The following is a 60,948-nucleotide window of genomic DNA, read 5'->3' on the forward strand; positions in this document are numbered from 1 at the left end:
CCATTTTTCCCGCTTTCTTTTTCTTTCCTTTTCTACACACAGTAACATTTATGCCATGATTCACCACCAACAGGAAAAAACTTGTAATTAGGCAGCTGCAATGGGCAACAGCAGTCAAAACAGGGTGTACTTAGAGAGTAAACCAAAATCAAGGCCGCACTGTGTTGAAAGCAGGGAGAGTCTGCAGTCACTGCAAATCTCTGACCCCTTAATAGGAACTGTCGTTTGCTTATCTTATTCAGTCTGGACACTGTGGAGTTACTGCACTGCGTGAGCTCACACGGCTGCCCTGACTAATCTGTTTAAAATAACGTGATGTGTTTCCACTGCTCTAAGCAGTGCGGAAATCACAAATCCACCTAGTTCTGCTCTTTGCTATTTTGGACATTTTAGATTTGTCCACTCTAAACCGGGTGGGTGGTGCATGCTCGATGGGTGGAGCGAAGGCATAGTTTTGCTTCTGCTTTAGCTCTGTCTGGGTCAGTGTATTTTTGTAGGCGTCTGTCTCATGTGACTTATTTAGGACCAGTTCACAGTCGTGTCATAATGAAAATAGGTGCTCATTGGGTGCAAAAGTATAGTAAAATTGAATATTAATTTGATTACATTTATATGTTTTTCACTCCCCTGACCTACCTCTCCTTTTCCAACAGGGTTGGGCTGCCCTACCCCCAGCACACCCCACCATGCCTCTGGTGACGAGGAATATAGAGCCGCGGCATATTTGTCGCCATCCCATTCCTTCTAACATCCGCAGTGAGCTGGAATGTGTCACCAACATAAGCCTGGCCAACATCATCCGCCAGCTCGGCAGCCTCAGTAAGCTTCTGTTATGCTCGGGTGTCAGTGTGTGTATGAATGGTTAATGAGCAGTTATGAATATGTATTACATGGATCTTTATTGTTTTAAAAAAAAAGTTAATGCATTTTTATGTAGATGTGAATTTTCATTGGCTATGCATGCGTGAGATAAATCCTTTAATTGGTGCAAGTGAGAAACTTGTGTGTATGTGTGTGTGTGTGTGTGTGTGTGTGTGTGTGCACGCGTGCAGGCAAATATGCAGAGGACGTGTTCGGGGAGCTGTTTGTTCAGGCTGGAGAATTTGCCGGCAGGGTGAGCTCGCTTGGAGAAAGAGTGGATCGCCTGCAGGTTAAAGTCACCCAGCTGGACCCCAAAGAAGAGGAGGGTATGTACTTGCACATTTTACTGTTAACGTTACTACTTATACTGGTATCAGTGTAGAGTATTGGTTTGAAACCTCCTTTGCAGAGAATCTAATGAACACAATACATGTTTAAAACATTGCCGGTCTGTTTCTCTCAGTTTCTTTGCATGGAATCACTGCAAAGAAGGCTTTTAAAAGCAGTCTGACCCAGGACCAGCAGCTCTTCACCAGGCCATCTCTGCCAATGCCTGTACAAGACACTTACACGTACTGCGATCCACCTCCACCGCTCAACCAGCTCAGCGTATACCGGTAAGATGCTGCACAGGCCAAGCTCATATTTACCCACTGCAGCAGCTCCAGCAGTGAATAACAAGAACACGTGCAAGCACATGTGCCCATATGGAAACACACATGCATGGGAGATTCTTGTAATGTGCATTATTTAAGCTTACCCCTGTTACATGTGCTTCTTATCAAGGAGAGGGTCTCGGAGGTGTCTGGGCAGTATTAGGTTTGATTTAAGGAGGCTCAGTCTAACACGAATGGCAGTTTTACACTAGAAAACGCATAGTACGCCGTTACAAAATCCTAGAGAATTATGGTGTCGACGCCATAGTTTTCCCTGTTGTTTTGTTTTTAGTGTGTAACCTCTTTAAGTCCAGGCAGTTTTGGGGTTTTAATTCTGGCAGCTGTTTGACAAGCCACACTTGTTGCTTTTGCTGTTAAATAACCCACCAATCAATTGATTGTGGAAAGATATTCTGTGGGAAATAACCCCAGAGGGCAGTATGGCGGTGTCGTGGTTAGCACCATTGCCTGGGTTCTCTCCAGCTGCTCCGGCTTCCTCCCACAGTCAAAAGACATGCATTTCATGTTAATTGTTGATTATGAATCAACTGTGGGTGTGAATGTGACTGTGAATCGTTGTCTCTCTGCGGGAGCCCTGATTGGCAACCTGTCCAGGGTGTACACTGCCTTTTGCTGTGTAGTAGTTGGGATAGGCTCCAGCCTAGATAAGTGGGGGAAAAAAGGGACGGATGGATGCATGTAAAGCGTCTTTAGTCACAAGCTAAGATATCTGTGAGTGTAGATCATTTACAAGGCACGATATGTCATCTGAAGTGTGAATAATCAGAAGGCAATGTTAAATGTAATGTGTAGAGCTGTTCCTGGTTTGAATGTAAATGTGGTGATAATTTGACTCGGATCATTCTTTACGGACAATGATTTATCCGTGCGGTGTGATCTGGATGTGACTAAAGACATTAATGTATTTTTAGTGAAGTTTTCTTTTAAAAAGGGAAGTTTACTGGCGTCTTAAGACTAACACACATGCCAGATAACCATCTTTTAACTAACACTGTTTTTTTTTTTCATACTTGTAAGATGGCACATTGTGCAACTGATACCTAGAAATAATTATTAATGTCTGTAAATTGTTGTCTACAGAGACGACGGGAAGGAGGCCCTAAAGTTTTACACCGATTCCTCCTACTTCTTTGACCTGTGGAAGGAGAAGATGCTGCAGGACACCAAGGACATCATGAAGGAGAAACGCAAGCACAGAGTGAGACTCCTAAACACCCTCATACGCACAAAGACATGAGTCATTACACAAGTAAAAGCAATCTACAATTAGTCACATCACATGAAAATGTTCGAATCCAGTGCTAATCTTGCACTTTTTAAACCGTCTCCTTAATGAGCAGAAGGAAAAGAAAGACCATCTGAACCAACGGACCCTCAATCCTCGAAAGATCAAGACCAGAAAGGATGAATGGGAACGGCGTAAGATGGGAGAGGAGTTTGTTGTACCAAAGTCTGACTTGATGTAAGTTTTCTGAGATGCCTCCTTTTTGTTTATCAGTCATTAACACTGACCAGGAATCAAAAGAACAAAAACCATCAAAGTCGAATTATAGTAAAATAATATCTTCACAATAGTCCATCACAAAACATCAATCATTTTCATCCAGCGTCATCCACAAGGCTGCAGTGGCTCTGAGCCCTGACATACCCAGTAGGCTTTAATGTGGATTTCAAGCATCTTATAAATCATTTAATTAATACAATAAAAATCTATTGTTTCTCTTTACAAAGTAAAATAACAGATGAGACATTATTTTGCTCATTCTTTCCCCTTTTATCACTGGATCTGTACACAGTGGTTTGGATGGTATGTCCTGTCAGAAAATGTTCTCGGGGGGTTGGGTGTAGAGCTGGCCGTCATTGGAAAATTGCAGTAAACAAATGTGTGAGTCACACTGGGCCCTGTTCTTGATGGTACTAATACTGTTGCATACTTTTATATGTGTGTGTGTGTGTGTGTGTGTGTGTGTGTGTGTGTGTGTGTGTGTGTGTATATGTTTTTTTAATTTTAATATATATTATAATTAAAAGAATGAATACAACAGATATATGTGCACAAATTAGTTAATAGTACCCATTATAATAACATCAAAGAGTCCTAAATTCCTCGTTTTGGATTATATTCTTTTTACCAAAATGGGAAGTTTTGCTGATTCAGCTCCTGCAGTGTTTCATCAGCCTGACAGCAGGCCTGATAAGGAGAAAAAGTCCGATTTCCTGACAAGCTGTATAGGTGAAGAACAAGCTATTCTCTCTCAACACTTTGTGTAACAATCTGTTTCTGCTGCTTTAAAATGCGTTTGGCACGTCTATGAAATTGTTATAAATGCGCATAAACAGATGCGGCCTGAGCACAAAATGCTAGTCACGTCCGTGTTTCTTATTATTTGTTACTTGTGGTCTGGTTTATTTTTGGGCTCACAGCGATGTCTCATTTCTTATAAGGAATTCTTGTGAGGGCCTGAATGGAAGTATTGGATCTGGGGAGGGCTTCAACTCTGAAAGCCTTGAGCTTAGCACAAACTCCTATGCTTATGATCCTGGCTCGCCTCCTCCTCCTCCCGGTCCCGATGAATTGCCTCCTCCGCCTCCGGACATGGCGTAAGTACTGTAACATCATACATACCGGCCCACACATGCTCCACACATTGCACCACCACCCGTGCAAACATGTAGTGAAAGTACAGCCACACGTACAGCTACACTGAAATCCTATACGCGCCTTCTGAGCTGAAGCTAAACGGATTATAGTCTTTGACTTTGTGATTCTTTAATGAATAGGAGCTGCTCTGGAAGCAGCTGCACACAAATTGCAGGTTAATGGAGGGAAGTGAAGGCTCCATTATGCCGTTTATATTATCCTTTATACCTCCAACTTCCTCTCCATCACTTACAGGTATGGTAACGATGGAGCACCCACCCAGAAGCGTGTCAGCATGCTGAGTCCAAGCCACCCACCCCCAGCTCCCCCCAATGCTTCTTCCCCGAACAACTCCCGCCCAAGTCTCTCTCCTCCCCCTGCACCTCCTCCCCCTCCTCCACCTTCTGGTTTTGGGATTCCCCCACCTCCCTCTGGCTTTGACACCCCACCTTCTCCCCCTCCCTTCTTCTCCTCTTCCGCTCCACCTGCTCCCCCTCCTCCCCCATCTATGTCCGCCATCCCTCCTCCACCACCTATGCCTGCAGGCGGGGGTCCACCGCCACCACCTCCTCCACCGCCTCCCCCCGGTCCTCCTCCACCACCTTTCGAAAGTTCTGCTCCTCGTCCGCCACCTTCTGGCGGGGTAACAGCCTGTTCTGCTCCCAAACCTCAGCCAGAGCCCGTCAGTGACGCTCGCAGTGACCTGCTGCAGGCCATCCGACAAGGTAAAGCACCGCAGGAACACCTCGGGCCTCATGGGCCGGACCAAAGTGTCAAACATGGGAAACAAATAAAACATGCAACACATAGCAAACATACATATATAACGAACCATGAAGAATTAACTTGTAGGCGTTCTTGTGTCGCAAACTTTAATTTGTGTCAGAATCAAGATATAAAAGATCAGACTTATCTTTTATCACGGGAGAACCGGGCCCCTTCACCAAAGTAATGAAAACATGAAGAGACAACAGCAGTGGCATCTAAGTAAAGCATCATCTGTTCCTCCTCACATCAGGCCTCATCTCCTAAATTGAAGTCAGGGCTGTAAATCAGGAAAAAGTGCAAAAACATGCTTATTTATTCCTGGTATTTTCAAAATTACTTCTTGGCAGGAGATTAGACATGCAGCCCTCTCATCTTCAAACAGCTGACATGGTTAAAGAGTCTTAAAAAGCACACTTTCCCTCTGAACAAAACACTCCAGAGTTGTTGTTTTTGTCCTACAACAGCCACCGTAGCTTAATTCATGCACTTGAATTGGGAAATGTGAGAAAATAGATATCAGTTGACTGCAATCCACTGACATCTAGCAGTGAGATATGCACACCCTTTTCTTTTAACACCACTATTGTTCTAAAACGTGATTATCAGTGCTAGTTTCTCAGATAAAGATTTAAGCACTAACACAATACTTGAACTACCAAAGAGTAAAGAAGATATATGCTCTGCGTTTGTGCACACTGACATGTCACCATTTACTTTGTCTGTGCATTCCCTTACTTGCGAAACATTTACAAAGCAGATTGGAGAAAAAAATAAATTGAATCCTGCAATGTTTACTACTTAATTTGGTCCCTGCTGCCTGCCGCTGTTTTTTGACACATTTTTACTCCCAGCTGTCAGTGAGTGAAACAGTGTGATACGTTTGAGCAGGAGTATAAACAAAGTGGTATGCATTAAAAAAAAAAAAAAAACGGGGACCTACAAACCGTGAACTCATGTTCAAGAAGCCAGTTTGAGATGATTTGAGCTTTGTGACATGATGTGTTACACTCTGGTCATGAACATGGACATGGTCAGCAACAGTACTTGGCTAGACTGTGCTGAATAACGATCGGCTGGTAATTACGGGCCCAAAGTCGGAAATCAAAACTCAGACCAGGAAACATTTCTTCAGTGTTTTAAGCCCTAGAGATGGTTGTTTGGGGAAATCCCAGTAGATCAGCAGTTTCTGAAGTACTCTGGCATCAACAGCTGTGCCACGTAAATGTTTTTTGGTTACGGTCATGTGATTGGCTAATGAGACATTTACATTAACAGCAGGTGAATAAAGTGGCTATTTTGAGCGTTTTAACCATTAATTTGAATCAAGGCTGCTGACAAGAAAAGTCCTTCAAAACCCTGAATGGTTTGTTTGGTTTTTTTTGAGTTTGTTTTTTGTTTTCTCCACTCGGCAGTGAGTATTTTCTCCACAACATGTTGCGGCTTACATAAATAAGTGTGATGTCCTTGACTCCTCCAGCTCTGCAGTCAAACTGATACTCCCTCTTCACAACCATACGGTTCTCATCATCCTGTGATACATACAAAATGATATGCTAATCATGTGTTATTGTTGAGCTTTATGAGCGGTTTATCTTAAACTAGTTGATTTGTTGTAGACTTTAACGCTGCAGTCAACTCCCACTCGCCTCAAACCATTATCTGGAAACAGTATGTCTCTGTATCAGCACAGCAGGGAAGAGGGCAGAGGAGGAAATGAATTATGCCACTGAGCTGTAATTAATTAAGTCAAGGACCTTAGGTAACACGTTCAGCTTTTAAAAAGACAATGTGTGCTGGTCTCGAATGATATTAAATACTTAAAAACTGCATTTTAAGTATTGAGTATGTGGACTCTTTCCTTCAAGTGCCATACATGATTTGTGACTACTATCTGCCAGCTCCCTGATTACCCTGATAGTCAGTGATGACAGCGTTTTTCTATGAATGACCTAAATAATGACAGAGTTAAGCTGGATAAAGATTACTCAGATGTTGAACACGCCTTTAAACCGTTTAACACGCTTTCAGGTTTCAACCTGCGGAAGGTGGAGGAACAGCGGGAGCAGGAGAAGAGGGATCACTTCGGCAACGATGTGGCCGCCATCCTGTCGCGCCGTATCGCCGTGGAGTGCAGCGACAGCGAGGACGACTCCTCCGAGTTCGGAGAGGACGATGACTGGTCCGATTGATCGCCATCCTTTTTCCTCTCACTACCGTGTGCGTGTTTGTGTCTGTCTGTGTGTGTGGTTGTTTGTTTGTTTTCTTCCTCAGTCTTAGAAAACACCTGTGCATTCCCATTCAGATTCCAGCCTTCAAGTACAAACAGCACAGAGGTGTGTGTATTTTTTGTGTGAAAGCTGGTCACTTTGAGAGGACGTGTGCATGTTGTATTTGCTTGTGACCAATTTCAAATCACATTCCTCGATCCGGTCACGTATATATTCAAAATAATTTATGTCAGAATTATAAATGGAGCGAGCGTGTCTGGTTTTGTCCTAGTTTGCCATTAATTCTCATTGGATGACACACGGCTGTTATTGATGCAAGAGCGCTATGTGATGTGAGGCACGTCTCTCCTGAGCGCGTGCCTAAATGCATCACCTCCGCCTCTCTCTGCGTGTCTGTTACAGTCAGGTATCCTTTGCTGAGGGCTTAAAGCCTGGTTTTTAGTGGCTGTGGTGCATTATGGCAACAGATAATAGAGAGTAAAATCGAACACAAGCACACACACACGTGCAACAGCTTCAGTTCACAGTAGTTATATGTATCGATGGAAAGACAAGCTTCTTCATAGATTATGTGATACGGATGTAAAGTTTATATCTATGGATTATTAATTCAATCACTTTAAATCCCAAAGCACAGTTTTTATTACATTTTGTATTTTGTCTTCTCACTTTTTCTTTGTTTTTTAAGTGGTTTCATGAGAACCTTTGTCTTGTGGTTGTAGCTCATAAACAAACTCAGTAATTAATTATTCAGTGAGATAAGGAGAGAGGTATTGGCTGATGTCAGACACCAGGAGTGTTGGATAAGTTTGCCATACTTAACATATGCAGAAATTAACATTAATAACTTGATTTTTATTTTTAATGTTATTTTTTTAGCTAATGTATTTTACTTTTCTTATGTTTTTCTTCCTGCAATTGTATTCTGAGATTTTCTGGGGATCAACTAGAATTTGTTGCTTTAATCACAGTGCCTTTTTATACTGAATTTCAGTGTCTGTGCCTTAATTTGGTTAGCAATACAGGTTCCTGTCAGCTTTCTCCAAAACTATGATGATGAGTCCAATGAACTGACTGTTTAATGTGGACCACTTTTTTTTTTTTTAAGTGCCTTTTCTTTTAAGTCTGTCTGTGTTAATGCACCATGACACGGCATGCTTAGCCAAAGATCTGCTTCTCCTGCCTTAAATTTCCAAATGATTAGTTCGTTCAATAAAGAGAGTGAATTTCACTGACTGTTCAGTGTTTGGTGTGTGTGCTATGATGTCTTAAGTGAGAGGTTAAACCTTGAAGGAGGGGAAAAAAAAGCTCTGCTCAGGCTTCCAGTGACTCATCCTCTTTATGTCTTTGCTGGACACCTTTCATAGCCCTCGGTGCCGCGTGCGTAGAGAGTGTGAAAACGAACTGACTGCAGAAATTTTCAGAAAACTGGTAGGAGGAGAGAGAAACCTCTTGCATAATCGCCGCATTCTCATGCCACGGCTGCTTCAAGGATGCAGTGGGTGCTCCAGGACGGTAATAACATCGCCCATTGCTTCGAACACGAAATAATTTAAGATACAGGAACAGCAGCAGCGGTCCGAGTTAAAGAGTGAGAGATGGAAAGAGACAAGCACTAAAAGCCCTGCTAGCAGTGAAGAAGGATGACGTCACTTGGTAGAAAAAAATCATTTATTATTCACCAGTATAAAATATTCATTTTTAAAAAAAAATTTTTTTTTAAAAATGGTTGTGCAACTCGAACATACTGTCAGTATGTTTCAAAGTGCCTTTAACAACATGTGCAAAATATACTCTCAACATTATAGAACATGTTGCTTTGCAGACATTCAAGTAAATGAACTCAGGCTTTGGATCACATGTCATTACACTGTGAAAGGCTTCTATTTATAATCTCTCCAATCCTGTTGTAAAGTGCCGATACTCATCAAGTCTGTTTTATATATATATATATTTATATATGTATAATACACATATAGTATTTCTGTGATTGTTTTCTTCTGGGAATCCAGTGAAGCTACAGTTGACTGAGAATGAGGTACACAGCACAAACAGTATCTTTTGTCCCAAGATGGCCACCAGCCAGGACAGCTCAGTACATTCTGATTTGTAGAAACACTTTTATCTCTGAAAAGTGCTGCCTGTGTGTGTGGGAGTATACATGTGTCAGAGTCCAAGTGACAGTCAGTGCAGCAATGAGTGTATTTTGGCACACAAACGGTGATATGTCTGGCATAGATCTTATGTTGGGTTGAGTCTGCTGAGGTTTGGCAGTTTACACATCAACAGGGTAGTGTATGTGTGTGCTGTGCGAGTATCTGTGTGGGCAGCAGGCGTGGAGCAGCACCTTGCGAATGTCTTTGTGTCTCAGGCTGTAGAGAATGGGGTTTAGTAGGGAGCTGCCTGCAGCTGGCACCAAGGTGGCATAGGTGTACAGAGGAGGGCTGGACGCATCTCCCAGCAGCCCCCAGAGGGAGAAGGGCATCCAGCAGCCCACAAACACACTGAGGACCAGGAGCAACCTAGAGAAACCTCTCCCGCTGCCGTGCTTGCTTGCATATGACTGATTGGAAGGGAGGAAATGCCTTTGGGTAGCGATGGCATGGGCATGCCGCCTAGCAACACGGCAGATCCCAGCGTACAATTGCAGGGTTACCATTACAACCACTAGGAAGCCCCCACACAGCAGCGATAGATATGTCCGGGTCAGAGGTCGTGCTACAGAACAGGAATTTGGGTCTTCAAGACAGTGCCATCCCATTGCTGGCCCCGCCCCAATCATGCATGCACCCAACCAGACCAGCAGCAGGAGGATGGCGGCTCTCCGCCGTGACTGGCCTGAGCCGTAGGTGAGGGCGTGGCTCAGAGACAGATACCTGTCCAGGGCAACACCCATTAGGCTACAGAGGGAGGCAGTCAGTGATGTCACCAGTAGTCCTGAGGTCAGCAGTTCTGACCAATCACTGGGCTCCACACAGAACATGAAGAGGAAGTGCAGAATCAGCGCCACACCAGCCAGAAGATCAGCCATACCAAGGCTGGCAAGCAGCAGGAAGACAGGGGCACGAAGAGATGAGGTGGCCAGGATGGTGATGACTACGATGGCATTCTCAGTCGCAATGAGAGTCCCTGAAACACAGAGGGCCACGCCCCACGCTGTGAGAGGTGGGAGTTCATAAGCAGATGACTTTCCCAGTTGGTCTGATGGGATGATGGGCTCTGCACCTGAGGATTCAGAATCCCAGCCCAAGTCTGTGGCGTTCAGGATCATTGTTTGGTTCAGCAGTCACACCAATAAAACCTAAAGGAGAGAGAAAAAATTGAGAAATACGTTACTATCAGAAAGATGAGTCACTACCACAGCTCCCACATGTCCATCGAACAGCATTTCCAGAAACAGAAGCTGGTGTGGTTTGAGCCACAGGATGCAGGCTGTAGCATCACACAGAGCAGAAGAGCACTTGATGTGCTAATGCGCTGCTTCAAATGCTATAATCTTGTAATCCAACACGGCTGAGCTATTGAGAAACCATCCTACCACTATAAGACCTTCAGATGTTGTGTTCTCCTGCTCTTTGTGATATCATTACCTGCTCCATTTTGGGAAAACAACACAAAAAACTACTTTCCAATAGCTATGTAGAAAAAAGGTAGTTTTGAAAGCCCATATAAGGTTTTATTTCTTTAAAAATTATCACTTTTTTTCAATTTTTTTTTAACAGTTACCCAAATCTATGTGTTTGTATTTTGGGACGTCACGAGATTCATCTCGTGACTGGAAGTCTTGTGGGAAGGAGCGAAACTTCCAGTCAACCAACAGGCTATGTATTTTGAATGATTTGGGATAGATATATAATATTTAATTAATCACCAGGCTAACACGTGACTGTAAAAGGTGGGCTCTCATTTGCTGCCCACTGAAAAGAATGAATGAACGGCATCATTTTAAAATAGGATTACAGTTTAAGGCATATGTGCGCGTGGCTATATGTAAACTCGATTTATTATGTAAGCCACAGTCTGGGTTTTCCTCGTGATGCCGCACAGCAGAGGCGCAGAACCTCGAATAAATTCTACGTGCAACATGCATGCACGAGAAAATCTGCGCGGTAAGGATCTTATCAGTTATCTGCTCGCACACATGAAAACAAACTGGACGTCCTGCAGGAACGTTATAAGCGCATTATTTCTGCGCTCCTCGGGCACTGAGTCCCCCCCTACCCCGCGCTCTTTCTCCGTTCCCACAGTGAGGAGGTATATCCCACCTCCTGACGCAGGGGACCCTTAAGTATCATACAAATGCAGGTTCACTGCACCGTAGAGCGTGCCCCCCAACACATGCACGTACCGAGACACGTTTACGAGCATGTACTAAATTCCTCTCACCTTATTTAAACGAGTCAGTCCTCTGAGGGAGTCACACTGATTTTTTTCTCTCTTTCTCCTGTAAGATCCAGCACAGGTGATGGAGCCGAGGTGAGGCTGTTCGCGGTAAGGCTCGACAGCAGGTTTAAATACCGACGGTTCCCGTGTAGACACAGCTCCGCGTTCCCGTCTTCACCAAAGTTGCGCCAAACTCTCACCTGGCGTCGCTTGCATCTCTCCTTCTTCAAGCTCGCCGAATCGCTCACTGGAGGCAGAATGAATGTTCTTGCGCGCGGGCTCATCCACAAGAGTCTGTCTGACGTCAGTGACTGGGAGCCTCGACCAATCAAGGGACGGCGCCAGGGATGCGGGGAGAAGTGGGAGGGGACGTCCATGGAGTAATTTCATTCAGAAAAATGCGGCAGAGCCCCGTCGCCCCTCCCACTGCGGCTCGCTAATGCTTTCATTTCTTATAAATAACGACCATCGACGGACACACACGTTTTCTCAATAAGACCCAGACCCCTTGCTGAAGGTGAGGATACGAGTTTGTGTTGGGCAGGGCTGGAACTTGGCAGCTGTGAGCGCACAACGCAAAGCGCTGGCGCTGTCCACGGTGCTGAATCTCAGAGTATGACTCATGGGGAGATGTCGTACAGGGAGACAGAGAGCCTGCTGAATGAACGAATGATGGGGAGCAGCTTTAGCACACACTGAACTCTTTTTAAACACAATTTAAATTTATGTAAAGCACATAGGTGAAATATTCTTGAGGTTGAAGTGGTGAAAAACTGGCCTGTGCGTGCATGGTTGCACTAACAGAGATATGGGTATACTAATATGGAGTGCTGGGTAAAATTCAAGAAGTATTATACACTAAAACTGTTTTCAAAATAACATCAGCATACATACATATTATATATGTAGAAAGATAAATAGATATATAGATATAACTTGTCTTTATGAGCCTCGCACAGCCTCATAATCATTTAGAAATCTTCTAAGAGGATTGAGCATTTGTGTTTAGGCCGTGGGTGGTGAGAGTTTTCCTACAATCCAGCAAAGACAGGAATCAGTCGTACATTTTGCTTGTTATCCACCGTATTTGTCTCGTCTTTTTTTGATTTTTAGTATCGTTTCACAGAAATACACGCCCCCACCTCCCCTACAGTAATACAGCAGCAGGGGATTCGTGGCTTCCCCCGGTTTGACACGAAGCGTAGGACGCTACAGGCTGGGCTCAACAGCTGTCTGCGTGGTGGCGCACGGCGCTGAGCTAACTGGGGGAATCTCGTCTTGTTCGAGCCATATTAGGACACGCTTCCTGTCGATACACCCCTCCTACGTCACCGAGCAGAGTTGAGGCGCAACACTTGTCACCTTCGTAAATGTCGCCGGTATTAAGCAGCTTCTACAAATTTCTGCAGAATCACGGCTGCTCTGCTCATGTTACCCACTTCTTTTTAAACAGCATTAAACTATTTTGTTAAAATATTAACTGTGCTTTACATTAATGTAAAACACTTAATAATTATAGATTATTTGTGTGTGCGTGTGCCACCCTGTCCTTTATGTTATTATGTCATGTATATCTTTTCTAATACTAGCAGTGCTCCGTGGAGTGTAAACTAGTCTGTGGCCGGTGTTGTAGATTGCTTGCCCACAGCGGAGGAGGAAATCGTGTGGAACAGGATTGCGGAATATCCCTTTGTGTGTGTGTTTTCTTTGCTTCCTAACACACACGAGCCACTCTGAAGAAAGATCTACCCAGACAATGGGTGCCAGAGCATATGAGATGTGGGAGTTAAAGGAGCCACGTCGGTGTGAGTGGAGGAGGTGGCGATCATTGCATAAAGCTGCAAAGTTTTGTCATGATCCTGCACGTTTTTTTCCCCTGCGGCCTGATTGGGGGCTGTGACTCAGTGCATCTGCATCACAAAGCGACAACTTAAAAGGTCGGAAGCACTTGTGCAGTTTGTGCTGATGCATTTGCCCAGCTGCACGTTGTGGAGCCTCTTATAAAAAGCAAAACCTGAGCACCTTTGTACTCTGAGCTAACCCCATGCGCCACAGGTTTTTGGAAATGACGCAATTTTTTGTAATGTTGCCTTTCTGTACATCACAGTCGCTTTAAAATCAAATAACCAGGATGTGATTCAGATGCAGAGTCTGAGCTTTACATCAAATGGTTTAACGAACATGAAACAGTCTGAAGTCTAGAACACCTGGGCATCATGGACAGATTCTCTGTCTTTAGATGATATGAAGGGTTTTTCTTAATCAGATGAGGGGGTTTTTTTGCTTTTCAGGCCTTTTTGTGTAGCCGAGAAGGTCAGTTGTTGATTTGTCCTGTCCTATAAGGATTTTGCTATTTCTCTAACAAGACTATTTGGTTTTTCAGCCTTACCTCCATCACCTACATCTATGTCTCTTTGGACATCATGTTGAGAGTTCTGCTGAAAATCTACAGAGCTCAACACTTGGAATCAACTCCAGGTCTCTCACCAGCCTGATTTGTCATGGAATAACCAGGAAACATTGCTTAATTGCTGTTGAAACTGCTTATATCATGTAATACTTTTGTTAAACCACTTGAAGTAAAGCTCAAAGTCTGCCCCTCATTTACATCTGGATTGTTGGATTAAAAAACAAAACATACTGCCGTGATTTGTAGACAAACAGAAAATGTGTCATTGTCCAAAATTCCATATGGACTTCACTGTAGTTTCAAACAGTAATGCTCAATACTCACGTCTGGTCCTTTACATCCAGATCCAGCTTTACCAATAGGAATGTGCGATTTAACTGTAACCTCTTCAGCTTTTACAACTAATCACACATTAAGAGTAACATTACTACAAACATCCCGATCTAGGCTAGTGTCACAGAGTGTTACAATGGTTTTCTTTGTCTCTTTCTTTACATTTATCTGGGATATTTTATATTTATTTGCACAGATAAAGTACAAGAAACATATTCTATCAATAGGTGGGTGGTGATGCTTAAAAGGTATACAGTAAAAAAGTTTAAAAAAAATCTTAATTTCATCACCGAGGTAAAAATGTGAGTACAGAATAGATGAAAAGCCAATGTACTTTTTTAGCAGAAGCCTGTTGGAAATCTTTAAAGGGATATGAAGACCTTATTAGCTCTTGTTATATCTAGATCAAGGTCTATTAAACCTTCCTCTACTTGACTTGTATTGCTGTAAGTATGAATAACATGAATTAGCATGAATTCCTTTTTGAAGCTGTTCATTTTTTGAATGTTTTGGGGGATCTGGGTAGATAAAAGAATCTCAATAAGTCACAAAAGACATTGAAGGAATGAATTTTAGCTACAATAGCAACATAAACCTCAGGTTTAAAAGGTCAGCAGCATTTTTCAGCTATTTTATTCTTGATATCTTCATGGGCATCACATGACATTTGGTGCCGATGAAGCTGACTGCAAGTGACTTTGATGATCACCCTTTTCATGATGTTGAAATATCAACATCTGTTTAACGGAAGCGTAGACATTCAAGGTCCCCACAACATGGATTTTAGAAAATTTAACAAAGCAGGCAACCACATCACTAAATCCAGAGTTCCAACAGGGAAAACAAAGAACCTTGTCATGCGTTTAAGTGCAGGTAACATCAAAATGAACACTAATTTAGCTCAGTTTATTCCCATTAGTCCTTCTTTAATTTATAGGCTTCATAAGGACATATATGTGAATGAAGGTGTGTGTATACATTCACCGCCTGCTTAGGTAAACAGGTGTCAGTCCGTTCCAACTGGCATGCATTTCAGGTGGCTTGAGGTGGGCCAGTTGGTTGCCAGGGAACCAAGTTTAGTGGCGCTCATGTTACACAGATCTCCTCACTCTTATCTGTCATTGTGTCCTGGTTATCATCACCTCCAGAAACCCTTTCGAGGACAAGCTGAGGAGACTTCAATTCAAAGCCTTTTTTTAGTTTTTAAAATCAACTCCCTTTTAAGTGCCAACGTTTCCAGGTGTTGCTCGCAGGTGTCTGTTGCAGTCAGGATGCAGCTGGTGGCATTTACTGTTCTCTCCTCCACTCTGCTGCTTCTAGCAGTGATCCATTCTGTGTATCTACAGCCAGGTATGGGTCTATCCGTATGTTTTATTTTCTTACAGCGTGTCCATTTCAGTATATTTTGCTCTGAACCTGCTTGTGTGTCTTCCTAAGCTTGCCATCTGCTGTCTATTTTCGTGCTTTAATCTGTTGTCTTTCCTCATTAATGTCTCACTTCTTATTTACTGGTAAGATGGCTTTTTGTCTATTATTACTAACACACCACGAAGCAGCACAAATAAGAGAGTTTAACAGGAAGCAATTATCTTTTTCTTATCATCATAAACTTCTGCATTCTCAGATACTGTCCAAACTAACAGGATATCATATAATAATGAAGCTGCTGTAGAATAAATGGGCACTGGCCAGCCAGCTGGGTTTTGATTGACACTGCTAATTAACTGCCAGTGTTGTCCCTCCTACAGATTGTTCTCAAGCCGAGTCATGTGACCTGTGTGTCGGCGATTCCATGCTCAACCTGACAGGCTGTGTCTGGAGGCTTTGTCCAAATGGTGACACACACACACACACACACACACACACACACACACACACACACACACACACACACACACACACGTGACCTCTGATAGTAATTCAATCACCAATGCTGCTGTAACACTAGCTCCCCTGGTTTGTAGAAGATCACTGAATTATTGAGTGATGCCGGGGTCTGTCTCCCTCAGGCAATGATACAGGCATGTGTGTGACCGATGAAGGGGATTCGGCAGACAACGGCATGAACTGCAGCTGGACCAGAGTGTCTGAATTGTGCACAGGTATTAAAAAAATGAACATAATTTTGGGGGGGATGATATCAAGTGTTTTTCTGCCATCTTCATAACCCTGTTACATAATTCATTCCCCAGTTGTAGAGTCTGTCGCTGCGGGAGGTGGTAAAACCGTTTCAGGTAAACTGAATCAACTCTGCTTCAGACGTCATCTCCTAGTCCCATAACAGCTGACTAAAAGATTCCCTAAAGGCAATCCAGTCATCTCCACCCGCTAAAAACCCTGACAGCACTTTATAAATATATATATATATATAAAACAACCAGTGAATTCTGTGTCCTTTCCCTCAAGGTGATGACAGCAACACCAACTCCTCCCCCGAGTTCTCCCAGGCCAAGTTCGACATGTCCAGCTTCATAGGCGGCATCATACTCGTGCTGTGTCTGCAGGCAGGCGGATTCTTCGCCATGCGCTTCCTCAAATCCAAAGAGCAGAGCAGCTACGACCCCATGTGAGTTTATGCGCGGAGGTGTTGGAGAACACAGAATCTCACGCGTTTGTGCGAAACGTGTTAAGTGCAACAGCAGCCTCTGGTGGCAGGAATCGTCAACAACACACGATGCACAGCGCAAACGGTTCACCTTCAGCATCTCTGCCGGTCTTGTTTTGATTCTGATCACACACACTTTCCATCAGTCTATACACACTCTTCTGTCTGTCTTCATGCAGAGAGCAGCCACAGTGAAGACAAGATAAATGACGGACAAGCAGACGGTGCAGAGAAGGACAGCAGAACGGTGACTCATCTGGTTATGACGACAAGAATTTTTTTCCCTCTCCTTTTTTCCCCCTGTCGTTTTTTTGGTCTGGTCCCTGTGTGTACCCCCTGGGGGATGGGTGTGTTTGTACGAGGACATATTCCCAAAATACTGCATTGTGTAACAAGTGTCTGTGCATGAGCTCACTGCAGTATTTACAGTTCACGATCAGTGTGTTAGATGCACGATCAAGCAAGACTTTGATTTCTGCAGAATTTTATGCAACTGCTTTGTGATCATACAATTCACCTTAAATTACAGTAATTTAGGTGTTTATACTGTTATAAATAGTGTGGTGCAGTTATATTATTAAATTTAGGCTGTAGTTCAGACAAGGTCACAACAAACATTTTATCCATCGTCTTTGAGTACATTTCTGTTCATGTGCATTTTGATAACTTTCTAGAGTTTTTTTGAAACAAAAATAACCAAATGTTAACCTGTAATGTATGAAATTATTGATTAATATAATATAAATATAGTAACTAAGGTCCTAAAGTCCACTCACAGGCTGTTATACCTCTTTCCGTCAAGTTGCAGTGAGTGTTTGTGCTGCTGCGGATGCAGGGAGACGCCTTCCTTTGGTGCCTTTTGAAAAAAAAAAAAAAGTAATCCTACATTTTAAATGGTTTGAGGAGTGATTACATAACTTTACTAGCAGTGATGCTTCTTCTATTTCCATGAGAAGAAAATCATGCAGGCTGCTTCATTCACCAGTTATTGTTTAAACATTTTCAGCAGGTCCTTGTATAGCCACTGACATCACTGCTTCCAGCTTTGGGGTCGGCTGTTTTATGGTGGCCTGCTACTGCCAGTCTTATTTTAGTGGGGAAAAAAATAAGCTACAGCTCGGACACCTGCACCTCACTGATGGAAAGGAAGTGTTAATAAGATAACAACTGTGATAACAACCTGTGAACCACTGAGAAAGACACACCATAACCTAAAACCTGAGCCCTAATAGCAGAGTCAGGATTTCAATCTTTATAAAAACCTCCAGTAATGACTCTAGTGGTGCATTACTTTTATTTTGATGCTCTTACTGTCAGTAGTTCAGACAAACCCAACGTGGTAGTCATGGAGAAGAACTCTGACTTGATTTCTCAGATTTATAATAAAGTTTGAACCATTTGATTGCTGTTATAAAACAGGTGACATAGACGTGATCCTGTTTAAATAATACTAATGTTGGTTAAACTCATTAATATGAGCTGTTTGATTTTTTTGTGATGACACTGGATTTCCTGAATAAACTAGGAATAAGAAGAGGTGTCTCTCAGTATGTTTGGTATGTCTTTGCTTTCTTGCATTTAAATACGCAAACACAACTCGTGGTTCCTGAGTACTTAAAGGTAGAACAGGAGGCAGAGTCTGCAGCTTCATGCCCCTCTTCTGTAGAACCAGCTCATAGTTTGGATTCAGGGCACAGACAGCCCCCATAGTTTTTAAATCAGGCTTAAAACGACCCTTTTTGATAAAGCATTTAATCAGGGTTGGATCGGGTGACCCTGAAACCTCCCCTAGTTAGGTCTAGGCTGCTGAGGACTTCCTATTATTCACTCACCTTAACACCACTTTGCATTTAATCATTAGTTATTAATCATTATTTTCTCCATTTCCTCCCCTCATAACCCCCAACTGGTCACTGCAGATGTCTGCCCCTCCCTGAGCCTGGTTCCCCTGGAGGTTTCTTCCTGTTAAAAGGGATTTCTTGCCTTCCCACTGTTACCATGTTCTCACAAGGGTCATGTGATTGTTTGGGTTTTCACCTTAAATATGAAGCAGCTTGAGGCGTCCGAGGTGTGATTTAGCACTATATAAATAAAATAGAACTCGGCAGAAGAACTGAACTATGATCTGCTTAAGACCAAGGACCTGTTAATAAAAATGACCTGTCCATGTACCATATCTGGGTGTCAGTATGGACCCCAGTATTTGGCACTAACAGAGCACTGATGGGACTCTTTAGGGGAGCAGAGCGAGGGCTGGTTGGATGCTTTGGTCTCTGTCTGAGCCAGGACCTATACAGGCTTGAATAAGTCCACACAAAAAAGCTTTCCCCATCTGAGGAGACTGTGGCTGTCATCCAAGTTTGGTGACAAAGGACAGAACTGGGCCTTTTTCTTTCTTTCATCCTCTCCTACCCTCCCCCCTCTGCCTTGCACACACTCACACAATGCAGTTCCACTGAGGGAAAGGGAAGTCCAACACCTTACCAAATTTAAACCGAGGCTGGTTACAAGTATGGGTCTGTGTTCCTCTTCAAAACAGGCAGAAGGCTCGATATCTGCGTGCTTGTTTGTGCACAGTAAGGCCAGGTAGGCAAGAGTGTGTGTGCTTAGCAGGTGTGGACAGCTACAAGATACATCCCACCTCCACCCTGCAGTTTGGTAAAACATCCGCGTGAGTCATATCACACAGTCAGACAAATACACAGTATCAGCGCGCGCGCGCGCGCACACACACACACACACACACACACACACACACACACACACACACACACACACACACACCTTCACAGCTGAGAGCAGCTCCTGTGCGGACTAATTCTGGAGGGCGTGTTCACTCCGTTTACTCAGCACACAAGCGTCGACGTACACAGACAAACACATCGCACTGAGGAAAACTTTTCCTGAGAACTTTTCCCCCCGATGGAACCAGTGGAAGCTGTCAAATAAGGTAACCCGGTTTTTCTTTCGTGTGTTTCTTTCTGTGTTTCTAACAGAAGGGAGAGGAGAGAGTTTAATCTTTAATCTTTAAAGGGAAAAGTTGCGACAGGTGTTTCCTCTCTCGCGGTAGATCCGTAATGAGAAGAAGTGCACTGACCTATTTCTTTTCCCCCTAAAGGGCACTTCGCGTAAATAAATAAGCCTAAATAATTAAACCCATTAACAGTCTTAAAAACAAGTGTTCAGTCACTTTTAGAGGTTTAAACCTATATAACAATAAAAAAAACACCAAAGGAGTGCTTTATGGAGGAACTATTGATAAGAACAACAACGTTGTTATTAATATTACTCGGCGTGTTTTGTGAAAACTGGAGCACTTTGTGCGTGGCGTTTTCTAACCTACCCGTTGACAGGCGAACACGTTCCTGACGCGCATGCGTTAACTTCTCAAAAGTAACTAGCCTTAGGCGTTGGGGACATGAAAACTCATTAACAGTTATTACATGGTGGTGCAGAAGGTTAGATCATCCATCTCAGCCTCACATTAGCTGAAAGTGAATTCAGTAGTAGGTTGTTATTAATCTTTTTGAATGTAGTTTTTTAGGCTGTCTACAGTAGAGTACTTAAGAGTAGGAGGGAGTGAAAGTCATTGAAGACAGGAAAGGCTCACCTGGAACAGCATGTATCAAAGCTTCAAAGAGTACTGCATCCTGAAAGATACCAGGGAGCTCGCTTCAGGTGATTTAAAGAAAAAAAGAAACAGCTTTATTATAGGTTTCCTCTTAAGCATTTCTCTACTATGTTTCATGTAAATGACAATTTGTGCAGTTTGTAACCTTCAGACCTCTCTGAGCAAAGTAATGTCATCATTAGTATTTAGTATTAGTATTTATTTATTTATTGTCATTGTCAAGAACAATGAAATTGCGTTTGGGGCTTCCATACAACCCAAAAAAAAAAACAAAAAAAAAAAAAAAGAAGAAAATAATAAATACCCCTTAAAACCCAAGTGTACATATTTAACCCAGTGTGACTCCAATGCAATAAGACAATCCTTAGCAATAATGTTCGTAGAAATTCAGACAAAGACCTGAGAAACATGACAAAATACAACAATGCAACCCATTCAATATTATTGTACTGTGAGATATGATATCAGATATGATAGTTATCTATTTAAGAAAGAGGGGGGGGGGGCAGGAGGGGGAAGAGAATAAAGATATGATGCACCAATGCAGACCAGTTCATTGCTATTAAGAAGTTGGATATGGTTATTGTCCGTGAGAGGGGGGCAGAGAGTTCAGGAGCCTCACAGCCTGTGGATACAGGCTGTTGGCCAGTCTGGATGTTCTGGCCTGTATAGACCTGTACCTTCTCCCTGAGGGCAGCAGATGGAAAAGGTGGCGCGCAGGGTGATGTTGGTCCCGCAGGATACTGTGCACCCTCCTCAGACAGCGAGTGGGGAAGATATTACTGATCTCTGGCAGACTTGTTCCAATAATTCTGCCAGCTTCTTTCACCACCCGCTGGAGTGCTTGCTGATCGGCCTTGGTGCAGCTGGGGAACCACACTAGAAATCCATACGTCAGAACGCTGCTGATGGCACAGTTGTAGAAGTTCAACATCAGAGATCTGGGAATGTGTGCGCTCCGCAGTCTCCTCAGGTAGTAGAGGCGCTGTTGGGCCTTCCGTACAACTGAGGTGATATGGTTGCCCCAGGACAGGTCCTCGGTCACAGTTACCCCCAAGAATTTAAAACTGCTCACCCTCTCCACCGCCTCACTGCCAATGAAGAGAGGCAGATGGTTGTTATGACCCCTCTTCCGGAAATCTACAATGATCTCCTTGGTCTTTTTGGTGTTTAAGACCAAGTTATTGTCGTGGCACCATGACTCTAGTTGTTGCACCTCTGTCCTATAGTTTGTCTCATCATTGTTGGATATAAGTCCGAGCACTGTAGTGTCATCTGCAAACTTAACAATGAGATTGGACGCGCAGGAGGAAATACAGTCATGGGTGAAGAGAGTGTATAGCAGAGGGCTCAGAACACACCCCTGAGGGGCACCGGTGTTGACCACAAGGGTGGAAGAGGTGTTCTTACCCACTCTGACACTCTGTCTACGGTTAGTGAGGAAGTCCACAATCCAGTTGCACAGAGAGGAGTTAAGTCCCAGTTGGTGGAGTTTGGGACGGAGTTTGTATGGCCGGATGGTATTAAAAGCCGAGCTGTAGTCTACAAAGAGGAGCCGTGCATAGGTGTTCCTGTGTTCCAAGTGCTTCAGTAATGTGTGCAGCACTGTGGCGATCGCATCCTCGGTTGACCGGTTCTCCCTGTATGCAAACTGGTGCGAGTCCAGGGATGGTGGAAAAGCAGCTCTGATGTGTTTAATGACCAGTCTCTCCAGGCATTTGGCGGGAATGGGGGTGAGTGCCACAGGTCTGAAATCGTTCAGACATGTGACATTTGACTGTTTTGGGATGGGAACGATGGTTGCTGCTTTGAAACAGGATGGTACCAGTGAACAGGACAACGAGGTGTTATATATAGAGGTGAAGACGTCCGCCAGGTCCGCAGCACAGTCTTTTAGCACCCGGCCCAGCACTCCATCCGGCCCGGCCGCCTTCCTGGTGTTAATGCTCCGGAACACACGCCTCAGCTCATGAGTGCTCAGGACCGGAGCAGGGTCGGTTGAGGGGAGAGGGGACAGGACAGGGTCGGTTGAGGGGAGAGGGGACAGGACAGGGTCGGTGTTCTCCCTGTCAAAACGGGCATAAAAGAGATTTAGATCCTCAGCCAGAGTAGAACTGTCGGCTGAGGGTGATGGTGTTCTTCTTTTGTAGTCCGTGATAGCCCTGATGCCCTCCCAGACCTGCCTTGGGTTTGTGTTGTTCTCAAACCTGGCCTCGATACGCCTCCTGTGCTGCTGCTTGGCAGTCTTGATGCCTCTTCTCAGGTTGGCCCTGGCAGCACTGTATGCCTCCTGGTCCCCGGATTTGAAAGCGTTGTTCCTTGTTCGAATAAGTTGTTGAACTCCGTGTGTCATCCAGGGTGGATTATTAGGGAACACACGGAATCGTTTCCAAGTTGTTACATTGTCCACACAGAAACAGATGTAGTCCAAGACAGTGGAGGTGTAACTGTCCAATGCGACACGATTGTCAGTGTCCTGCACCTTGAATACATCCCAGTCTGTGCAGTGGAAACAGTCCTGAAGCATCGGAATAGCGTCCTGCGGCCATGTTCTCACGGTTTTGGTTGTAATCCCAGTGCTCTTGATCTTTTGTGTGTATATTGGGTGTAGCAGAAGGGAGAGATGGTCTGACAGACCCAGGTGGGGATAAGCCTGGGCTCTGTACGCATTCGCCATGTTGGTGTACACCTGGTCCAACGTTCTATCTCCTCTGGTAGCACACTTCACATTACGGTGGAAATTGTGAACCATTAACCAAATTTTACATGTGGGGGAAAAAAAGTTTACAGGACTCGGCTCAGTCCTTTAAAAACAAAAAGTACACCCTATGATTAAATCACTTGTAGAAATACCTTTAGCAGTATTAACTTGAGGTGATTATTTCTGTGTGACTTATTCCCCCACAAAGGGTCAACATATGTGGATGAATTCGGTCCACTCTTCTTACACAACATCATCAGCATTGCTTCAACTTATTGTGGTTTGCAGGCTCTCTTTGATGCACAGCTATGTCGCCACAACATTTCAATCAGGTTAAGGTCTAGACTTTGACTGGGCCATTGCATCACCTCGATTCATTTTCTTTTCAGTTGTTCTGCTGTAGATTTGCTATATTTGACATGAATATTTTGGTTATACAAAGGGGCTCATGGTCAGCTCAATGACTGTGAGGTGCCCAGGTCCTGTGGCTGAGAACCACGCCCAAAACATCCCCCCACTTCACCACCTGCTGACAGCTAGTATGAGGTGTTTGGTTGTCATGTCCCCCAAAAGGGCCAAGGGGATGAGGAGTAACAATAGTAAGTCCAGGAGGAAAAAGAAAAGACAAAAAACCTTTATTAAAAAGGACTTAAAGAGATGGCTACACTATAACAATCAAACAAATATGTCAACAAACTAAAACACACTGAAAAGAAAGGAAATCATTAACAAACCAAAGAAAAACACCGCTGCTGTCAGCAGCTACTCACTGGTACCTCAAACCCCACACCTAAGCTCACCACAGCACTCACTCTGAGTGACTAAGTGGGCCGTCACCAGCTTTTATGCAGGTGGGTGGTTAATTGCTGAGTGGAGCCAGCTGTGCACCAGCTCCTCAGAAGAAATGGGTGGCAGCTGAAGTCAGAAGGAAAGGAAAACAGGACACACACGCAAAGTTTGCTAGGGCGTGCTGTGCATCGTGGCTAAACACTTTGGCGTTGTCTCTTTAAAGGACATTGTTTCAGAGGTCTTGTGGTTTATTTAGAACTTTGCAAACCTAATCTGTGCTGCCACGTTCTTCTTAGAGATAAGAAGATATGTCCTGTTTAACACCGTCATGAATTTAACATTTAACATGCTAACTGTGGCTGTAGCTCTTGGGTTTTCTGCAGTTTCTCTGAGCATTACATGGCCTGACCTTGAACTTCATTTGATGGGACATCCACTCCAGTGAAGAACGTGGCATTGTGTTAGCATAGAAGTAAAGAGCAGCAAACTTCCCAAACTTGTGCTTTTAAAGAGGCACTCACACTTACTGATAATCATAAATGAAGTGCATTTGATTAGCAGGACCTGGCTGCTGATTACCTTCTTAATTCCAATGGGAACAGCAAGATGTACTTAGTGTTTTATAGGAATGTGAACTTTCTTTTTCAAATGACTTTAACCAGACAAACCTTCATTACTGTTAAGAGGGAAAAAAATCTGGAAGGCTAGTTTGCCGAATTTTCTTTTTTCTTTACTGTTGACTGTACTGTACTGCACTATTTGTGTTGTGTAATGATAGTCAAACACACTTTTGTCTTAGGGATGGAAGGAAAGCAGGGAGACTCCTCACTTGACTTGAGCCACCTGACGGAGGAGGAGCAGACCTCCATCCTGCAGGTTGTACAGCGTGACTTGGAGTTACGTCGCCGTGATGAAGGACGTGTAAGGTCAGAGGTGACTATTTATTCAAGTCTGACTGATATGTGTGCTAATCTCTTCGGATGTTTGTAACCGTATGGGTGGGATTGGTCCTCAGGCATATATTACTTTCTTTGGTGTTGGTGCAAAATCTCCCTTTAGTGTTCAGGTCAAGTAAGACACAGTTGGTGATCAATTATAATTATTTCCTTACCCTTCGTCACATGTTTTTATCAATTTTTTTTTGCCATAACTTTTAATTAAGCTGCTTTGAATATCAGGTGTTACAAAGAGTGTCTCTCTGTTGATGATGCAGAACCCTCGAGCGGAGAGAGACGAACTCAACCCGTCTGCGCTTCCTGTCAGGGGCGTGGTTCAGCGAGGAGTGTAGCAAACGCCATCTCAACTGGACTTCGGGCTGCGACCTGGTCCACGCCACCATCCGCCACAGGAAGACAAAGAGCAGAGGTCAGTTTTCAGTTCATGTAGTACAACTGTCAGCGATCAGCAGGACTGTTTTCTGTCTGTCTGTGTTTACTGTCTGTGATTGCTGACAGATGTGTCCCTGAATGGACTTTTCAACATGGAGCGAGAGGACAACAACAACACTTTACTCGAGACTGAAGGACGTGTGAAGGACAGCAACCAGGAAGAAACTGAAGGGTTTGTGGGGATGACTGTGAGACAAACGGACTGATTGTAACATTTATCTGCTGCTACATCTCCCAATATTTGTTTTCAGGACTCAGAGTTTGAAACCGGTACCCACATCCACAGTAAACGGACCCGTGTCACAGGTTTGTGCGTGCATTCTTCTTCCCCTTTTTCCATTCTTGTCCTTATAACCATGTAAATACGAATAATTTACAGGGTCTCCAGCACAGTAACAGCTCCTCATCATCCAAAGGTATGAAATTCCTCCCCCGCTGTGTCTGTGCCTCTCTAGCCATCCCTCAGTAATGTTATTAACTCAATGTTGTGCTCACAGAATGTGAAACCAGAAGTAACGGCCAATCGGAGGAACCTGAGGTGATTATACCACACACCCACAGATTACCATGACTAATGGTTCTGGCAAACACTGTTGAATTGGTCTTTATTGTACCTCCTATTCAAAGACACTGAGTCAATATTTGTCATTTTTTCAGTGTATAAATCCAAAAAACAGCCAATGCAGTACTTCAACGATCATTTTCATACAGTGGCTCCAGAAAGTTGCGCAGTTTTTGTTGTGTATTTAATTATATATTGATCAAATCAGTCATCACTTACAATCAGTTTTTACTCGATAAATCAAAATGTCTCATTTGTTAAAATTTCAGACTCATTGCAATGGTTCTCAGGAGGCTGTGTTACAGTTGCAAGCAAAGGAAAAGAGGGACTCAGCTAGACTCGTGCAGCATATAGAGAATCAGTTTTATCAGCAAATTTAGAAAAACTGCAGTACTCTGCAAAAGTCTTGAACCACCTTTCATTTCTTTATATTTTGCTTCCAAGAAGTCGGACTTTCTTGTAGTTTTTTTTTTTTTAGTTGTTTTGAGCACCAGTTCTCAAGGCTTTCTGAAGGTCTTTCAAAGTTTTTCTTTGGGTGCTTTTTCAGTCATTTTTTATCAGTCTGACCATTTTCAGAGGATTGTTTTCTTGGTTAGTTTTTGGATAAATAACTGCACCTAATTCAATGGATGAACAAGTGATTAATCTACATGAATACTTACAGACTATTTAGCAATAAATAACTAAACAAACTGGCCCTTCAGTTGATCTGTTTACTGAAGCCTCATCACAAATGGTCTCAGTAGAGAGGTGGCTGTCAAGTAGCCATTCTTAAGGAAGGGAAACGGGGAGAAAAAGCTCAAGTGCTGAACTGAAAATCAGTGGAAATTTGTCATTTAAATCTGTAAAAAAACAGTGGAGCATTTGTCTTAGTTGGGACTGTATGGCAGCCAGTGGTGTTGGAGATTTGAATCATTGAATTATGAGCAAATAAAAGTACCATTAGATTTGGATCCACCATTTAATACCTTCTTTAAAGCAACTGATTGGTAACAGTTTCATTTTTCAGCATAATAATGACCTCAAACATGCTGCTAATGCAGTAAAAGCATACATGGATAGAAAAACAAACAATGGGAAGCTATCAGTCATGGAGTGGCCTCCCCAGACAGGGACTTCAACGTTATTGAAGTATTGTGAGATCATCTTGACGGAGAACAGAACAAAAGGCAGCCAAGATCCAAAGAAGAGCCCTGGACGTCCTTTAGGAAGCCTAGAGAACTATTCCACAAGATTACTTGATAAGACAAAAGAAGCTTGTCTGAGAGAGTTCAGACTGCGCTAGAATAAAGGTGATCGTACGAAATGCTGACTTCTAACGTTATTAGTATTGTATTAACACTGTTTTTCCCTTCTATACTTTTTTCCAAACATGTTTGTATGTTTCATTTAGTTCCTGCACCTATTTCCATTTTTTTCTAGCAACAAACAAGAAATGAGGAGACATTATCAATCAAGATATATGCAAAACAGGAGAAGTGCTTGCTTAGTAGTGCAAAAGACTTGGTCTGAGTATAGAGTCCATATGTGAGTAGCCTGAGTGACGAGGGTTACTCAGACCACGGTTCAGATTGATGATGTGTGGAGGATAGTCCGAATGATGGGTTGCCCATCATGTGGGCGATCGTGGCACAAGAGTTGGCAGTTTGTCTTGTAACCGGAAGGTTGCCGGTTCGAGCCCCGGCTCCGACTGTCTCGGTCGTTGTGTCCTTGGGCAAGACAGTTCACCCGTTGCCTACTGGTTGCCTACTGGTGGTGGTCAGAGGGCCTGGTGGCGCCAGTGTCCTTGCCTCTGTCAGTGCGCCCCAGGGCAGCTGTGGCTACAATGTTACCATCACCAGTGTGTGAATGAATGGATGACTGAATGTAGTGTAAAGTTCTTTGGGGTCCATAGGGACTAAGTGAAGCGCTATACAAATACTATAGATGAGACTTAAAACAGCCCCACTCCCCCTCTGATTACCTGTAGAGTAACAGAGTGGATGTTCTGAACTTACCTGGCTTATACAAGCAGAAACTTCAAGTCTTCGAGAGCAGGAGGAAAAAGATTCTCTGATGAGACCAGAATTTAGCTACTATCCATGGAGCACGGAGTAAAGGATAAAATCTGAAGATGGAAAACTCTTTGGGTTATTTGTCAGCTGGACAAAGCTGAGGGAAGGCTGAATACAATCAAAGACAGAGGACACTATAAGAAGCAACCTGACATGGGGATAAACACATCACCTTTCAGCATATCAGTGAATCAGTATTACTCAGGAGTGTTTTCTGGCAGTCTGGATTGTCCAAAGTAAAATGAGATCTGCACGGAGAAGGCAGCAAACGGGTTGATGGATGCTTTCTCGATCCGGTCTGATGAGTTTGAAGGAATCTTCTAAAAAATAATATCAGAAATAATCTAGATGTGTGAAGCCAGTACAGAGTTATCCAAGAAGACTGAAATCTGTTATTGCAGCCAGAGGGGCTTCTACTGAGTGGTAAATTATGGCTCTGGGTACTTTTGTAAATGAGGCATTATTATGGTGTATTGAGTGTGTGTGCATGTTCGTGTGTGTGTGGGTGGTTGGGATGCCACTTTTACCCATTAAAAACTCCTTCAAAGTATACTAAAAGTTTATGACAGATGTTTTGTGTCTAATTATAACGCTGCATAAGAACTGTGAGTGTGTGTGTGTGTTTAGGAAGACTTGATTGACAACTATAATGGGGACACTGACTCGCTGAGCAGCCTGACAGAGACGGATCCTTCTTCTCTGAGAACTAGCAGCTCCACCAACAGTCTTCATTCGGGCTACGTGGTACATGCACATACACACGCACAGCATACTTGCATGCACGCACACACATTTGATTAATTGCCTATTTGGCGACGCAAGATGACTCAGCTCAGGACAATGACGTAGGAGCTGATCTTTCCTTTGCGTATGTGTTATAGCTCAGCGGTAGCATGATGAGTCTGTTCAGCTCGGGGGATTTCGGAGTGGTTGAGGTGAGGGGCCGTATCCAGTACTCATTGGCTTACAACAGCCAGAGGGAGGAGCTGCAGGTCAAAGTGTATCGTTGTGAGGACATTGCTGCAGCACGCAAGAACCGGTCTGACCCGTAAGTGACTGCATGTTTGCATGCATGTGATGTGATCCGGGCCCATATGGAGCCAGTCTAGCAATGGATGTGTGTTTTTCACAGATATGTTAAAACCTACCTCCTGCCGGACAAGTCAAATCACAGTAAGAAGAAGACTTCAGTGAAGAAGAAGACCCTAAACCCAGTTTATGATCAGACACTCAGAGTGAGACTCTCTGTCATTTACATGTTACATAAAGTGTCAATCACAGAAATCCCCCACCAGCATTTAACTAAAGTTACCTAAATAACAAAAACACACTCATGATGTATGTTCTTTCAGTATAAGGTGCGGATCGGGGAGCTGCGGAGTCGGACCCTGAACCTCTCTGTGTGGCATGCCGAGCCCCTGGGGAGGAACGTATTTCTCGGGGAGGTGGAGGTGACTCTGGCGCTCTGGGATTGGACCTGCACACAGCCTCTGTGGCAGGACTTGCAGCCACGGGTAGGAAGGACCTGGCATCAACGAGTGGCATGCAAACACACACTCTTGTAGTTGCATAAATTAGTGTGTGTGTTTGTGTTTGAATGGTGCCAGATAAATATTTACCAGCCCACTGTGGTGCCTGCATCTACATTTGTTTAGTATCTGAGTGTCTTTGTAACAGCAGTTACAGCAGCTTTGTTGGAGACAGAATGTGGGGAGGTGTCTCTTGTGTCTGGGAGAGCTGAAGGGAGAGGAAGACATGCTGTGAATTTCAACTAGGTTTTATGTAACTTTAATCTTTCCCTGCTTCCACACTTCTCCTGCTTCCTTTTTTCCTTCTTTTTCATACTGTCATTTCCTCTGACTTCATCTTTTTTTATTTTATGTACGCTCTGTCACAGGTTTATCTGAGCCCAGACTCCATTAGAAGTCGTGGGAACATCATGTTCTCTATTAAATACATCCCAGAAGGATATGAAGGTGAGGAAAATACCTTAATACAACACGGATGCACGTTATATCTGTGTACCACAATCACCCGAATCTCATGCATTCTGTGTGTGTGTGTGTGTGTGTGTGTGTGTGTGTTAAGGTGGCGGTTTGCCTCTGACCGGAGAGGTTCACATCTGGCTTCGGGAGGCTCAGGGTCTCCTGTCCAACAAAGGAGGTGCTGTAGACTCCTTTGTTAGAAGGTGCGTCAGCTCTGCACCACATTTCCTGATATTTTGTCATCAGTTATCTACTCTGTCATTACGTATAAGCAGCACATTACATGTCATGTTGCATTCTTATCAGTAATTACAGAGTTCCCCGTATTTTCATGGGGATTTTCGCAATACATGATTCAAATGTGGTCAATCTCCCCTTCAGGGTCATGTCGTTGTGCACCTCTGCAGTGCTTCCAACATGACTACAAAACATTTCCTAAAAACTATATATTTTTTCACTCTACTTTTCATAGATGCACTCTGAACTTGTGATTATACACTGCATATCCTCCAAAACTAAGTGGCAAACTTTCATTTTGGAGAACTGGATAGATGTGCAAGTTGCAAATGAGGCTGGTGGTGAGCAAGGATTTGTTGGCATGGCCAAAAATGTTCAGACAAGCATGGTAACAAGGTGGTTTCTATCAAAAGCACGTTATGGTAAAGTAACCTAAGGAAAAATAGCAGATTCACATGGTCAGGTGGTCAGAATGGGACTCCCGTGGAGCAGTTTGGAAACTAGCAGTCACAGTGGAAGTGGTGCATAAGGAGATAGCCTTGAAAGGGAGGTTGGCCAAATTGAAATCATGTATGTTTTTTGGATTTTTTATTTTTTTCTTCCTAATGGGCAAAACTTTGTGATAGCATTTCATGAATATTGAATTATTTCCATATGCCTGTAATTTGAGTCTTTAAATAATCCCACTAATTTACTTGCTCCACACCCCACAAGCTACATACTCCCAGATGCAAGTCGTCAAAGTGGTCAGAAGACCCGGGTGGTGAAGCACTCCATCAGTCCTACCTACAACCACACCATGGTCTACGACGGCTTCCATACCAGCGACTTGAGGGAGGCTTGTGCTGAGCTGACGGTGTGGCAACGCGAAGGGTTAAAGACTCATGTCCTCGGGGGCGTCCGTCTGAGCTGTGGAACTGGTTAGATCATCTATATTGCACATTTTAATAGTTTAACTGAAAATCACATCAAAAAAGACCCTAACTATTTAGGGTTACAGAGGAAGAGGTGATATAGAAAGAAAACTTGACCTTGAGAAGTACAAAGAAGTAATGCAGCATCGTAATAAGGTCACATATTTATATAATTTGTGTTTTTTGAATAGATTGTGGTTACTGTTACACATAAATCTGACTAGAGAGTGACTATAAACGAAGGTGATTCTAACAGTTTTTGTAAATAGTTTGTCAGCGTGTTGTGCTGGCTATTTTTTTTTTATAACTAGTGAAAAACAGTGAAAAGTGGTAAGATATCGCTGCATGATACATCCTTACCTGCAATACTATCTAAGAGCCCCAAGTGATTAGGGACTGCATTGTTTCCTCTTGTCTCCCTGTCTGTTGTTTGTCTCTGTAGTTGACTGGAGGCTCTGACAGGATCTCCTTGTCTTTGTGCTAAGCTTTTCAAATGGTGTCTCGTGGGTGCTGTGATACTTCACAGGTTTGCAGGAGGAAAGCACTTCCTGTGTTCAGGGCTGGAACATTAATGCAATTGTTGCACTTGTCTCATATTTCAATAGTAGGCTTTGTCGATTGTGTCTTGAAAACCTGTCTAATTTTTTTCTATAGTGCTGATAGTTGAGACAACCTTAGAGTGAAATGCTTCATACTGAACTAATGCCTGCTGGCATGTCAGGCATTTCATATGGTCGTGTCATCGGAGCGAAGTCACGTCGCTAGTAATGCAGCGTCTCTGTCTGTCCTCGTCTGCTTGGTTGCTTTTGAAATCTACCACATAGACTGCAAGATAGATTTAGCAGGTGTGTCTAGTGACATACAGAAAACAGTTTAGTTTCCCTCAAGTACTTATCCTTAATACTGATGGTGTTTTTTTTGTTTTTTTTTTGCTCGTAGATTGTGTTACTGTGCTTTATATGGAGTGGGAAGCACTCAAGATCAAATTGCAGGCAGAGCATCAGCTCCATTATGTCTCACTGCGAGGAAGATGATGTCAGAGAAGTGGTGGGAAGTAACAGCTTTGAAGGATTTGTTTTGTTACAGACAGATTTTGAGCAAAGTTGTGTTCTTCACAGGCAGAGCTGTTGCCTGCTGAGGCTGTTTGTTGCTGTCAATTTTAGCTTGGAGGTTGTAGTCACGATTTCTCAATGGCTGTATGCAGAATTTTAGTCTGTTGGTTAAACCTTTTTCCTTCTTCAAATGGAGTGTATGTGCATGGACATGCAGGGAGTGTTTACATCTCTTTGAGAAAAACAGCTGCGGTAAAGTCCACAACATAAATAATGACCACACATGTGGGTTTTCTGTAATGCCAGGTCAGAGTTACGGCGAGGTCGTCAGCTGGATGGATTCCACAGAAGAGGAAGTCACTGTGTGGATGTCCATGATTGAGAATCCAAACCACTGGATTGACGCAACGCTACCGATCAGAACTAACCTCACCCGGCGGTCTGAGTGACTCAGACGTATCCTGCACTCAAGCGGAATCATTCGTATGCACGTTGCTATTATGGTCGGACTGAAGGGAAGCCATCTTCACATCTTCACATTTACCTCTCTGTCACAGTGATGCACACTTAAACACACAGGTGTTTTTCATATGTCCATACTATATACTGTACATGGCACAGAAACACACAGGGAGGTGTAAGCAGTGGTATAATATTTTGCCTTAACGGAGTGGATTGGATCGGTTCAGTCTGGCTCTAATCTGGCAAAGAGGCACTTTTTTGTTATTCAGTGTAGTTTATGAAGTACAAATCTAAGTGTTGAGTCATTAGTGCCCTGGCTTAGTGACTTCTCTGTGATATTACATGAAGTAAGAAGGGGGTGGGAGGTCTTTCCTTTTATTTCAAACGCAGTCTCAGCCCTTTCAGACAATTTAAGAAAGGCAGGCCTGATGACTTTCACTGTGAGAAATTCTCCTCATTCAGATAATTGTATCTTTTTTAGGTATCTCTATTGTAAGTAATTTGGAAAGTCCTTGCAGCTGAATTCACTCAGCTAATCTCTTTTGACTGAATAGCTGACTACCACCTTGTGGTCAGACTGTATACAAATTCTCGACACACTGAGCAAATGACAGGGGGCGCAGTGACGGTCACAGGCAAAGAAGTGAGAAGAAAAGGGCCTGTTTCCGTGTTTCCCTAAAAATAAATTTTATTTTTCACATCAGCTATTCTTCTTTATATTTCTCACCAAGTAAGAATTTACTACATGAATCATGATTCATAACTTGTGTCCAGCAGATGGCAATATTTACAATACTTTTTCAAGCTGGAATAACAGTAAGTGTCTGTGTGTTGTGTCTTAACGTTTGTGATTTCTGCATCTCATCGCAGGTTTTCCTTAAGTTGCACCTTTCTTGTTGACACCAGATACTGGAAGTCCAGTATTATTGGTATAAAGAGGCTGTTTGAAGGCAATATTAATTGTTGAAAAAACATCTGCAAGACACTGTAAGAATTAAATGTTATTGGTTTCATAGTTTCCCCTGAAACACTAAGCTCTTGTGGTGAATTTTTAAATGTCGGTCATTCTGTCTTTATATAATTAGGTTTACTATTTTATTACTTTTTATTATTGCCTTGGATAGTTATGTAATTCTAATTTTGTGTGCCCTGCAGATATTCACCATTGAGGTTTCTTTCTGAGAACTGCGGTCTGTTTTGATATCTGCTTCACAACACTGTCTGCTTAAAATAATGTATTAATCTTCTACTCCTGTAAGCTTTTTGTCATGAGAAATTACAGGTTGTCCTTGTTTTCTCCTTGACTCATTTTTCATGTCTAATATGATATCTAGCCGAGAGACATCAGTTGAAAATTACTTCTGACTCTAGCAGGTCCACGGTGTTGAATCATCCTTGAAAAACTAAATTAAAGTGACTGTGCACTTTTATTTTGTGGGGGGCTGATGGTGGACGTACTCTCCTTACATATCTGTTGTGTATCTATTTGCATTAGACCCTCAAAATTGCCCTTTAAATCATCAGATATACATGCTTTACACTTGCATGTTTCAGAACAAATTTTAATATTAGACAAAGATAACTTGAGTAAATTTAAAAAATGCAGTTTTTAAATGATTTAATCTATTCAAGGGAAAAAGTTCTCCTTGTTAAATCATGAATTCACTTTAACCACATCACAGACCTGTTGAATCAAAAAATGACATGGTAATAGAACCTATGCGACAAAGTGAAGTGGATTAAAAGTTTTCAAAAAGTAACACATCATGCCTCTAAAGAAACTGCTGGGAAACAAAGTCGCTGACATCTGTCAGACTGGAAAGGGCAACAAAGCCATTTCTAGTGCTTTGGGACTCCAGCCATTATCAACAAACAGAAAACAATGTTGAATCTTGTCAGGAGTGGCCGGCCCTCCCAAGTAACTCCAAGAGCAGATTAACGACTGATCCAATGACCATCAAACAATCATTTCTAGCTGCCTTGCTGCTTTGTCTCATAAACTTAAATGGGAGCAAAAAAACCCCAAAAACTCATCAGGAATGGGGCACTGTATATTGGAAAATGCCTTGCAAGCATGCTACAATCTGGAAAAACAAGTACATTTTATATGAGAAAGTCATTTTTAAAATAAATAATATTGGGCTATAATACATTAAATGAATGATTAATATTTTGAGATATACGCATTTAATTTGTACTTAACGCGGATTGCATATATGAAATATATATTTTTGGAGAAGTTGGAGCTATTTCCATGGCTTTGATGAATCTGACTAAAGGAATGCTGCACTATTCTTCCATAACACCCACATTTTCTTTTCTTTTTCTCAAACACCAAGATACTTTAGATGGTAAATATAAATTTTAGCAAAGCTTTTATTAGGTTCCTGAAGCGACTAACAGTAAACATTTCCCAAATCTGCATTATAAACATAAACAGTATATAGCCGCCCTCTTCCTGATGTGTGATTTTGGTCTGATGATGGGTTAAAAAACCATTTTAACATGTTTCATGTGTACCTGTTCAGTATATAAATGAACGTGTATTCTGAAGGAGAATAAATAGCCCTAAGGAAAGACAGAAAAACAATGGGTTTTTGGTCAGCCAGCGGTTCATTGTCATTCTAGTGGAACAGATACAGGACAGTCAGTGTTGAGGCATATTTTCGTTTGTGTTACTGCGCTAAAAATTCAAGTAGAAAATGATGTGTAGTTACGGTGTTTCCACCGGTAGTAAACCGTCGAGGTTCTTGAACACACACTACCGTAAACGTTTCGCGGTAGCCATGGCAACAGTACACCAACTTCCCTGTGAGTGGACTGTAGCTGAGCCTGGCCTCATCGAAAATGTCAAAAATATCTGCTGTGAACAAACGGGCGACACAGACGCTCGCTGAGAACATTTCGAAACAAGTGGAGCACTGTGAGTATGACGGTTAAACTTCTCAAATCAATAAACTAAGCCAGCTTTGTTATAGCGGTAGTTCAGTCCATGCTAAGCTTTACGGTTCATTGTTTTACTTAGCAGGTATGAAAATACACACTGCCGTCTAGGTATTGTTAGAGCAGATGAAGTGTACGCCATTTTTTTTATGTTTCTGTTTATAGTCAGTAAAAAAGAGGTTGAGTGCCTTATCCGAGAGTTTAACGTCCTTGTGGCGGAGCAGAACAACTCTGGCAGAGCTGTGCACGGTCTGGACCGAGGAAAGTTCATAAGCACACTCCACAGCATCTTTGGACTTACTGATGACAGGATGACGGGTAGAGGTATTCAGTTTACAGTTATTTAAACTTATATTATTTACAAACCCAGTTCCAAAAAAAGGTGGGACGCTCTGTAAAATGTAAATTTGATCATTTCGAATTTGCATAAACTGTAGAGGCAGTTTTTTGTAGACTGGCAAACCTCGGCCCATCTTTACTTTTGAGGAACTCTGCTTCTCCAAGATGTTTTTAAAAAATAAAATAAAATATCCATTCATGTCGGTGACCTGCTGCCAATTAACCTAAAGTTGCATCGTTTCTTTTTTTAGTACCACTTAGTTTTGCACCCTACTGTTGCCCTCTCAGCTGTCTTGAGATATGTTGGTGCCATCAAATTTAAACAGAGCCAATATTGTTTTTTGAAATAGTAAAATGTCAATAAAATGGTGGAAAGTAAGCAAAATCTCCAAATCATCACTATCACCCTGTAAGTACAACCCAGAATTCTCACCTCCACCACCTTTTTCAGAATGATTAAATTAAATCTTTCAGTACGCTTGTCCAGGAGTACAGTTGGGAATGAGCAGTTTCTTCAGTACAAACAATTGAAATCTATAATTAAATCCAAGACATGTTGTGTGTAACTGTCTGTCATTCAGTCTTCAGGACATTTGACAAAGACAACGACAGCGTTGTCAGCATGAAAGAGTGGATCGAGGGACTGTCCGTCTTTCTTCGGGGGACCTTGGATGAAAAAATAAAATGTAACTTCTCAATCTTACTTTTTTTTGCTTTACCTCACTCTCACACCTTCACACATGTAGCTTTATCTACCTAAAAAAAATCCCTGTGTTTGGCATGGCTCAGACTGCTTCACTGTCTACGACCTGAATGGTGACAATGCCATCTCTAGAGAGGAGATGCTTCATATGCTGAAGGGCAGGCTCATCAGACAGCCCAATGAGGAGGACCCTGACGAAGGAATCAAAGACCTGGTGGAGATCATACTGAAGAAGATGGTGAGCTGTTTGCTGCACAGATATAACTGTTTACACATGATTAAAACAAACCAAAACACTATTTAAAAAAATTCTCAGGTCTGTAAATAGTTTAGCAGCTCTGCCAATGGTGCTTCCTCCCACAGGACTATGACCATGATGGCAAATTGTCTTTTGAAGATTTTGAAAAGACTGTGAAAGATGAGAACCTATTGCTGGAAGCGTTTGGAACCTGCCTTCCTGACTTCAGGGTAATCTGTAATGAGAATTTGTTAAGCTCTTTAAATTTCCCCATCAAAAATTCTCAATCTTACAGTCTGCTTTTCTTTCTTTTTTTTCAGAGAATCGAGATGTTTGAGGGACACGTATTTCAGGAACAATTCGAACAATAACCAAATCACATAACTGCATACCTAGCCAAAACATCTTTAATATTAACCTCAATGGAACGGTGCTGTGATGCAAGATTTGTTTAATTAAGAAAAAATAAATAAATCCTGCTCTATCAAATCCGACGGCGTGGTTTGACCTTCTTCTCCACTGGTTTGATGTCTGGACTCGATGTCACCTAGGAGAGACGACGAAACTGGATTAACTGTAAAAAGTGATTTAGAGCATAGTGAAAATATTATTTTGTCCTTAATTACAACCAAAACAATATAATCACATGTACCTGCTTCATTGTGTTCCTGATCAGGCTGACAGTTGTGTTCAGTGACTCATCCTCCATGTCCAGTTTGGATGGTTCTGGTAGTTTTGGTCCAATCAAAGGCTCGTTCTGCCCAGAAACAGTACTGGAGGCCTCCTCAGCCTCTTCCATTTTGCGTTTCCGTTTCTCCAAGTGTGTGGTCCGAGGAAGAAATCTGACTGCCGCAGCCTGACGTGCTGACGGTCTGCTCGATAAGGTCTGTTTGCTCCTTGAACTCCCTTCTCGCTGCTCTAATGTGTCAGCACAGGTATTGTGCAAAGTCCCCATTTTATCCTCTGTTGGTAAATGTTGACTTTTAGGCCTATGGTAATGATGTTCTTGGGGAGGTAATGGCAGTAGAGGAAAGCCTAAATAGTGGCTGATGTTTGGAGTCTCCCTTGTATTGTCATTTCCAGAGGTCTGTTTGTGTGTGAGGATGTTGTCGTCTGACGTGGTAGTTGTTTCCGATGAAGTAGGCTCCTCTTGTGTGTCCTCTTTCTGTTCCCTTTCTCTCACTTTGCAATAATAAAATGAGACAGAAAAAAGTGTCAAAAATCCACATCATTCAAAAAGATCCGAGTCAAATGAAAATAAAAGTGCATGCAGATATCCCTCCCCGGATCCAACGCCTCCTGTCATGCTTACCTCCCCGTCTACAGAGACAGCGGCTCAGCTGGAGGCACGAAGAATCGCAGCGTCTGTGCACATTGGTGCACCCCCGCCCTTATGTTGCTTGTCTGTGTTTCATGGAGTATAGTGTGATGATATCTTTGCTCTTTATGTGCTATGGAGTGTTTTTGTGTTTTCTCCTCATGATGACTCATTTGTCAGAGTCACCATGGGCAGAAACCTTTTTTTTCTCCTGACCTTGCCCCTATATGTTACATATTTCACTGTCTACCCTTTTTTTTCTGCTGCCTAGTCTGACCTGTCTCCCCAATGTAAGTTTGTATATTTTATGTATTGTCTGTATGGTCATCTACTGTAGGTCTGTCATCTCAGCTGCAGGCAACTGCAACTGACAAATAAAGCTTATCCTTATTTATGTTAACTGAAGTTTGCTTGGACTAATGAGGAACTAAGAAGCTACTCATTTGAGTGGTGGATTTTGTGAGGCAAAATATAACCTATAGACATAAAATTATACCTCTTTTCTGAGCAGCCCGGATGACATAGCTCCTCCGGTCCTGCAGCTTGAGCCTGGTGTCTTCCACAGTCTCGTATTCGGGGACGTAGCACACATGCAGCACACCACCATAGAAACCTTTCTCATCCATGTGTCGCTTTGCTGCTCTGAAATGAAACCAAATTATTCAGAAGGTCCTTCAGACGTTGCCAGTTAGGCATAATGAACAGTCTAGTGACATCTTGTACCTGGCACTTGTGAGTTTTTGGAACTTTACGAGGTACACCTCTGTGAACTCCTCGGCAGGATACTCGTCCAGGGGCCTGTACTCCTCCACAGCTCCATAGAGGGCACACAGCTGAATCAACTCAGTCATAACCCCAATCGCTGGGACCCCTTGGACCATCAGGTAACGACTCTCTAAATTTATGGTGTAAACCTGCAAATAATGCAACACTTGACTGCGATACACTGATGGGAAAATGCTCATGTGAAAACTGCGAACAGTGGTTATATTTATCATCCAGATGTGGTTAAGGCTCTCACTGTGGTTCAGTGGAGTCCATAAAATCCGGAAGAGAGCAAATGTTTTTTTTTAAAAACACTGTAAGTGACGTTCCCATGTAGCAGGGAGTGTCTCACACCTTAAGATACGCTCTTTTCTAAACAAAAGGGTCCTCTTACCTTAACTGCTTTGGCTTTTCTTCCTTCCCTATATTTTGGTCGAGAAATGCACACTCTCTGCTGTTCGTGATGTTTGTAAACCTCCGGGACTCTCCAGCAGCCAGAGCTGTTGTTGACGGGAGCCGCCATGTTTGTGGAAATTAACTTTTCACTTGATGCATTTCAAAATAAAGGTTCATTCTCGTGTTGAATAGGATTCATTCAAAGCATGTCGTAGTTGGACGTCTTATTCTGAAATGCGTTCAACCGAATATCGGCTACTCTGGTCTGGCACACACAGAGCACATCGATCCACTATGAGTTTGTCATACACTTGATGTTAGCGGTGCAGCTTCCTTGACGCGTTGAACGCGAAATAGAAAACTTTGTGAAAATCATGTTTAGCAATCAGGGCATTCAACCCGTAACTGTCACTTTTAGCAACGCAAAAAACTGCTTTTTACACCTTCCCTTGAAGCTAATATCACAGCTTTCCCTGAACGAGGTAAGATAGCCTAGCTAACCACCTAGCACTATCGTTTAGGTAAAATTAGTAGAAGCTTTGTTGACTTAAACAATTTTTAGCTAAAATGTTGGCCCGTTCTGTATGTTGTTCTATTCTTGTATTTTTTTTTAACAAAATTAATGCTGCTGTAAATTAATTTCCGAGACCCTTTGACAGTTATTCACATTACAAAATAAAATGTGACTTCTGCAGTTTAGACCTCGCGTCAGGCTGCTCTCTAGATCAAATGAATTGGAAAGATCAGTTTTTCATGACTCCATTCACTCCACTTCGGCCCGGCTGGAAACGTGCTCTGAATATAGATAGAAGAGGAGCTGAGTCAAACACAATACTACAGCATATGGAGAGAGAGGGTAGTTAGCAATTAGTATTTCAGTATTTGTTTCCTTCTCGGTGGAGCTGTTTTCGTAGCAGTTCCTTTACGGTTTCACTTGGTGGAGACAAAGGACTAGGTTAGAAATAAATCCGGGGTCTAGTGTATCTTTTAAAATGACTTTTCTAGCTTGTATCCTGTTCGCTGTTATGAATGAACAGTGTTTTTCTGATGAAGGCTTTCTGTTTATATTTGCACTTTTTTGGCTAACAGGAATTCCTGGTTCGTGGCTTCCTCTCCTTAAGTTTGACCTTTACTTACAAAGGATTCAGAACTGGGTTAACCCTGTCATTATTAGTCTAAACAGTGTAAAATGGATTGAATGAGGACGATTTGTTTGCTCAAGCATGGTTGCAAGCAAGGATGGTGGTCATGGTGTAGTCTAGGGTAAACAAAAGGTGCTTCAGCAAACATGCAGTCATGTGAAAAACAAAGTACACCCCTTGATTCAGTAAAGCTTGTTGAACCACCTTTAGCTGCACTAAATTGAAGTAACCATTTTATTTATGTTGTTATTAGTGTCTGACTGCGTTGTGGAGAAACTTTGTCCCACTCTACAGTGTTTGCAGGAATTTTTTGATGCACAGCTCTCTTTAGGTTCCGCATTTCAATCAGGCTGAGGTCTGGACTTTGACTGGGCTATTGCAACACACTGATTCCTTTCCTTTACAGCCACTCTGTTGGAGATTTGCTGCTCTAGTTTGGGGTCTTTGCCAAGTTGCATGATCCCATGCAACTTGGCAATGACTGTAGAATACTTTTGTATACAGTGACATTCACAGTCAACCCATTTAAGGTCTTTTTCAGAACCAGCCTCTGGAGTTGTCCTGTGGTCATGGGCCTCCAGTGTTCCTCACCTGGACTCAAAACAGAGCCAGCTCCAGCCTGGGCAGCCACAAAGTGGAGCTGTGTCGGCAGCTAGGAGAGAAGCAGGGCCTGACAGATGGAGAGCAGGTAGAGCCCCTCCGTGAGGAATCTGTTCTTCGCTGTATTTTCAGAAGAAGCTAATTTTCTCCATCTTGTGACAGTTTACAGTGATTGTCAGTTTCTGTCTGGACTTACTAGTTGTTTAGTTTACTGGTTTGTTTTTCCTCAGGGCTTCTTAAGGCCATGTCATCAGGTCTCATCATTGGATCGGGTGTTTGTGGAGCCTGTATCAGCTGATGACTGGGAAATCCTGGTGGGTAATTTAGTGACATACAATATGTGAAACTTGTCTTCATACAAGTTTGCACTATTTTACACATTCTAATAATTACAAGGTGACTTCTCCTTTTTAAAGCACACTTAACAACTATTAATATATCACTTTTGTGTGACTGATATCGCCAGGAGCTCCACAGTTCTGCGCTGGAGCTGCAACTACTGGATCAGATCAGAGTAGTTTTCCAAGATGCCGTGTTTCCTGTGTGGGTGGACAACCACACGGTAATCTTTATCCGAATAGGTCAGTTTTGATACAATTATTCTATGTTGTTTATCAAATAACATGTGACACAAAAATATTGCAGTTATAATGGTTTGCCTGCTCAACTTGAGTTTTAAATGTTTGACTTCTATGACTACAGTTTAATTTAAAAAAAATTCTGCACAGCTTCACTTTCTCCACGTGTGCCCTACGGTCGCCTGGAGCAATTCACAGAACTTGTTGTGTCCCCGAAGATCCGCGCTGAAACTGGCACCCACACACATTCTCATCTAAAAGCCAACCCAAACTCAGAAAGTTTTCACAGACAGCCAAACATGGATTTCTCCTCCCCTTCAGGACCATCATCAGAAACTGCCTCCTCTACTTCTAACAGCCACCAGTGGGGTGGCATAGCCGACCTGAAAAGCCTCTTTCATCATATGATAAAGGGCGCTTATGACCCAGTTAAGGAACAACCGCCTTTACCTGAAATCCCCGCTCTCCTTACGGACTCTCTGTACAGAGTGTGCGGTGCACCTCCCCACTCTCTCAGCACCATAAGCCACGTTGCAACTAATGCTATTCACATCTTTCCTTGGAGCCACAGTTTCAATGCTAGGCTGAGTGAAGGTCACTCCTCAATTACATATGGCCTTCTCTCCAAAGTCCCATCCCCCAAAGAAACGAGGGACAGAACCAAGCAGGCAATGGAGAAAAAGAAAAAGGCAAGAGTTACTAAGGAGACTGCTACGCCTGAAGGAGAGGAGGTGAAGGAAGAGGAGGCCATGGTGGTTAGGGCAGTGTGCCATTGTACCAAGCTGCTTGGATGCAAGGAAAGAAGCAAGGGAGAGATTCACAGTGGAAGAGTATGGGTGAGTATGGTGTCTGAAGAGAAGAATATCTATAGTTTATAAACAGTATTTTAACAATACTGCAGTGCCCTACTTCTTTCTGTTTCTGTTAAAATTTTTGTATCTTTCATTTTTTAGATTCCAGAGCCTCTGGCCAGCAGGCTTAATATCCCTGCCCATTCAACAGTAAGAATTAAGCCAGTGAAATCAGCTATCAAAGTAGCTTCTACTATTTGCCTACAACCCCTAAATCCACTGGTGAGTGCTGGAGTGTACATCTGTGTTACAGTGTCGGATGTAAATGAAGTACAAGGACATATAATTTGTTCAGAATTGCAGAAAATTTGTTCAGCTTCTTTCCTTTCTGTCCATCTGATTTTTAATTTTTTTTGACATTTTTCTCTTCAGCCTGAGGAGGATGATGAGGAGATCCAGACAGCATTCCTTGGTTGGCTGCACACACAGAGTCACGAACCTTTAGCCTGTCTGACAGCACGGTCTGGCACCATCCTCCTACATGGAACTGATGGTGATTCATTCCTGCACTTCCGTTACAAGCCAAAGAAGTGTATTTATAAATCATGCACAGACAGATTTGCATATGGCTATGTAAATTTAAAAAAGGGGGTAATAATAAATATCTTAAATTAGCTTCTTATTTTTTTTTTAAATAATGGCCCTTCACTTTTTATTCTTTTCCATAGCAAAGTTAGAGTTTGCTTTAACTGTGCTGAAACCAGAACCACAGACTGAAGCTTCAGATCAGCTGTTTCTGCTAGCACCCACAGTTATCGAGAAGAAAGACATACAGGTATCGCCATGCAAGTGGAGAATTATATATCTGTGTCTTTAAACATTTAAATGAAAACAGATTGCTTCATGCAGTTTTTATTAAAAAATTCAACACGTTTTTAAGAAAAAAAAGTCTTTGAAGTTGTTCAGTTATCTCTTTCTCTCATCTTCAGGTAGACAGAGAGCCAGTAACCACCCCAGCTGTGAAGCCTGAAGTTGAAACACCCCACTCAGAACTTCCCTCTCTTAGTATTCTTGGGTACGTCTTTTGCTAATTCAGTACCTATGCGTGATTTAAGCAGGAGATTGTTTTTCTCCATCAGTCTCCGTCATGTTTGGGTTTTTTTCCCCAGGGGGATGGATGAGCTTTGTAGAACTGGGTTTGAGTTTATCTCCCATAGCCTTCTGGGTAGTCCCCTCTCGAGAGAGCTGGGTACCACTGGTCGGGGACTTCAAGGTGGAGCTCTTCTCATCACTGGTGCCAAGGTATCTCTTTACTTAACATTTAAGTTAACTACTATTGCTAACACAACGGCTGTCAATATAATTCATTAACATAAGATAAATTGCTACTTCATAGCATTGATGTTTGTTTGTTGTTGTTTTTTTTGCAGCTTAAGCTCACTGGAGAACACATATTAACCAGTATTGTTTTCTTAAGTCTACAACATGTTGTGCTGTAACTTCTCTCTTCAGGGGAGTGGGAAGAGCACTCTATCCCAAGCCCTTTGCAGGAAAGCTAGAGAAGAGCTGGATGCACACATTGAGGTGGTAGACTGCAAAAAGCTACAAGGTCAAGAAAGACTTCATGAATATTTGCTGTCTGAATGGAAAAGAAGGATAAAATTTTACTTAATTAAAAAGATGTTTTGTTTTCCTTTTAGGCAAAAGAGTAGAAACTGTGAGACAGAATCTGATGGACATTTTTGAACAGGCAGAATGGAGGCAGCCCTCTGTTGTTCTACTTGATGACCTGGATCGTTTGACGTGGTCACCAGCCTCACCTGAACATGAACACGGCCCGGAGGCACTCCTTCAGCAGCACATTGCTCAAAGTAAAATATTTTCTTACCTGTGGGAATGCCTTTTGACAGACAGGATCGATAATCATTTCCTACTTTGATGAGTAATGTTATCTCACTGTGGCTGCAGGCCTGCAGGATGTGGTGGATGAGGTGATGCTTCACTCTAGCCTGGTGTGTCTGATCATTACCAGCCAGAGTGAACACTCCCTCCATCCCTCTCTGACTGAGGTACACGGTTCCCACTTCATCCAGGGATTTGTAAACATCCAGCCACCTGATCAGGTCGGCACTCATCCACATCCATATGTACAGGGTGGGTCATTTATATGGATACACCGTAATAACATGGGAATGGTTGGTGATATTAAAGTCCTGTTTGTGGCACATTAGTATATGTCAGGGGGGCAAACTGTTGGATTGTCAATGCAACCCTCTTCTCCCACTCTTCACACACTGATAGCAACACCGCAGGAGAAATGCCAGCACAGGCATCCAGTATCCGTAGTTTCAGGTGCTGCACATCTCGTATCTTCACACCATAGACAATTGCCTTCAGATGACCCCACAGATAAAAGTCTAAGGGGGTCAGATTGGGAGACCTTGGAGGCCATTCAACTGGCCCACGATGACCAATCCACTTTCCAGGAAACTGTTCATCTAGGAATGCTCGGTCCTGGCACTAATAATGTGGTGGCGCACCATCTTGCTGGAAAAACTCAGGGAACGTGCCAGCTTCAGTGCATAAAGAGGGAAACACATCATCATGTAGCAATTTCAAATATCCAGTGGCCTTGAGGTTTCCATTGATGAAGAATGGACCCACTATGGTTGTACCCTATATACCACACCAAACCATCACTTTGTCGTTCCAACAGTCTTGGAGGGATCCATCCAATGTGGGTTAGTGTCAGAACAATAGTGGTGGTTTTGTTTGTTAACTTCACCATTCAAATAAAAGTTTGCCTCATCACTGAACAAAATCTTCTGCGTGAACTGAGGGTCCTGTTGCAATTTTTGTTTTGCCCATTCTGCAAATTCTGTGCGCTGATCTGGGTCATCCTCGTTGACACGCTGCAGCAGCTGGAGTTTGTAAGGGTGCCATTTGTGAGTAGCTAATATCCGCCGAAGGGATGTTTGACTAATGCCACTCTCCAGTGACATGCGGCGAGTGCTACGCTGTGGGCTCTTGCTGAATGAAGCCAGGACAGCCACTGATGTTTCTTCAACAGTAACAGTTTTCTTGCGTCCACATTTTGGCAAATCCAACACTGAACCAGTTTCACGAAACTTGGCAAGCAGTTTGCTGACTGTAGCATGGGCGATGGGTGGACTCGTAGGGTGTCTTGCATTGAAATCTGCTGCAATGACCCGGTTACTGCGTTCACCAGATATCAACACAATTTCGATCCGCTCCACACGTGTTAACCTCTTCGACATGTCAATGGCTGTGAACAAAGAGAAACTTGTAAATAACTCATGAAAGAATAAAGTTACGTTAAAACCAAGCACACCATTGTTTTTCTTGTGACATTACCAATAAGTTTGATGTGTCACATGGCCCTCTTCCTATTGAAAAAACAAAAGTTGTATCCAAGATGGCCGACTTCTAAATGGCCACCATGGTCACCACCCATCTTGAGGAGTTTGCCCCCTCGCATATACTAATGTGCCACAAACAGGACTTTAATATCACCAACCATTCCCATTATATTACGGTGTATCCATATAAATGGCCCACCCTGTACACACACAAGCACAAGTACACACAAAGTAGAAAAGAAAAAAAAAAACACCGATCATTTTATTGTTTGCAGGCCCAGAGGGTTGAGATTCTGCGCCATCTGATCCTGAGGAAGTCCTGCCTGTCTGTTGAGACTTTACAGAGTCTTGATATCGGGGCTGTTGCTAAGGAGACAGAGGGATACACACCTCAAGATCTAGTACTGCTGTTAGAGCGGGCTGTTCATGCTAACACTATGCTAAGAGGACACAGTGAACAAGGTATCAAAGACTGATGAAATTCCCAATAGATCAATTTCAGGTCTTCAGATTCTTCCTGCATCATGTGACCACTGATGCTAATGTAGAGTTATTGTCCAGATGTATTCATTGTGCCCTGTATTTTGCAGGAGTGTGTCTGTCCTGGAGGGACTTTGCGCAGGCTCTCAAAGGCTTCACCCCCCCCTCTTTGTGGGGTGTAGACCTCCACACCCCCAGTGGATTTGGGTTGGACAGGGTAGGAGGGCTAAAAGAAGTGCGACAGCAGCTTATGGACACCATACTGCTTCCTGCTAAGGTCAGATGGCTGTTGCTTTTTTCAAAATGTGTTTTAGCTGCAGTGTGGTATAATGAGCTACTATCTAGGTATTTTAAACACCATAATTACTATTGATTGTTGTACAGATGAGCTTTGGAAAGCATCGGCATGAGTGGTGATGAGGGGCTCAGTACAGACAAAATGAAAATAAAATATTTGAATCAGCTGATTTAGAAACAAACAAAAACTACAAGCAAAGTAATAATAAGACTCCCAAATTATGTAATTGCCTAGACCACTAATATATTAAAACCTCTTTTATTCGAGCCGATAAAGCGTCTTTTCTTTCTGGAGAGGTGGAAAACCCGTTTATTCAGCTTGCATGAGTCTTATAGTAGTAGAGAAAATCCAGTGAAAGGTCTTATAACTAATGAAAATGCTCATTTAATTTACCTTAGGATTCTTCAGATCCCTTGCTTACAGCCCAGTCTTTGAGTTGCAGTATAGTTGCATCATCTAAAGGTCCCCCAGTTGACCCTTTTTTGACAATTATTTTGATATATTTACCTCAAATATGACTGTTTTGACGCTTCCAGTTTCAGTACATAATGAGGGTGTTTTCGGAGCGGTGGGTAACTTTGATCTATTTTTATCATGTAATCTTTGATCCTGTGAGCCCTCCGACTGCTCTGTGCCGTGTTGTCATCAACTCATCACGGTGGTTTTAGGGAAAAGACATGGCTGTTAATGTTTGAGCTTCTTCCTTTTTAACACTACTTCTTAAAAATGAAGGGAGGTCTCCCTTATATCAGCAGACAAGGCTAGAATTCAGCATAATTTATTGCACAGTCACTGACTGTGGGTCCTTGGTGTGTTGCAGTATCCGGTCCTTTTCGCCAATCTTCCTATCCGCCATCGCTCAGGAGCTCTGCTGTATGGCGCTCCTGGTACAGGAAAAACGCTGCTGGCCAGAGCTATCTCCAAAGACAGTGGTATGAACTTTATCAGCATCAAGGTAGGCTCTGCTTCAGCTTCGTCATTAAAATAAGACTGCCCTTCTGTATGAGAGCAAAGTTTCTACAGCAACAAGAGATTTTTTTAAACTCTCCCTCCAGGGACCTGAACTTCTAAGTAAGTACATTGGAGCCAGTGAGAAGGGAGTCCGTGATGTCTTCCAGAGGTTAGTGAACTTTTAAACTCCTCCCGGCATCGCTGTTGCTGTGTTATTACCTTTTGTTGCAAGTTATAATTATTAACATAAAACATTTGAAGTAATGGTAAAGTATTGGCGTTTCACATAAATGAAATGTTTTCTTTTTATTTCCTTCAATCACTTCTTCTTCTGCCTCTTTCAGGGCACAAGCCGCCAAGCCCTGCATCCTGTTCTTTGACGAGTTTGACGCTCTGGCTCCCAGAAGGGGCCACGACAGCACAGGTGTAACCGACCGCGTGGTCAACCAGCTCCTCACCCAGCTGGATGGAGTGGAGGGACTGCAGGGTAACGTCATACATCTTTAAACTATACACACAGTCATCATCACGAGTGCTTTGTAGTAATCTGCTTTAACTCCTGACTGACTCTGTTGGGATGAGATCAGAAGTGTTTGAAGCCATTTAAAGTTAAGTGGGGGTTAAGTCTCATGAAGTCCATTCAGTTTTTTTCCCTCCTGGCTCAAATGGACCTTTGGGTAATGACAGAGCATCTAAGCATGACTTTGATAATTTAATGTTAACAATTTTGGGATTGATGGGGAAAAACAATATACGTATAATGGATGTTGTTTTTTTTTAATTAAATGTGCTTATGGCCACTGTTTAGTCAATACATTAATAAAATAAGGGTGAATCTACACTTGGCAGGGTTACCTTGTACCATACCCTTGCACAATTGTCCTGCCTCTCCTGGCTGGCTTCCACTCACACTGCACTTAACTGTGTAGACCCGAGTGCTCTTCACTCTTGCACTCACATGGTTTCGAAAAACACTTTTCCAAAGTACAGTGATGATTTTATGCATTTTGGGGTTTGAACTATGCTGTTTTCAGAGCAGTAAACGTTCCTCTTGAATGCCTTATAGATTGCTCAATTAGTTACTTCAGATGAGCTTCTCATCGGAAAAAAACACTGAAGTTCTATGCTTGGGCTCAGCTACTGCCTCTTCAAGTGAAGGTTCACTAAATCATGACCAAGCATGTTATGCTCGGTTACAATATATCAAACGTGCTTCATTGTGATACTTATGACTAATATGAATATGCTCTAAACCTTGGGCCAGTACATTTGAACAATATAGTTGGCTATGAAAGGTTATAGAGATGTGGTTAAACCTTTTTGTGGACGAATTAGTAGCATTTTAATCTGTCTTGAAACATACTTGGAGGGATCTTCAATTCAATTTAAAATAAATAAATTTGAATTCTTCGTGTTTGTCTTCATAGATGTGTACGTGCTTGCAGCCACCAGCCGACCAGATTTGATTGACCCGGCCCTGCTGAGACCTGGACGGCTGGACAAATCCCTTTACTGCCCTCCCCCTGACCTGGTTTGTTGGTTTAAAAGAATATTAATAATTATTAATTAACATCACTTCACTTCTAAACTCATTATATATGTATCAGTCCTTAAAAGACAAAAAGTAATGTTGAGTCATGTTACATGAAAGATTCTTGGGTTTTAAATCGAGCTATTGTGTCACATTTCCAGGAGGCTCGTGTGGAGATCCTGAAAGCTCTGACTGCAGGCGTCCCCCTGGCTCCCGATGTTGACCTGGAGCAGCTGGCAGCAGCGACAGAGCAGTTTACCGGGGCAGATCTGAAAGCCTTACTCTACAATGCACAGCTGGAGGCTGTCCACAACAGCATAGGCACCAGCGCACCACATGTAAGTGTATTGTACTTAAAGTATTGTCTGATGACTGTGTTATTATGTATTACCTTAGGTTAATAAAACAGGAAGTCAGGGAACTGTTGTCCATTCCATTATTTATAGTTCATTTTGTTGCAGCCAAGCATTTTTTTTAGCCCCTCAGGCAAATTAAATAATGTATTTTGTATGTGTCTCAGCATGTGAATTGCTCCAGTTCTGAATCCATTATCAGTTTTCAGCTTAATTTAAATTATCTCCAACCTTAGTGACAAGAAATGTAATGGAATAACTTACCTGAGGCACAGTAGGCTTAAACTAATTTCAAACTGAGCTGTAGTATCACAGTTAAGACCCATGTTGGACACTACAAATCCTCGTGAATCCATATATATGAACGTCTAAACCCTCTCTTCCTATGTGGCAATCAGGAGCTGAACTCTGGCTCAGAAAGCGACATGAGCCTTTCCTCCATGATCTTCCCGAACAACCAGGGCAGTGGGTCAGACGACTCGGCGGGAGAGGGAGAGTCAGGCATGGGGCTGGACCAGTCTATGGTGGTCGTGGAGCCCAGTGAGCTTCATGCAGAAAACAAACACCACTACGGCAATGTCTGGAGACTGTACTTTGAGAGTTCTGAGTCCGAGTTGGAGAATTCAAAACCAGTGAGCACTACTACCACATAGTACAAGTGTAGTACTAAGTATAGGATTAAAAAAATGTTATCACTCATAATTTTTGTGTGTTTTTTTTCTTCCTCCGATCCTCCTGCTTTAACAGAACTCCCAGTGCATCTCTGGACCCAGTTCCATAAACACTGACTTTACTGGAGGATCAGTTCGTGACCACGCTAGCTCAGTCAATCCTGCGTACATGCCCTCACTCCAGAGGGGATATGAAGAGCTTGGCCAAGAGCAACTGGAGCGACTACAACAAGAGATTAATAACATCAAGAACAACTACAGGAAAGCCAATGTGAGTGACTCCAATGAATATATTTGAGCATCTGAATGTGCTGTTATTCTAATTAGGACTTTTTTTCATTGTAGTTGGCTTCACTAGTCTTTTCCATCCTGTAGAGCCAGATCTTCCTATATGAGCTACTATGTATAAAATTACTTTGTGATTGTTTGTGTAGGAAGAGTGTGCTTATGTGCATCCAGCTGCCAAACAACCAGGCCTGCTGCTGCGCCAAGCACATGTGAACGCCGCCTTGGCCGTGACCAAACCCTCCCTCAGCCAAGCCGACTGGAAGAGATACACAAAACTGTAAGTGAGCAGTACAAATGAAATAATAGGATTTTATAGCAGTTATTTGTTTAATATTGACTTTAGTATGCTCAATTTATCAAGGACATCATAAGATACTTAGTGTCATCAACAGCAGGAAATTAAAAACATGAAAAACTGGTTCCTGACAGGTTGCGTCAATGGAGGACTAAAAAAACCAAACAAACAATGTGAAAAAAACAAATCTTAGTTGCAGTACTGTGTAATTTGGGAAATAACTTGAACAACTAAATGAGAGTAGAGAAACTGCACACGTAGTAGTTGCTGTTTTACTACTCAAAAACGTAACTTTGCATTCTGATTTGATTCAGTGTTTTAATATAAATCTTTTTAAAACTTTCTTTAGGTATGAAGGCTTTGGCGTCTCTGGAGACAGAAAATCTGTCAAATTTAAACCTGGACAACGTGTGACTTTAGCGTGATCAAACATTAACAGTTTAACCATTTCAGCCTAATTTTGACATTGTAAATGATTACATTGTGTGTATATAAAGTTCTTTACTCAGTTGGTTGTGAATTAGACTGGAAAGGCCTTGAATGTAATTAATGCACAGACGCACATTATAATGAAGTATAAATTATGAACATGTTTTAATTAAAAATGATCATTTTCTCCGACTTGTTTTCTGTAAGCATCTTGGATCATTTTAGCTTGAATGGGTTTCTTTAAACACAGTTGATTTTCTAACAAAACACTGAATATTATTGTGGGAAGTATTTAAAAGCTAAAGCAGGGTTGAAACTTTTGTCGTGACAGACACTTTGACTTCACAACACAAAAAGCACGAGTAATTAATAACATTAATGATGACTCAGTTCCATTAAACTACCTAATAAGCCATGACAGTGAACCAGCAAGAACAAATGTAGGAGCATTTCTCTGCTTTCGCTCCATTAGTGTGTCAACACGTCCACTGCTCTTAGAAGTTTATAAAACTAACGAGAACGGTCAAGGTGCAAGTTACTGTGAAGAGATGGTTCACACTCCACACAAAGGAAAACACCTGTATGTGAATTGAGACAAAATGTGTTTTGAAACACTTTCAAATATGTCACAGAACGGTTTACCTACCACTTTATTAGGTACAATTGTTCAATTGCTTTTTAATGCAAAGTTTCTAATCAGTCACATGGCAGACTGATGTGCAGTATCTGCATGTTTGAAACGACCTGCTGAAATTCAAAACGTGTGCAAAGGGAGAAACGAGGTGACTTAATTTAAAAATGTGGGAGTGTCCTTCCAAGAGGGACAAAAGGACCCTCTAATGATCCTCTACCTAATCCCACGAGCTAAGGTGTGAAAACTGGTGTAGGTCACAATCAGCCAAGGTTTTGGGTGAACCCATTGTGAAACCTTTATGACTACATTGTACCCCTCTTTTGACAGCTACCCTGTGGTCATATAGCTTAGGTAATGTTTTTTTTTAACATTGTCATGTTCAAGAAACTCAAATGGCCTCCACAGTCACCAGATCTCAGTCCAATAAAGCATGTGGGAGATGCCTTGGACATTCATCTGACAAATTTGCAACAAATATTGGAAGCTATCATCTCAATATGGAGCAAAATCTCAGAGGAATTTTCCAGCACCTTGTTGAATCTGTGGTAGCATGCAGGTCTGAATGCACTAACATTTCATTCTAAAAAAACCCCGATATTTTGAAGTTTTATATAATGGTATAGAAATGTGTGAAGAAGTTATGGTTCATTTTTCTTGTTGATTTTTCTCTGTACATTTTTCGCCTTTATTTTTGAGTCCAATGAAGAAAGAAAACTGTGGGCTACAAACAGTGTTGGTCAAGTTACTTGAAAAAAGTAATCAGTAACTAATTACTGATTACTTCCCCAAAAAGTAATACCATTACTTTACTGATTACTTATTTTCAAAAGTAATTAATTACTTAGTTACTTAGTTACTTTTTAAAAACACGATTTACAACCTGAATAGGTGATAAAGCGATAGATCTTTCAGCCCAATTCTACTTTTTCTGCATAATCCATCATACAAAATGTAATCAAATGGAAAAGTCTCTTTTTAAAACTTGTTTTATTAGTTTTAATCTTTTAACTCTATGCATCAAGAAAAAATGTAATTATATGCAACATTCTCTGACTGGAAGAAATTTGTTTAATATTTAAACCTATTTTCTGCACATTCCAGCACATAAAATATATTTTTTTGTGTTTACACTCAGTCTTTCAAATAGATCAGGGGTGTCAAACTCAAATACACAGTGGGCCAAAACTCAAAACTGGAACAAAGTCGCGGGCTAGCGTTAATATTTATTGAAATATATTTAATCCTCCAGATATAAGAATGAATCTTTTCTTATGGACTCAAACTGAATATGGAACAAGCAAAGCTTAATACTAAACAACATATATATATATTAGCTGTATAATACCAGTAGGCCAGCTCTAATAGTAATTTGGTTTGGCTTCGCGGGCCAAATGTAATTAGGCTGCGGGCCAAATTTGGCCCACGGGCCAGAGTTTGACACCTATGAAATAGATGCAAGTAAAACACAGCAGAAAATAAATAAAGTCAAAGACTCAGCGGTCCTGTTGCTCTATTTTCACCTGTATTGCAGGAGTAGGGCAGGCAGAGGTTTACCCTGGTGCAGGTGTGCCGCAGCGGTCAGTGGAAGAATCCGCGAGTTTCTCTGTGAGTTTCCCATTACGTCATAGCTACTCTGTGCTTGCTTGGAAGTTTAGGGGGTTTTTTTTCACTGTAAAAAGAAGTTTTCTTCCCACGCACAATGGACACTAATGTTTTTGTCACTTTTTATGGAATCAAACTCAAAGTAAGGTCAGTACTTCCGCGCTTTAAACGCTGCACGCTCATACTCTCTCCCACAATCGATATGTGATCCATTGTTGATCTGCACACAGCTGTTGCCACGAACGTCGCACTCGCTTACGTCACTGTCATGAGACATTCTCGCAAAAAATCACAGTTTTAGTAACGCAGTAACGCAGCGTTCCTACGGGAAAGTAACGGTAATCTAATTACCGTTTTTGCAATAGTAATCCCTTACTTTACTCGTTACTCGGCTACGAATCAAATGAGAGAGTAGGTCCCAACCACCCAGCTGCTGGGTCACACAGATGCCACAGATTAGTGATTTATGTTAATGGCTAGAAATATAAAACCGCACTGAGAAAGATTGAAGTCAAGACAAATTAGAAAAAGAAAAATCTGAAAATGGAGTCTATGGCTGTAACCTTTCTGCACTATAATCAGCACACAGGGATATCACCAAAATCTATCAGTCTAGCAGCAGCAGTCTGTTTGAAGATCTTTTTTTTTCAAAATCAGAAGCTTTTCAAGGTTTTAAAACACCATGAAAACATCTACCAATACTAGGAAAATGCACTCTTGTGTTCTAGCAGTTGTAATAAAAAGCTTTAGAAACAGTAGGATCAAACAACCCTTCCAAAGTGTCCATGGCCTCTGTTTGGCTCCAATCGTCCTTTTCTTACTGGTTTTAACCGATCAGTGCCTAAAATATCTGCAGGTCCTGTATCTCGGTAACTTTTGACCAAAGGTTCCCACAACACCTCAAACGGAGTCTTTCCTGATTCTTCACCCTGTTCATCAGCCGTTGCAATAAACAGCCTTCGCAATATTTTCCTACTGAAGCGATATTCCTGCTCTCAGCCTACACACACACAGGCACTGGCAGGTTCTGCACTGGTAAATATAGACACTCAGCGCTGATTTTGGCTTCCTTTAGTCTTGTGTCAGTCCCACACAATGCAGCATGAAAAAATGGCCCTGTGGGAGTCTCTCCGCTTCATAATCAATCTGTCTCACCTGTAATGAGGCAAAGTCATAAATTCATGAAGAAAGCACTTTTAAAATTACACAAAGGAGGAGGCGGCACAAATAGGACTTTGACTAGAAGCATTTCATTTCCGTCTCATGGGACTTAAGGAAAAATTACTGTTGCCTTATTGATCACGGGGCAGGAAATTCTCTGTCTGCCAGTTGTGCAGAAGCAGCACGGCAGAGTCGGCTTAGGAGCCACACCTATTGTGTCTCAAAAAAACCAAACAAACGTGCAATGAAGGTTGAACATATCTTACACCTGGTTGAGGGATAAGACATTTGTTTTATCTGAAGCAGCTTTGGCAGGTTAGAGGGCTGGCGGTGGGGAAATCCAGAAGATTTATTGGTGCATCAGACAAACGCTCCCTGTGGTTGTGAGTTCATCGTCATCCATCTTTCATTCTCCCACGGCTCTTCTTCATCAAAGCGCCACGCAGCTGAACATATGGTGACTTTTGGTGAATTTGGGTGGAAATTATAGGAGCTAAATTTCCAATCCCAAAAACAGGCACCCGGGGCAATGTTTACCTCATTAACTGTCATATCATCAGCCCCTCCTCCACCACCACCTCCTCATCACTGGTGCTCCAGCTCTTCAAAGTCAATGCAACTGATTCAAGGGCTCTGGTATACAACAAAGCACTCGTTCATTTTACAACATCAAGAGGCGTCAGCCTTCACTAAAATTAGATGCTGATCAATGCAAAGGAGAACAGGCCTTGCTTGTGACAGATTTAGATGAAACAGAAAAGAGATGATATATGAGAAATAGAAAAAATAATAAGGGATGCTGTGATGGGAATTGACTAAAATGCATATAATGGAATAAGTGAGAGGCGGAGATGAGAGATGAGTGTGGGACTGTTTTAGCTCTGTTAGGTTTTGTTTCTTCTTGACAGGTACATTTCCTGGCAGGGATATGACTGCAAGGTACAAGAAAAAGTAGGGCATTTTCTTTTCTTTTTTTATGAATACAGACACCATTGTTCTGTAGTTATTAAAGTGTCAGTAATTTGAAGACAAGTTCAGTTTGAAACTGAGGGAAAACTAATTTAGCATCCCAAATATTTGTGAATTTTCTAAGGCGGTTTGGTTTTTGATGTCAGGAATTAAATGAACCCTGGAAAAAAAACAAACAGGAAATTTTGAAATCTACTAATTCAGTGAAACACGAATTAGTAGATTCCTCAACATATCCTCTAGATTTTGTGGTAATATTGCTTTCTCATCCGTCTCTGCTTGGCTGTGGTCATAAACCATTTCAGGTGTTGCAATTAGCGATACACATGAACTTGGCCTCTTCTAAATTTACAGCAGTTTCCCAGTGATTCAGGGCGGGCACGTCTTGGCAGACTGCACCTCTGGCTCTATTAGATGCGCATTAGTCCCGTTGTGCCTGTAAAACACTTGCAATTGCTGAGTGACTGCAGCACTCTGTGAAGAGCTCTTCAATCAATCACCACAGCAACAGCACCAACGACGATAAGACTTTCAGATTGCTGAGATTAAGCAACTGTTGGGGCGGGAATGGAAATCACTTCCAGACTTGTACTCATTCATCTAAATCACAGTTTCCCCACTTTCAGCGGGATGATCTTTGTCTGGGTTGATGCAATCATTTCGCCCTGATAATCCTGGGTCAGGGCTCCGGGTGCTGCAGCAGCAGGAGGAAAAGTAAGAGTCAGTGCACATGCGTCTGTTCAGAAGTAATTTACTTACAGTTTCTGTCTTTATTGTTCGGATGGAGCTGATGTTTTATGCATGTGTGGTGTAATTTATTTGTGGCTATACACTTTCATTTTCCCCTCGAGATGGATCGCAATCCCTTTGGTGAGCACGCTTTTCCTTTTTTCTTCCTACACCAACTCCTTGTACAAGTAATTCCAAACTGCTTATGTCTCATTGTGAATATAGAGAAAACAAAGCCTTCTTCCTACCACAGTATATGGAGATTTTTATAAAGTGTATTTTAACTTATATATGTAAAAAAAAACAAACACTTGGATTTTAAGAAAAGCTATTAGACTGCAGCTTCCAGCTCTTTTCATTCGGCTCCATATGGACTGAAAATTGTTGCCCTTGGGTCAGGTGAATAATAACACACAAGGGAAATGGATCTGTCCCTGCACTCATCAATAGCATCAGTGTTGTTTCTGATACGTGCCAGATTGGACTAAAGTCTAAAGAAATGAGAAAGTGAATGCAAGCGGAGAAAACAAGTCAATACAAATGATGAGCAAGAGAACTTGGAACCACTCTCCGATGTATTTTTTCTCCTCTGCCTGTTAGCTGCTATTTTGGCACCATTAGATTTGTGATTTACTCGAGTAAGACGACGTTTTGTCAATAACACCCTTAGGGAGAAACTGAACTATGGCAGCGCATTCGATAATAAAAGTATAGTTTCATTGTTTGTATTGGCTTCACCCTTAATCCTGCTTTGAAGATGCTTTGCTGGTGTGGTAAGAAATCTCTAAAAAGGCACAAAGCTTCCTGACCCCCCAAGTCTTCAATGCAATGGAAATAGAAGCGGGACAACAGCAACAAACAGCACAAGACCAATTCTAACTCAGAGTTTAAAAGGATTAGTTCAACCATATCACACACAAAAACATTTCCCAAAGAGAAGTTTAGTGGGATTTTGAAATATCTCTAGCTGGCAAATCTGCTGCTCTGAAGATAAAAGGAATTTTACTGCAATAAAAAAAAAAAAAAAAAAAAAACTGGCAGAGAAAATAGCTGCGGATCTGCAGACCTCGCCGCCATAGTATCAGATGCAACCATGTTGTTTGTGAGTTTGTCTGGGCTGACCCTTAAATGCTATCAAGTGGATGCTGGTGAGTGCAGAAGGAGCGATGAGTTTGCCATGCTAGCTTGTCTGATAACCTGCTGTGGAAGTGTGCATGCCCATGTAATCAGTCCCAGCCTTAATCTGATTTGATTAGTGTGTCCTCCTGGATGAGGAGACGAGATGCGCCCTGCTGGCTCCGGCCCTCGGGCTGCTGTCTCGCTCTCTGCATGAAGTCTCCAAGAACTCGTAATGAGGCCAGCCAAGTCCTTTTTCTCTTGCTTGTCGCAGATGAGCGTGCGTGGAAAAATAAACACAGACAGCACTCTTGCGTACACAAACACCGAAGCACAGAGTGCACCTTATATAATAAAAACAGATATGGATTTGTGGTATATAGAAATAAAATCCCCACTGATCTGCAGCTGAGGATGCATTCAGAATATATTGATCGATATAGCTGTAAAACAAGCAAATAATACAAGTGCCTCAGTATGAAACACTGTAATGCAATGCATTGGTCTTCACAGAAATGTTGCATAGCATTAGTTCTGACACATCAGAGCAATTGCTGATGCCCTTCTGATGGCATGCTACGCGAACTGCTTTACCGTTAGTGCAACCCACACCCACCCAAGCACCTACAGTTCATAACCTTTTAACTTAGTCAGTGTCAAACCCATAGCCACTAACATCTGCTCTGCTGCTGCCTGCCCTGTGTAGACATGGAAGAATGGGAATGTGTGCTCTTGCCTCCTTAAGCTCCCCAAGTACATGTGTGGAAGGGCGGGGAGGTCCTAGAACAGAGACATACCACCAACTTCTGTTACTGCAGATAAAGTAGCAATCCCACTTTTGACTCAAGTGATCCTGACACAACACCAGGCCCCTTTTACTTCAGTAGCCTAAATGATACAGTTACTGTCAGTATTTTAATCTGATTCTCTCATTTAGCTGACTGTAATTTTCTATACAACCAAATTTGGATTTAGCTCATATTCATTCCTCATCTGTTGCACCTCAGGAAGACATGATTAGTAAATCACCTGCCCTCTGGCACTGGAAAGTGGAATGTTTGATTTCTTGAACATGGAAAATAGAAAAGACTGAACTAACCCAGTTAAAATTTATACAGGGAGACATATTACAAGGTGGGCATGCACAAAATCCGAGCCCATCGAGTTGCCACCATTATGAATATTTGGGACTGTAGGACGGCGTGAGGTTTGTCAGTGTTAAGCTTTGATATGTGAACCGTATGTCACACTTAACATGAACTGATTTTAAGTTTAGGGTTTTGGTATTCCTCTAATGAGTAGCTACTAGATATTCACAAAGAACATCAGGTCTACTGAGTAATCCACTCTACCAGACTGGCTGTTCTCACATACACAGCACAGCTTCCCCTCGCAGGAATGGAGCCATTTAACTGTGACAGTTCAAATAACTGCACGCTGCGCGTGAGTGAGAGACACTGTGACTGAAACGAAGGCTGGGTGGGAGGCAAGAGGTAGAATATTTTCTTCCTCGCTTAAGAGAGTGAGAGACAGATGCTGTTAGGCACTGACTTACATTTCTAATGAGCACAGGGCATCAGTATCCATTAGTGTGAGAACAATCTTCGCCTAAAGACGGAGCTCGGTGGAGGTTCCTGGGCCGGGTAGCAGATAGTGCCGTCAAGCAGGAAATGGTGTCACACACTAAGGAGTAGGGAGCCGCTATGACCTGCGTGTTGGGAAATAAACATCCTGTGACACAGCCAGGCATGTAATGGGAAACCCAAGCACCAAAACCAGGGATGTATACACAAAAGGCAAACTGAGATTAAATATTGAGTTTAAAAACAAAAGCTGGTGCTTAGTAGTTCACGAGTTTCACTGATGTTTTTTTTTTTCATAAATCTTTTAAGGATTTTCCAGTGACTGCTCTGAAAGTAGCAATATTATAAGTTTGAGATTCATGTAATGTGTCACTAACAAAAGTTGAACTATTTAGCTGTGAAATATAATATAAACTTTGAAAATTGCATTTTCTGCCGACTTCCACACAGAACTCTATTTCAAAGTAAAAGGGCAGATTCATAAAGATGAAATATTGCTTTACTAAAGGCGACATTCTCTGTGAGAGAAATGCCTGCTCTGAAAGTGGCACAACATAAAATGCCACATTTGTGGTTGCTTTGAATGGAGCTGTAACAGCTTCTGGACAGACGGAGATGAACCTGCGGTCTCTGCAGGAGGTCTGTGAGGTGGGATGGTGGAGAAACTATTACTCACCAAGACAATTCTCACCCACCTGAATGCAAGGTGTGTGCTGTTTATGATTTACTGTTCAGATGCTGAACGTTTTTATTTAGCTTGCATTATTTGGTTATTTTTAGCTGAGTTTTTATCCTTAGTCAAGATGATCCTACAATGCTTCACTAACAATGGGGAGACCAATCCATGACTGATATATTTCCATTCTGTTTTTATCCAAATTTGCTTTTACTGCATTGCCAGAGTGATTCTTATGTTAAAAAACAAAGCAGGTATTTTAGAGCTGGTACTGAATGGCGGATCTAAATCTGATGGTACTTTTCTGTGTCCATTCCATCAGTTTTGACAGAATCAGCAACACTATTGGCTGACATACAGCTGTGTACTTATTGACCATGATTTGAACCAAAAAATACAAGTGCCACTGATTTACAGTCCAGTTGTTCTATAATTTGGCATATCTCAGCCTTTTCCTCCCAGTTTCCTTCCTTAAGAATGATTCCTTGACAGCCACCTTTCCATTGAGACCATTTCAGGTTGGGGCCTCAGTGAACCGCTGATGGATCAACTGAAGGGACAGATGCATCTCTTGGGTCCTGTGTCAGGGCTTTTCCCTATTTCTTAAGGACACGACTTTCAGATTCTATTCATATGCCCCAGATATTTTTTTAAGACCTGACAGTTCTTCTTTTGTCCTTGACTTGTTCAGTTTCCTCACATTTTAAAGGACTCACTGCACACCATGGCAGGAGATCCCAAGTTTGTAGCTAATTGTGCAAAAATACAATTTTATGCATGATCTTTGGTTAGACTCAACTAAAGAAATGGGGAAAAAATATTCTACTTCTAATAAAATGCATAGAGAAATTTAGTCTTAAATATGTTCTTTGTTAACTCATTCACTGCCAGCCATGAGTCAATGGGTTTAACTCATTCACTGCAATTGACGGCTATAGACGTCAGTGGCAGTGAATGAGTTAAGTTGTCTGTGTCGACACAACACTGGTTGAGTTAGGTGCTTTTTTCTAATGCTTGAGTGATAAGTTACAATAAAACGGCTTCAAAAACAAACCAAAACATCACTTTCAAAATTTTCAGGTACAAGGACTGCATTGAAAAGGAGTGAAAAAGTAGACAATGACCAAAGAAGGTCTTTAAACGTTTGCTCAAGACCACTTTAAAGAATTGCTAGACAGTCTGACAAAAATCGTGAAAAGTTCGGTGGTGTTTGAAGTGAAGGACTCGATCTATACTGCCGAAAGCTTGTCATGGTCAACGAAAGGTTCGTAAAGATATCAAGATGTGAGTCTGACTGTTTTTGGAAAC

General features: G+C 42.2%; 7 protein-coding genes across 10 annotated transcripts in view; 5 read left to right on the plus strand and 2 right to left on the minus strand.

The window, feature by feature from the left end:
- Window positions 1–8,411, plus strand: part of wasf2 (WASP family member 2) — an 8,998-nt gene extending 587 nt beyond the window's left edge. Inside the window, exons 2-9 of the mRNA XM_086280549.1 lie at window positions 654–819; window positions 1,053–1,187; window positions 1,325–1,478; window positions 2,619–2,736; window positions 2,879–3,000; window positions 3,984–4,139; window positions 4,435–4,904; window positions 6,976–8,411. Coding sequence (XP_086136675.1) covers window positions 687–819; window positions 1,053–1,187; window positions 1,325–1,478; window positions 2,619–2,736; window positions 2,879–3,000; window positions 3,984–4,139; window positions 4,435–4,904; window positions 6,976–7,136 — 1,449 coding nt within the window. The 5' untranslated portion in view covers window positions 654–686 and the 3' untranslated portion in view covers window positions 7,137–8,411. The remainder of the gene's footprint in view (window positions 1–653; window positions 820–1,052; window positions 1,188–1,324; window positions 1,479–2,618; window positions 2,737–2,878; window positions 3,001–3,983; window positions 4,140–4,434; window positions 4,905–6,975) is intronic.
- Window positions 8,412–8,861: 450 nt separating this feature from the next.
- Window positions 8,862–11,800, minus strand: gpr3 (G protein-coupled receptor 3). The gene is made up of 2 exons (XM_086280331.1): window positions 11,562–11,800; window positions 8,862–10,476 (listed from the first exon to the last, which is right to left on the minus strand). Exon 2 carries the CDS (start codon window positions 10,444–10,446, stop codon window positions 9,451–9,453), a length of 996 nt encoding a protein of 331 aa, XP_086136457.1. The 5' UTR covers window positions 10,447–10,476; window positions 11,562–11,800; the 3' UTR covers window positions 8,862–9,450.
- A 3,071-nt stretch (window positions 11,801–14,871) lies between these two features.
- On the plus strand, window positions 14,872–18,433 carry cd164l2 (CD164 sialomucin-like 2). Of its 2 annotated transcripts, XM_086280270.1 has the most exons (6): window positions 14,872–15,651; window positions 16,050–16,136; window positions 16,311–16,403; window positions 16,494–16,535; window positions 16,708–16,867; window positions 17,086–18,433. In XM_086280270.1, exons 1-6 carry the CDS (start codon window positions 15,327–15,329, stop codon window positions 17,099–17,101), a joined length of 723 nt encoding a protein of 240 aa, XP_086136396.1. In that variant the 5' UTR covers window positions 14,872–15,326; the 3' UTR covers window positions 17,102–18,433. The 2 variants fall into 2 exon arrangements, with proteins under 2 accessions (XP_086136396.1, XP_086136397.1); XM_086280271.1 differs by lacking the exon at window positions 16,494–16,535.
- Window positions 18,434–19,709: 1,276 nt separating this feature from the next.
- Window positions 19,710–33,978, plus strand: LOC147304105 (synaptotagmin-like protein 1). 3 transcript variants are annotated; one of them, XM_086279374.1, is made up of 15 exons: window positions 19,710–19,856; window positions 24,827–24,953; window positions 25,241–25,392; window positions 25,482–25,587; window positions 25,667–25,721; window positions 25,795–25,831; window positions 25,913–25,953; window positions 28,659–28,775; window positions 28,913–29,079; window positions 29,164–29,266; window positions 29,384–29,545; window positions 29,929–30,007; window positions 30,120–30,219; window positions 30,968–31,173; window positions 32,526–33,978. In XM_086279374.1, exons 2-15 carry the CDS (start codon window positions 24,829–24,831, stop codon window positions 32,666–32,668), a joined length of 1,593 nt encoding a protein of 530 aa, XP_086135500.1. In that variant the 5' UTR covers window positions 19,710–19,856; window positions 24,827–24,828; the 3' UTR covers window positions 32,669–33,978. The 3 variants fall into 3 exon arrangements, with proteins under 3 accessions (XP_086135500.1, XP_086135502.1, XP_086135501.1); XM_086279376.1 differs by lacking the exon at window positions 19,710–19,856 and adding an exon at window positions 20,512–20,584; XM_086279375.1 differs by lacking the exon at window positions 19,710–19,856 and adding an exon at window positions 24,206–24,265.
- A 1,467-nt stretch (window positions 33,979–35,445) lies between these two features.
- clxn (calaxin) lies at window positions 35,446–38,559 on the plus strand. The gene is made up of 6 exons (XM_086279379.1): window positions 35,446–35,604; window positions 35,790–35,948; window positions 36,545–36,649; window positions 36,753–36,904; window positions 37,030–37,134; window positions 37,225–38,559. Exons 1-6 carry the CDS (start codon window positions 35,529–35,531, stop codon window positions 37,273–37,275), a joined length of 648 nt encoding a protein of 215 aa, XP_086135505.1. The 5' UTR covers window positions 35,446–35,528; the 3' UTR covers window positions 37,276–38,559.
- rbm48 (RNA binding motif protein 48) lies at window positions 37,296–39,650 on the minus strand. Its single transcript, XM_086279377.1, has 5 exons — window positions 39,382–39,650; window positions 38,946–39,136; window positions 38,719–38,864; window positions 37,557–38,086; window positions 37,296–37,451 (listed from the first exon to the last, which is right to left on the minus strand). Exons 1-5 carry the CDS (start codon window positions 39,508–39,510, stop codon window positions 37,389–37,391), a joined length of 1,059 nt encoding a protein of 352 aa, XP_086135503.1. The 5' UTR covers window positions 39,511–39,650; the 3' UTR covers window positions 37,296–37,388.
- pex1 (peroxisomal biogenesis factor 1) lies at window positions 39,634–51,366 on the plus strand. Its single transcript, XM_086279373.1, has 24 exons — window positions 39,634–39,865; window positions 41,067–41,213; window positions 41,356–41,439; window positions 41,592–41,706; window positions 41,854–42,539; window positions 42,657–42,776; window positions 42,927–43,047; window positions 43,223–43,329; window positions 43,484–43,569; window positions 43,664–43,796; window positions 44,007–44,103; window positions 44,195–44,365; window positions 44,463–44,617; window positions 46,150–46,336; window positions 46,465–46,631; window positions 47,473–47,607; window positions 47,708–47,772; window positions 47,948–48,090; window positions 49,031–49,134; window positions 49,296–49,472; window positions 49,886–50,119; window positions 50,235–50,429; window positions 50,593–50,723; window positions 51,091–51,366. Exons 1-24 carry the CDS (start codon window positions 39,758–39,760, stop codon window positions 51,164–51,166), a joined length of 3,744 nt encoding a protein of 1,247 aa, XP_086135499.1. The 5' UTR covers window positions 39,634–39,757; the 3' UTR covers window positions 51,167–51,366.
- The last annotated feature ends 9,582 nt before the right edge of the window (window positions 51,367–60,948 follow it).

Source organism: Aulonocara sp. 'chitande type north' Nkhata Bay, linkage group LG22, assembly GCF_057382095.1.
Source record: "Aulonocara sp. 'chitande type north' Nkhata Bay isolate Kocher_YH1m ecotype deep benthic linkage group LG22, A_spYH_male_GT1.1, whole genome shotgun sequence".
Classification (NCBI taxonomy): Eukaryota; Metazoa; Chordata; class Actinopteri; order Cichliformes; family Cichlidae; genus Aulonocara; species Aulonocara sp. 'chitande type north' Nkhata Bay.

Bases quoted from the DNA above. Each gene is read 5' to 3' on its own strand.
- clxn (XM_086279379.1), top strand. From the start codon at position 35,529: ATGTCAAAAATATCTGCTGTGAACAAACGGGCGACACAGACGCTCGCT. The intron at 35,605-35,789 runs GTGAGTATGACG...TTCTGTTTATAG, and splicing joins TTCGAAACAAGTGGAGCACT to TCAGTAAAAAAGAGGTTGAG. The intron at 35,949-36,544 runs GTATTCAGTTTA...TCTGTCATTCAG, and splicing joins TGACAGGATGACGGGTAGAG to TCTTCAGGACATTTGACAAA.
- LOC147304105 (XM_086279376.1), top strand. From the start codon at position 20,527: ATGTATCAAAGCTTCAAAGAGTACTGCATCCTGAAAGATACCAGGGAG. The intron at 29,546-29,928 runs GTAGGAAGGACC...GCTCTGTCACAG, and splicing joins GGCAGGACTTGCAGCCACGG to GTTTATCTGAGCCCAGACTC. The intron at 30,008-30,119 runs GTGAGGAAAATA...GTGTGTGTTAAG, and splicing joins CATCCCAGAAGGATATGAAG to GTGGCGGTTTGCCTCTGACC.
- rbm48 (XM_086279377.1), bottom strand. From the start codon at position 39,510: ATGGCGGCTCCCGTCAACAACAGCTCTGGCTGCTGGAGAGTCCCGGAG. The intron at 38,087-38,718 runs GTATAATTTTAT...ATTATTGCAAAG, and splicing joins CCGGGCTGCTCAGAAAAGAG to TGAGAGAAAGGGAACAGAAA. The intron at 37,452-37,556 runs GTACATGTGATT...CGTCTCTCCTAG, and splicing joins TCAGGAACACAATGAAGCAG to GTGACATCGAGTCCAGACAT.
- gpr3 (XM_086280331.1), bottom strand. From the start codon at position 10,446: ATGATCCTGAACGCCACAGACTTGGGCTGGGATTCTGAATCCTCAGGT.
- pex1 (XM_086279373.1), top strand. From the start codon at position 39,758: ATGTTTAGCAATCAGGGCATTCAACCCGTAACTGTCACTTTTAGCAAC. The intron at 41,214-41,355 runs GTAGAGCCCCTC...GTTTTTCCTCAG, and splicing joins GCCTGACAGATGGAGAGCAG to GGCTTCTTAAGGCCATGTCA. The intron at 50,430-50,592 runs GTGAGTGACTCC...TTGTTTGTGTAG, and splicing joins ACAACTACAGGAAAGCCAAT to GAAGAGTGTGCTTATGTGCA.
- cd164l2 (XM_086280270.1), top strand. From the start codon at position 15,327: ATGCATTTCAGGTGGCTTGAGGTGGGCCAGTTGGTTGCCAGGGAACCA. The intron at 16,137-16,310 runs GTGACACACACA...TGTCTCCCTCAG, and splicing joins CTGGAGGCTTTGTCCAAATG to GCAATGATACAGGCATGTGT. The intron at 16,536-16,707 runs GTAAACTGAATC...CTTTCCCTCAAG, and splicing joins AGGTGGTAAAACCGTTTCAG to GTGATGACAGCAACACCAAC.